We start from the raw sequence: 72,089 nt of genomic DNA, 5'->3' as shown, positions 1-72,089 counted from the left end.
AAATATTCAAACGACCCCGCCTGCTTTGAAAATTATAATTTTTTCAAACTAAACGCTTCTGGCCCCCAGGCCCATTTTGGGTGGGGAGGAGCCGAGAGACAGGGGCTTGGACAGGCGAAAGCTCGCCTGGCAGCGGACCGCCAGCTCCATCCCAAGATTAGGCAGCCTCAGAGGCATCCATGCATACTGCCCCTGCTGTTTCCTGTCCATTTTGCCTCCACGATCCTCCACAGTGTCCACCAATGTCTCCATGTGCAACTTTTAACTCTCTATACCCCAGACGCTGGAGCGCGAGAGGATATACAGCACATCATCCCCTTATCAAACGAGCTGTGTCAGGCTCATTTTTCGGGTGTTTCACCAGATACGTTATGGAACTTGGTCACTATGTCGCCACCATGCTGTGTTATCGACTAAATATACCGTCAACCTTTTGTTCACATAGGAAATCATTTCAGCGCTTCTTGCTCACCTCCTTTGGTTCCTCTCTGCCGCCCATTGCTTTGAAGCCTGAGTCCATTTAGGGTATGTCGCCATGCCACTCTCTAGCCTGCAGCTGCTGCCGCTGCCTCTGCATGCCGTCCCCTATAGTGTCAGGGTTAATTATTGGATGTTTTAGATGCTATCTAAACTCATTCGGTCACTCTGTCATGGCCATGCTTTTGCCCATAATTTTGGCATAATGGTGTGATTAAGCAGCCTCAGAGGCATCCATGCATGCTACCCCTGCTGTTTCCTGTCCATTTCCGTGGTGTTTCCATCATTTTCTGAGGTTTCCAGGTGTTTGACCAAGCTTCCCTGTGCCGACCCTTGGTCCCCATGAAAAATGCTCCAGTCTCCCATTGACTTCAATGGGGCTCGTTATTCGAGACGAGCACTCGAGCATCGGGAAAAGTTTGTCTCGAATAACGAGCACCCGAGCATTTTAGTGCTCGCTCATCTCTAGTAACAGTACATATAATTTACTCACCAAGCCTAAAGTGATACTTGACCAGTGTACAAGTAGTACAATTGTGCTGGGGTGCTGCCTTGGCTATTTGGGGGCAGAATCTTTTGTGCAACCCAGTGGTTGCAGACTTGGCTCTTGTGCAGCCCAGTGGTTGCTGACTTGACTCTTGTGCAGCCTAGTGGTTTCAGACTTGACTCTTATATAGCAAGATTTAAGGTAACAGTACATATAATTCACTTACCAAGCCTAAAGTGATACTTGACCAGTGTACAAGTAGTACAATTGTGCTGGGGTGCTGCCTTGGCTATTTAGGGGCAGAATCTTTTGTGCAGCCCAATGGTTGCTGACATGACTCTTGAAATCCAAAATCTCCGTTATTAAGCCTGAAGTAGCTTGATGGGATGTCTTCTACCTAGTCCTCTACCTTGGGTAATCAAAAGGCTGAGATTAGAGATGAGCGAACACACTCGTCCGAGCTTGATGCTCGTTCGAGCATTAGCTTACTCGTAACTGCTCGTTGCTCGGACGAATACTTCGCCAGCTCGAGAAAATGACATCTCCCGCCGTTTTGATTTTTGGCGGCCAGAAACAGAGCCAATCACAAGCAAGGAGACTCTGCACTCCACCCAGCATGACGTGGTACCCTTACACGTCGATAGCAGTGGTTGGCTGGCCTGATCAGGTGACCCTGGAATAGACTAGCCCCTGCCCGCGCTGCTCGCATCATTCTCTGTCTGGATGCCGTTAGGGAGAGAGTTGCTGCTGCTGCAGGGATAGCGTTAGGATGTTATATTAGCTTACCCAACAGCCCCTGTTAGGGCTACAATAGAGTTATATATATATATATATTTTTTTTTCCGTTTGCTTGTGGCTGGGCTTGCTGGCTCTAGTAGTGCAGCTAGTACTATATTGTGAGTTATTTGCAGGGAGACTTGGGAACCTTCTATTTCGCTCTTAGTGACACACATATCCATCGCAAACACCTAAGTGGGACAATTTATTAGGGGTTTGATTGAATTAGGCACAGTCTGCCTTTTTTTTTTTTTCAAAACTTAAAGTGACTTAAAATCCAGTTGTGTGCTGTCAGTGTAGGCTAGAAACTAGGCATACAAGAAGCCAAGAGGCGTTATACATATATTTTTGGTTGATTTGCTTGTGGCTGGGCTTGCTGGCACTAGTAGTGCAGCTAGTACCAAATTGTGAGGAATTTGCAGAGATACTTGGGAACATTCTATTTAGCTCTTAGAGACACACATATCCATCGCAAACACCTAAGTGGGACAATTTATTAGGGGTTTGATTGAATTAGGCACAGTCTGCTGATTTAGGGTTATTTACTTTTACTTTTATTTTTTTTTTATAACTCAAAGTCATCAGGCACAGCACAAAATTCAGTTGTGTGCTGTCAGTGTAGGTTAGAAACTAGCCATAGCAATAGGATAGCATCGTTTTGTAAAAAAAAAAAAAAAAAAAAAAATGAACACTTTAATTTTGAAAATGTTGAACCCGAGGGCTAGGGGTAGAGGACGAGGGCGTGGACGTCCAACTACTGCAGTGGTCAGAGGCAGTGGTCCTGGGCGGGGTGAGACACCACCTGCTGATGAGGGAGCAGGGTAACGCCGCAGAGCTACACTCCCTAGGTTCATGTCTCAAGTTACTGGGACTCGTGGTAGAGCACTGTTGAGGCCAGAACAGTGCAAACAGGTGATGTCGTGGATTGCGGACAATGCTTCTAGCCATTTGTCTACCAGTCAGTCTTCCACGCAGTCCACCCATGTCACCGAAATCAGCACTCCTCCAGCTCCCCACCTCAGCCTCCTTCCCCCCAGTCTGCCCCCTCCCAGGGCATTTGAACCGGCATACTCTGAGGAACTGTTTTCTGGACCCTTCCCAGAGTCACAAACCACTTGTCCGGTTGCTGCTGAGCTCTTTTCCGATGCCCAGGTTTTCCACCGGTCGCAGTCTGTGGGTGATGATGACATTTTCTGAGGTTTCCAGGTGTTTGACCAAGCTTCCCTGTGCAGACCCTTGGTCCCCTTGAAAAATGCTCGAGTCTCCCATTGACTTCAATGGGGCTCGTTATTCGAGACGAGCACTCGAGCATCTGGAAAAGTTTGTCTCGAATAACGAGCACCCGAGCATTTTAGTGCTCGCTCATCTCTAGCTGAGATCAAGCTTAGACACAATTTTGAGTCATCTACCTTGGGTACTCTACCAATGGAGAACATGTTAAAAACAACCTTACACTTTATTCAAAAAATTTTTTGAATAAAATCCAACAGCAAAAATACTATTATTAGATATTTAATTATTGTTTTATTAATTTTTAAGTTTATATAAACATACTGAACACAATTTAAATAAAAAAAATTTATATAATACACAGAATATTAAATCATCAAAATAACAAATAAATAATGGAAACATAGAATACAAAAAAAATTACCTCAGGTGTTTAGCCAACTTAGATCTGCTTCTTCTCCATAAGAATTTTTCCTGATGCCGTAGTCAAAAAAAAAGTTCAGTGCCAGGAGCAAGATCTTTCTTGGCCTCAAAAACAATTGTAGGTGGTCCATCTTTGTAGAAATGTTTTACCAGAGGCTTCAAATTTGTTTTTTTGGCTGAATGATTGATCAGCCTCCCAAATGTAGAGAATCTGTCCTTGTGGCATGGGCAAGGCACTTTGGTGGCATTAATGCATTTTTTCTTACCATTGTCCCGGAAAAAAAAACTAACATTTTTCATCTGTTAAGGTCTTTTGCAGTTCTTCTGCATACTTGCCATCCAAGAGCTCACCATGATAGTCACACACAATGTCCCCTTTCTGAAAGGTCTGTGTTTTAAGAGTGTGTCCACCTTTCTTTCTGTCCACCACAGCCTCCAGTCGTGGCCAGTCCTGAGATTGTATGAGATCCACAATGCGTTGATTATCTTCTGTTCTTCTTCTTTGCTCCTGCGGTCTCCAGGCCTGTAGAACTTCAGAGGGTCTAGGCAGGTTGCCAGTCCACGGCTGTTGCTCTACATAGCCTTTAATCTGCTCAGTGGACGGGAGAGTCCTGAAGTGCTCTGCAAAAAAAAAGAAAGAGAGAAATTAGTAAGTATATTAATGTGGCTGCATAACTAAATCACCAGCTATTATGTCCATGAAATAAAGTGGAAATAGATTGAATTAGACAGCAGGATATGAGAACAGAGGCTATTAGTGCAAAAATAACCTGGTACAGTGGGGTCAAGGTGATTGAAATTCAAATATACATAAAAACAGAGTGCATATTTAAGAGAAACTTACCAACAACATCCTTGATTCTTAGTTTATTCTGGTCCCGTCTCCACTTGTCCAGGCAGTACTGCGCATTTCGCTCGCTGGCCTGCTTGCACATGTTTAAAGATGGAAGTGGCCCGTTAAGGTCCAAAGGATGTAGTTGAAGCAACTTCTGGTAGCTCTCCTCCTTTAATTCCACAGGAACATCTCTTTCATCTTCTTCACTATCTTCTTCTGTTTCACCTTCTGCCTCTTGATGTTCTACTCTTCTCTTCTTGGTTGATGGTTCACTGATCTGCTCCAATTTGGTGATGACTAACATACCCTTTATGATGGTCATTTCATCAGATGGGCTACCTAGGTCCTGGTGGATATATCCATATGCCATTTCAATATCTTCAGTTCCTAGGTTCTCCTCTGCCCATCAGTTGAAGGCTTGCTTTGCATCCTTTCCAGTGACCGGTAGCAAGTTATACCTGAGGAAAATACATAATGACAATGTTAGAAGAACAATAATAATAATTATTAATAATAACAATAATGTTAAGCTTAGATTGTTAGACCAAATGATAACTTACTTCTTCTGAAGTCTATTTATGTCATTGGATGGATTTGCCACCGGGTTCCCTTTACAGGATAGAAAGAAAGCCTTCACCATCTTGCCATCTTTTTGTAGTTGAGTCGGCCTCACGTTTTTGAAGTAGTAGTTGAACATCTTTAAGAAGAAGACAATTGTTAGGGAATTGATTTGCCATACCCCAAACCATAAATAAAATATACATTCTTAGTACTCACCAGCTCCTCCTCCTCTGTTAGCACAATTCTGGTTCCTCCTGTCGTCATGATGTACACCTTGATTGAAGATCCTCCATCGCTGTACTTCACTGAGGTCTTTGCAAGCCAGTTCTTCACCTAAAAGTAAAAGATAAAAAATATCATTAGACAAGGTATAACATGATCTATGGAAACCATTGGGCCGCAGGTGAAAATAATTATATTAAAATAAGTTACCTGGAGGTTTTGAACCACAGTGGGTCCAAACAGGTGTTTCAGTATAAGGATAGCTTCCAGATAGTAACAAGTAATTGTTTTCTCACTGTCGCTCAAATCACCCTGATTAGAGTGAGACAACATGTTGACCACGTCCAGCTTTGCTGCCGATAGTACTTTCTGGCTCTCCATCACAGATAGCTTCCTGTTAGTAAAAGAAAGAAACAATGAAATGTTATAGAATGCATAAACAAGTCCATATAATATAATATCCTAAGGTTCTGATAGCTTCCTTACCTTTTAACTGGCTGTTTGGAGGAGGTTTTGTTCAGGCCTTCCTTTGTCTGCTTTACTGCATCCAGAAAAGAAAGTGCAGCGTTGCATCTCTCCTCCCCCAATGTGTCTTTGAAATATCTTGATGTCAAGAATTTTACAAATACTTGAATCTGTCCAAGGAAATTTTTGATTGTTGCATTTGCAAATTTCAAGTCAATCATGGTGCTGACGAATCTCTTCAGTGTGTGAGCATCATGGAGAAAGGTCAGCGAAATTTCGTTTGGGTCCACAAAATGGAGGAAGCGAGCAATGTTGTCCACCTAAAACAAAAAAGACATGGTTGTGAGTTTACATATCTATTTCATATCTAGCAAGGTTCATGTAATGAAGGCAAAGAGTTATTTGATAAAAAATCATACATACCGCTTTCCTTGTGCATGTGTCAGAGAAGTGCACTTTCAAATGCTCCTTGAATGCAATCAGGAGAATTTCCATCGTGCCTCATATGCAGACCAGCTTCAGAAACCTTTCTTCTGAGAGGCACGCTACACCCAGCTTCTTCAGCCTCTTGAGGTTCCTCATCATCAACGGAAGGTTGCCTAAGGATGTACATAAAACTGTATTAAAATCTGATAGACAGTCATATATTTTGGCATACAAATAGAAGCATAGATGACCAATTTATTTACCTTTCAGATGGTTTATTTCTAACACATCTGCGACGCTCCAAGAAATCAACAAAGAAGTCCTGTGGGTTAGAAAAAACACTGTGGGAGATTTGGCCCAGTAGAGACCGTGGTAGGGGGGTTTTATGATGCAGTTCAAGACAGTGACACCAAGGTACAGTCCAAAACAAGTCTCGCCTGCGTTTATTGCAGCAGGAACAAAATAAAACAGCCTTTACATTCAGGCATCAAAACATATAATATCCTACCCGTCTGGGTGCTAACTATACAGAGTTTCTCGAACTCACCACTAACACAAAAGACTTTGCTGCTCCGGGCACAGGGGTCAGGGGTCAGGGCTGTGCGCTCTCCAGCCTCCACTCAGACATCGATCTCAGCCCTGCTCAGCAGCTTTATGCAGGCCGATTAGGCTGCTCCCACCACCTGTGTCCAAGGTGCTGGACAACACAAACTCAGCACTCAGGCCTTGCATAGTATGAAAACCTAGGGGAAACATACCGCCCATCCACAGTTAACCCCTTCAGTGTCTCACAACTGTTATTGATAAGCAGATCATCATAATTAACAATACTCAAATTTTCAGAAACGTTTTTCATCCTCTTTTTGGCTTCATCAACCTCCTGGGTAATTTGGACTTCATCTGCAGTTGTGGACAGAGAGTCTGTCTTGCAGTTTCATGCAATGTTTGCACAACAAGTGGTTCCTGTTCTCTTTCAGGGATGAAGCCATCTTTTCTTCTCTGGAACTGTAAAACAAAGTAGATTTTTGAAATGTATCAATTATGATAAATATACCACAACCAAAGTAGCCAAATCAGTCTATTCAATTAGTTAAATATTCAAAGCAAATGAACCATGCAATAAGTAAAATAGGCAGCAAAACAGAGAACAAGATTGTCAAAGATCCAGGAGAGCAGTCTGGGTAAGCAGACAAGGGTGCAGATTTACTTACCCGGGCCATTCGCGATCCAGCGGCGCCTTCTCTGCACAGGATTCTGGTCCGGACGGGATTTATGAAGGTAGTTGCTCCGCCGTCCACCAGGTGGCGCTGCTGCACTGAAAATCATCTGAACGCGCCAGAATGCACCGAGCTGGACCAGGTGAAGGTAAGCGCTTCCCAAGCGACACTTTTTCAGTTTTTAAAATGCGGCGGTTTTTCCGAATACGTCGGGTTTTCGTTCGGCCACGCCCCCCGATTTCCGTCACGCGCATACCGGCGCCGATGCGCCACAATCCCGGGGCAATTCAGGTACAATCAGTGCAAATCGGAAATATTCGGGTAACACGTCGGGAAAACGCGAATCGGGCCCTTCGTAAATGACCCCCAAGGAGTCCAATGGCAGCAAACAAGGTGCTTCCAGTAGCTTGGCTCAAATTGAACTGATGGCCTTGTTGTATTTTGGACCTGTATTTATGCAACTCAGTGACCAATGAAATTGCAGTATAAATCAAAAGGAATATTTAGCACATTTGATCTATTGTTCTAGCATGGCACTAGCTAGAATAATAGATATTCAAGACAGACAAATTTCACACTTAGCCAGGTACTGGTTTGAGGGCCGGATTATAGGCGGGGCTCGCGGGGCTAGAGCCCCGGGGCCCCCACCATCTTGCCCCCCCTAGGGGCCCCCACCAGACTGCACCCCCGCTCCTCCCGCGCACACTCTCCTGAGCCGCCCGCCGCCCCTAGACATAGGTGACCGCCTCCCCGCCCATCTTTCTGCATAGGTGACCGCCTCCCAGCTCGCCCATCCCCCTGCATGGCCTCCACGCCCGTCCATAACGCTTCATGGCGGAGCCGCCCGCTGCCCGCCCATCGCCGCCCACCCCGCACGGCACAGGTGACTCCGCCTCCGCAAGCGCGCTCCCCCCGCCACAGGTAACTGTTTCCCAGCTCGCCCATCCCCCTGGCCTCCCCGGCATTACAAACCACAGCATGGCGGAGCCGCCCGCCCCGCACGGCACAGGTGACTCCGCCCCCCGACACAGGTAACCGGCTCCTGGCCCCCCATCCCCCGCTATAGTTGAGTCATCCAACAATGCCCCCCCCCCACCGGCTCACCCCGCGCAAGCAACTCCGCTCGAACCGCCCCGGCCCCGCCCCCCGCTCCCGCCCGGCCCCGCCCCCTGCTCCCGCGCGGCTCCGCTCGAACAAGCACCCGCCACCCCTCCTCCCCGGCCGAGCAAGCAACCCCCCCCCCCCCGACCGAACAGGCAACCGACCGACACCCCCGCCCGAAGAAGCACCCGCCCGAACGCCAGCCTGACGCCATGGCCGGTCACCGGGGGTAAGTATATACATGTATTTGTCTGTGTGTATATATGTGTATATATATATGTATATGAGTGTATATGTGTATATACAGTGTATATAGGCATCTACTGTGTATATGTGTATATATGTATATACTGTGTATATAGGCACCTACTGTGTATATATGTATATACTGTGTATATAGGCATCTACTGTGTATATATGTATATACTGTGTATATAGGCATCTACTGTGTATATATGTATATACTGTGTATATAGGCATCTACTGTGTATATATGTATATACTGTGTATATAGGCATCTACTGTGTATATATGTATATACTGTGTATATAGGCATCTACTGTGTATATATGTATATACTGTGTATATAGGCATCTACTGTGTATATATGTATATACTGTGTATATAGGCATCTACTGTGTATATATGTATATACTGTGTATATAGGCATCTACTGTGTATATATGTATATACTGTGTATATAGGCATCTACTGTGTATATATGTATATACTGTGTATATAGGCATCTACTGTGTATATAGGCATCTACTGTGTATATAGGCATCTACTGTGTATATGTGTATATACTGTGTATATAGGCATCTACTGTGTATATGTGTATATACTGTGTATATAGGCATCTACTGTGTATATGTGTATATACTGTGTATATAGGCATCTACTGTGTATATATGTATATACTGTGTATATAGGCATCCACTGTGTATATGTGTATGTACTGTGTATATAGGCATCCACTGTGTATTTGTGTATATATGTATATACTGTGTATATAGGCATCCACTGTGTATTTGTGTATATATGTATATACTGTGTATATAGGCATCTACTGTGTATATGTGTATATATGTATATACTGTGTATATAGGCATCTACTGTGTATATGTGTATATATGTATATACTGTGTATATAGGCATCTACTGTGTATATGTGTATATATGTATATGCTGTGTATATAGGCATCTACTGTGTATATGTGTATATATGTATATACTGTGTATATAGGCATCTACTGTGTATATGTGTATATATGTATATACTGTGTATATAGGCATCTACTGTGTATATGAGTATATATGCATCTACTGTGTATAGGTGTATATATTGTGTATAGGTGTAAATACTGTGTGTATATGCATCTACTGTATTTATACACGCATATATATGTGCACATTTATATATATGAATGATGTGGTTTTTGTATATACTGTGTATATGGTATGTATTTATAAGCTCTATATACTGAATGTGTGTAAGTGTATACTTGTGTGTATATATATGGGTGCAAGTATACGTGTGTAGAACTTTATTTGTGTGTATCTAAGTATATAATGGTTTGTATATATCAGTGTGTAATTGTATAAACATGTATGTATAAGGGTACATTCACAAGAACGTATGGGGGGCGTATATCTGGCTGCAAATTTGTTACCGGATATACTTCCCCCATAGACATCTATAGCGCATGGGCTCGGTACGGTGAGCACAACGAGTACTCACTGTTTCGTGCTCACCGTACCCTCTATGGAGAGGGGAGAGGTGAGCCGCCATCACCTCTCCTCCTCTCCACAACGCCCGACGTGTGCCTGCCAGGCGATAGTCTGGCCACCACATGTTTATGTGAATGCAGCCGACATATGTTTATATTTTTTTAAGGGGAAGGGGGACCCCATGCAGAAATCTGCTATGGGGCCCAATCTCTCCTATTTACACCACTGCTTGGGACTGCATGGCTGTGTGGGCTGAGGTGTATGTTATGTGGGACTGTATATCTGGTACGGGTGAAGGATGTAAAGATGTTTGACTGGGGGTGAGGCGGCTGTATGTAGCTGTGTTACTGGGGGCGAGGCGGCTGTATGTAGCTGTGTTACTGGGGGACGAGGCGGCTGTATGTAGCTGTGTTACTGGGGGCGAGGCGGCTGTATGTAGCTGTGTTACTGGGGGCGAGGCGGCTGTATGTAGCTGTGTTACTGGGGGCGAGGGGGCTGTATGTAGCTGTGTTACTGGGGGTGAGGCGGCTGTATGTAGCTGTGTTACTGGGGGCGAGGCGGCTGTATGTAGCTGTGTTACTGGGGGCGAGGGGGCTGTATGTAACTGTTACTGGGGGCGAGGTGGCTGTATGTAGCTGTGTTACTGGGGGTGAGGCGGCTGTATGTAGCTGTGTTACTGGGGATGAGGCGGCTGTATGTAGCTTTGTTACTGGGGGCGAGGCGGCTGTATGTAGCTGTGTTACTGGGGGCGAGGCGGCTGTATGTAGCTGTGTTACTGGGGGCGAGGCGGCTGTATGTAGCTTTGTTACTGGGGGCGAGGCGGCTGTATGTAGCTGTGTTACTGGGGGCGAGGCGGCTGTATGTAGCTGTGTTACTGGGGGCGAGGCGGCTGTATGTAGCTGTGTTACTGGGGGCGAGGGGGCTGTATGTAGCTGTGTTACTGGGGGTGAGGCGGCTGTATGTAGCTGTGTTACTGGGGATGAGGCGACTGTATGTAGCTGTGTTACTGAGGGCGAGGGGGCTGTATGTAGCTGTGTTACTGGGGGTGAGGCGGCTGTATGTAGCTGTGTTCCTGGGGGCGAGGGGGCTGTATGTAGCTGTGTTACTGGGGGTGAGGCGGCTGTATGTAGCTGTGTTACTGGGGGCGAGGTGGCTGTATGTAGCTGTGTTACTGGGGGTGAGGCGGCTGTATGTAGCTGTGTTACTGGGGGCGAGGGGGCTGTATGTAGCTGTGTTACTGGGGGTGAGGCGGCTGTATGTAGCTGTGTTACTGGGGGCGAGGTGGCTGTATGTAGCTTTGTTACTGGGGGCGAGGCGGCTGTATGTAGCTGTGTTACTGGGGGCGAGGCGGCTGTATGTAGCTGTGTTACTGGGGGTGAGGCGGCTGTATGTAGCTGTGTTACTGGGGGGAGGCGGCTGTATGTAGCTGTGTTACTGGGGGCGAGGCGGCTGTATGTAGCTGTGTTACTGGGGGCGAGGGGGCTGTATGTAGCTGTGTTACTGGGGGTGAGGCGGCTGTATGTAGCTGTGTTACTGGGGGCGAGGTGGCTGTATGTAGCTGTGTTACTGGGGGTGAGGCGGCTGTATGTAGCTGTGTTACTGGGGGCGAGGGGGCTGTATGTAGCTGTGTTACTGGGGGTGAGGCGGCTGTATGTAGCTGTGTTACTGGGGGCGAGGTGGCTGTATGTAGCTTTGTTACTGGGGGCGAGGCGGCTGTATGTAGCTGTGTTACTGGGGGCGAGGCGGCTGTATGTAGCTGTGTTACTGGGGGTGAGGCGGCTGTATGTAGCTGTGTTACTGGGGGCGAGGTGGCTGTATGTAGCTGTGTTACTGGGGATGAGGCGACTGTATGTAGCTGTGTTACTGAGGGCGAGGGGGCTGTATGTAGCTGTGTTACTGGGGGTGAGGCGGCTGTATGTAGCTGTGTTCCTGGGGGCGAGGGGGCTGTATGTAGCTGTGTTACTGGGGGCGAGGCGGCTGTATGTAGCTGTGTTACTGGGGGCGAGGGGGCTGTATGTAGCTGTGTTACTGGGGGTGAGGCGGCTGTATGTAGCTGTGTTACTGGGGGCGAGGCGGCTGTATGTAGCTGTGTTACTGGGGGCGAGGGGGCTGTATGTAGCTGTGTTACTGGGGGTGAGGCGGCTGTATGTAGCTGTGTTACTGGGGGCGAGGTGGCTGTATGTAGCTGTGTTACTGGGGGTGAGGCGGCTGTATGTAGCTGTGTTACTGGGGGCGAGGGGGCTGTATGTAGCTGTGTTACTGGGGGTGAGGCGGCTGTATGTAGCTGTGTTACTGGGGGCGAGGTGGCTGTATGTAGCTTTGTTACTGGGGGCGAGGCGGCTGTATGTAGCTGTGTTACTGGGGGCGAGGCGGCTGTATGTAGCTGTGTTACTGGGGGTGAGGCGGCTGTATGTAGCTGTGTTACTGGGGGCGAGGTGGCTGTATGTAGCTGTGTTACTGGGGATGAGGCGACTGTATGTAGCTGTGTTACTGAGGGCGAGGGGGCTGTATGTAGCTGTGTTACTGGGGGTGAGGCGGCTGTATGTAGCTGTGTTCCTGGGGGCGAGGGGGCTGTATGTAGCTGTGTTACTGGGGGCGAGGGGGCTGTATGTAGCTGTGTTCCTGGGGGCGAGGGGGCTGTATGTAGCTGTGTTCCTGGGGGCGAGGGGGCTGTATGTAGCTGTGTTCCTGGGGGCGAGGCGGCTGTATGTAGCTGTGTTACTGGGGGTGAGGCGGCTGTATGTAGCTGTGTTACTGGGGGTGAGGCGGCTGTATGTAGCTGTGTTACTGGGGGCGAGGTGGCTGTATGTAGCTTTGTTACTGGGGGCGAGGCGGCTTTATGTAGCTGTGTTACTGGGGATGAGGCGGCTGTATGTAGCTGTGTTACTGGGGGTGAGGCGGCTGTATGTAGCTGTGTTCCTGGGGGCGAGGGGGCTGTATGTAGCTGTGTTACTGGGGGCGAGGCGGCTGTATGTAGCTGTGTTACTGGGGGCGAGGTGGCTGTATGTAGCGGTGTTACTGGGGGCGAGGCGGCTGTATGTAGCTGTGTTACTGGGGGCGAGGGGGCTGTATGTAGCTGTGTTACTGGGGGCGAGGCGGCTGTATGTAGCTGTGTTACTGGGGGCGAGGCGGCTGTATGTAGCTGTGTTACTGGGGGCGAGGTGGCTGTATGTAGCTGTGTTACTGGGGTCGAGGCGGCTGTATGTAGCTGTGTTACTGGGGGCGAGGGGGCTGTATGTAACTGTTACTGGGGGCGAGGTGGCTGTATGTAGCTGTGTTACTGGGGGCGAGGTGGCTGTATGTAGCTGTGTTACTGGGGGCGAGGCGGCTGTATGTAGTGGTGTTACTCTTTGGATAGTGGAAAGGAAGCAGGAGGATGTATGTGTACGCTACACTCAGTGGGGGCCTTCACCAGATTTTGCGCCCAGGGGCCCCCACCAACCTTAATCCGGCCCTGCTGGTTTCTCTTCACACTTACCTCTGCCAAGTTACTTCACACCTACCTAAACAGAAAGTATAGTCTTCTTGGGTTACTGTAGACTAAAACTGATACATCAAATAAAAAATAGATAAATTATACAGAAATAAAGAAATTGAAATAAAATAGAAGGATATAAAAATCTCAAACTGTATATTCCTTGTACATTGCTATCTGCAAACCTAAATTTAAAACCACACCCCTGGGGCCACATGTATCACTCGTTTTTTCTGTTTTTTGCGCCTTTTCATTCAGGCGCACCGTTTTTGCGACTAAATGCCAAACTAGCTGCGCAGCAAAAATAACCAGTTTTCCCTCATCTATCTTACCAATCCAGATGTTTTGCTGTGCCTAATGATATTCATCACTTGCAACGTTTTCAATTAGGCGCAAAAACGGGCGCAAAAACACTCCAGCCTGAAGGTGGCGTTAACTGAGAAGAAAGCACTGAGCCCCTTTGCAGAACAGCTCATTTCTAGCAGCAAAGCTCAGCCAGACACTAGAACAGATAGTACATACATTACATACACTGCAGACACTAGTACAGATAATACAGACATTACATACTCTGCAGACACTAGTACAGATAATACAGACATTACATACACTGCAGACACTGGTACAGATAATACAGACATTACATACACTGCAGACACTAGTACAGATAATACAGACATTACATACACTGCAGACACTAGTACAGATAATACAGACATTACATACACTGCAGACACTAGTACAGATAATACAGACATTACATACACTGCAGACACTAGTACAGATAACACAGACATTACATACACTGCAGACACTAGTACATATAATACAGACATTACATACACTGCAGACACTAGTACATATAATACAGACATTACATACACTGCAGACACTAGTACAGATAATACAGACATTACACACAGCAGACACTAGTACAGATAATACAGACATTACATACACTACAGACACTAGTACAGATAATACAGACATTACATACACTGCAGACACTAGTACAGATAATACAGACGTTACATACACTGCAGACACTAGTACAGATAATACAGACATTACATACACTACAGACACTAGTACAGATAATACAGACATTACATACACTGCAGACACTAGTACAGATAATACAGACGTTACATACACTGCAGACACTAGTACAGATAATACAGACATTACATACACTGCAGACACTAGTACAGATAATACAGACATTACATACACTGCAGACACTAGTACAGATAATACAGACATTACATACACTGCAGACACTAGTACAGATAATACAGACATTACATACACTACAGACACTAGTACAGATAATACAGACATTACATACACTGCAGACACTAGTACAGATAATACAGACATTACATACACTGCAGACACTAGTACAGATAATACAGACATTACATACACTGCAGACACTAGTACAGATAATACAGACATTACACACACTGCAGACACTAGTACAGATAATACAGACATTACACACACTGCAGACACTAGTACAGATAATACAGACATTACACACACTGCAGACACTAGTACAGATAATACAGACATTACATACAATGCAGACACTAGTACAGATAATACAGACATTACATACACTGCAGACACTAGTACAGATAATACATACATTACATACACTGCAGACACTAGTACAGATAATACACACATTACATACACTGCAGACACTAGTACAGATAATACAGACATTACATACACTGCACACACTAGTACAGATAATACAGACATTACATACACTGCAGACACTAGTACAGATCATACAGACATTACATACACTACAGACACTAGTACAGATAATACAGACATTACATACACTGCAGACACTAGTACAGATAATACATACATTACATACACTACAGACACTAGTACAGATAATACAGACATTACATACACTGCAGACACTAGTACAGATAATACAGACATTACATACACTGCAGACACTAGTACAGATAATACAGACATTACACACACTGCAGACACTAGTACAGATAATACAGACATTACACACACTGCAGACACTAGTACAGATAATACAGACATTACATACACTGCAGACACTAGTACAGATAATAGACACATTACAGACACTGCAGACACTAGTACAGATAATACAGACATTACATACACTACAGACACTAGTACAGATAATACAGACATTACATACACTGCAGACACTAGTACAGATAATACAGACATTACATACACTGCACACACTAGTACAGATCATACAGACATTACATACACTACAGACACTAGTACAGATAATACAGACATTACATACACTGCAGACACTAGTACAGATAATACACACATTACATACACTGCAGACACTAGTACAGATAATACAGACATTACATACACTGCACACACTAGTACAGATAATACAGACACTACATACACTACAGACACTAGTACAGATTATACAGACATTACATACACTGCACACACTAGTACAGATAATACAGACACTACATACACTACAGACACTAGTACAGATAATACAGACACTACATACACTACAGACACTAGTACAGATAATACAGACATTACATACACTGCAGACACTAGTACAGATAATACATACATTACATACACTGCAGACACTAGTACAGATAATACATACATTACATACACTGCAGACACTAGTACAGATAATACAGACATTACATACACTACAGACACTAGTACAGATAATACAGACATTACATACACTACAGACACTAGTACAGATAATACAGACATTACATACACTACAGACACTAGTACAGATAATACAGACATTACAGACACTGCAGACACTAGTACAGATAATACAGACATTACATACACTGCAGACACTAGTACAGATAATACAGACATTACATACACTACAGACACTAGTACAGATAATACAGACATTACATACACTACAGACACTAGTACAGATAATACAGACATTACACACACTGCAGACACTAGTACAGATAATACAGACATTACATACACTACAGACACTAGTACAGATAATACAGACATTACAGACACTGCAGACACTAGTACAGATAATACAGACATTACACACACTGCAGACACTAGTACAGATAATACAGACATTACATACACTACAGACACTAGTACAGATAATACAGACATTACATACACTACAGCCACTAGTACAGATAATACAGACATTACAGACACTGCAGACACTAGTACAGATAATACAGACATTACATACACTGCAGACACTAGTACAGATAATACAGACATTAGATACATTACAGACAGGAGCTGCAGACTATTTACAGTTCATCACCTTCTATTTACAAAACATTCTGCAGATCCTGAGCTCAGAGCAAGACTGGAGAAGTTTGCAGAAGTATGCAAAATGTTGCAGATATGACATACAAGCATACCTCCCAACCGTCCCGGTTTCGACGTGACTTTCACGATTTTTTAGCTATGTCCCGCCGCCCCAGGAGGTTAAGAGGTTGTCACGGTTTTCTCTGCATTGTCCCGGTACAAGAGACTGTCCCGTCTCCTGGTCCCGGGACACACCGGCTGCAGAGACACAGGGGCAGCGCGGAGGCTGTGAAGTCGGAGCCTGAGCTCCCAGCACAGCAGAGCATGGCACAGCATGGCCCCTCCTCCTCCCCCCCTGTGTGAGCTCCCAGCACAGCAGAGCATGGCACAGCACAGCCCCTCCTCCTCCCCCCCTGTGTGAGCTCCCAGCATCGCAGAGTATGGCACAGCACAGCCCCTCCTCCTCCCCCCCTGTGTGAGCTCCCAGCACCGCAGAGCATGGCACAGCACAGCCCCTCCTCCTCCCCCCCTGTGTGAGCTGCCAGCACCGCAGAGCATGGCACAGCACAGCCCCTCCTCCTCCCCCCTGTGTGAGCTCCCAGCACCGCAGAGCATGGCACAACATGGCCCCTCCTCCTCCTCCCCTGTGTGAGCTCCCAGCACCGCAGAGCATGGCACAGCACAGCCCCTCCTCCTCCCCCCCTGTGTGAGCTCCCAGCACCGCAGAGCATGGCACAGCACAGCCCCTCCTCCTCCCCCCTGTGTGAGCTCCCAGCACCGCAGAGCATGGCACAGCATGGCCCCTCCTCCTCCCCCTGTGTGAGCTCCCAGCACCGCAGAGCATGGCACAGCACAGCCCCTCCTCCTCCCCCCCTGTGTGAGCTCCCAGCACCGCAGAGCATGGCACAGCACAGCCCCTCCTCCTCCCCCCTGTGTGAGCTCCCAGCATCGCAGAGCATGGCACAGCATGGCCCCTCCTTCTCCTCCTCCCCCTGTGTGAGCTCCCAGCACCGCAGAGCATGGCACAGCACAGCCCCTCCTCCTCCCCCCCTGTGTGAGCTCCCAGCACCGCAGAGCATGGCACAGCACAGCCCCTCCTCCTCCCCCCCTGTGTGAGCTCCCAGCACCGCAGAGCATGGCACAGCACAGCCCCTCCTCCTCCTCCCCTGTGTGAGCTCCCAGCACCGCAGAGCATGGCACAGCACAGCCCCTCCTCCTCCCCCCCTGTGTGAGCTCCCAGCACCGCAGAGCATGGCACAGCACAGCCCCTCCTCCTCCCCCCTGTGTGAGCTCCCAGCACCGCAGAGCATGGCACAGCATGGCCCCTCCTCCTCCTCCCCTGTGTGAGCTCCCAGCACCGCAGAGCATGGCACAGCACAGCCCCTCCTCCTCCCCCCCTGTGTGAGCTCCCAGCACCGCAGAGCATGGCACAGCATGGCCCCTCCTCCTCCCCCCCTGTGTGAGCTCCCAGCACAGCACAGCAGAGCATGGCACAGCACAGCCCCTCCTCCTCCCCCCCCTGTGTGAGCTCCCAGCACAGCAGAGCATGGCACAGCACAGCCCCTCCTCCTCCCCCCCTGTGTGAGCTCCCAGCACCGCAGAGCATGGCACAGCACAGCCCCTCCTCCTCCCCCCCTGTGTGAGCTCCCAGCACCGCAGAGCATGGCACAGCACAGCCCCTCCTCCTCCCCCCTGTGTGAGCTCCCAGCACCGCAGAGCATGGCACAGCACAGCCCCTCCTCCTCCCCCCCTGTGTGAGCTCCCAGCACCGCAGAGCATGGCACAGCACAGCCCCTCCTCCTCTCCCCCTGTGTGAGCTCCCAGCACCGCAGAGCATGGCACAGCACAGCCCCTCCTCCTCCCCCCCTGTGTGAGCTCCCAGCACCGCAGAGCATGGCACAGCACAGCCCCTCCTCCTCCCCCCCTGTGTGAGCTCCCAGCACCGCAGAGCATGGCACAGCACAGCCCCTCCTCCTCCCCCCTGTGTGAGCTCCCAGCACCGCAGAGCATGGCACAGCATGGCCCCTCCTCCTCCTCCCCTGTGTGAGATCCCAGCACCGCAGAGCATGGCACAGCACAGCCCCTCCTCCTCCCCCCCTGTGTGAGCTCCCAGCACCGTAGAGCATGGCACAGCACAGCCCCTCCTCCTCCCCCCCTGTGTGAGCTCCCAGCACCGCAGAGCATGGCACAGCACAGCCCCTCCTCCTCCCCCCCTGTGTGAGCTCCCAGCACCGCAGAGCATGGCACAGCATGGCCCCTCCTCCTCCTCCCCCTGTGTGAGCTCCCAGCACCGCAGAGCATGGCACAGCATGGCCCCTCCTCCTCCTCCCCCTGTGTGAGCTCCCAGCACCGCAGAGCATGGCACAGCACAGCCCCTCCTCCTCCTCCCCCTGTGTGAGCTCCCAGCACCGCAGAGCATGGCACAGCATGGCCCCTCCTCCTCCCCCCCTGTGTGAGCTCCCAGCACAGCAGAGCATGGCACAGCACAGCCCCTCCTCCTCCCCCCCTGTGTGAGCTCCCAGCACCGCAGAGCATGGCACAGCACAGCCCCTCCTCCTCCCCCCTGTGTGAGCTCCCAGCACCGCAGAGCATGGCACAGCACAGCCCCTCCTCCTCCCCCCCTGTGTGAGCTCCCAGCACCGTAGAGCATGGCACAGCACAGCCCCTCCTCCTCCCCCCCTGTGTGAGCTCCCAGCACCGCAGAGCATGGCACAGCACAGCCCCTCCTCCTCCCCCCCTGTGTGAGCTCCCAGCACCGCAGAGCATGGCACAGCACAGCCCCTCCTCCTCTCCCCCTGTGTGAGCTCCCAGCACCGCAGAGCATGGCACAGCACGGCCCCTCCTCCTCCCCCCCTGTGTGAGCTCCCAGCACCGCAGAGCATGGCACAGCATGGCCCCTCCTCCTCCTCCCCTGTGTGAGCTCCCAGCACAGCAGAGCATGGCACAGCACAGCCCCTCCTCCTCCCCCCTGTGTGAGCTCCCAGCACCGCAGAGCATGGCACAGCATGGCCCCTCCTCCTCCTCCCCTGTGTGAGCTCCCAGCACAGCAGAGCATGGCACAGCACAGCCCCTCCTCCTCCCCCCTGTGTGAGCTCCCAGCACCGCAGAGCATGGCACAGCACAGCCCCTCCTCCTCCTCCCCCTGTGTGAGCTCCCAGCACCGCAGAGCATGGCACAGCACAGCCCCTCCTCCTCCCCCCCTGTGTGAGCTCCCAGCACCGCAGAGCATGGCACAGCACAGCCCCTCCTCCTCCTCCCCCTGTGTGAGCTCCCAGCACCGCAGAGCATGGCACAGCACAGCCCCTCCTCCTCCCCCCCTGTGTGAGCTCCCAGCACCGCAGAGCATGGCACAGCACAGCCCCTCCTCCTCCCCCCCTGTGTGAGCTCCCAGCACCGCAGAGCATGGCACAGCACAGCCCCTCCTCCTCCCCCCCTGTGTGAGCTCCCAGCACCGCAGAGCATGGCACAGCACGGCCCCTCCTCCTCCTCCCCTGTGTGAGATCCCAGCACAGCAGAGCATGGCACAGCACAGCCCCTCCTCCTCCCCCCTGTGTGAGCTCCCAGCACCGCAGAGCATGGCACAGCATGGCCCCTCCTCCTCCTCCCTGTGTGAGCTCCCAGCACCGCAGAGCATGGCACAGCATGGCCCCTCCTCCTCCTCCCTGTGTGAGCTCCCAGCACCGCAGAGCATGGCACAGCACAGCCCCTCCTCCTCCCCCCCTGTGTGAGCTCCCAGCACAGCAGAGCATGGCACAGCACAGCCCCTCCTCCTCCCCCCCTGTGTGAGCTCCCAGCACCGCAGAGCATGGCACAGCATGGCCCCTCCTCCTCCTCCCCTGTGTGAGATCCCAGCACCGCAGAGCATGGCACAGCACAGCCCCTCCTCCTCCCCCCCTGTGTGAGCTCCCAGCACCGCAGAGCATGGCACAGCATGGCCCCTCCTCCTCCCCCCCTGTGTGAGCTCCCAGCACAGCAGAGCATGGCACAGCACAGCCCCTCCTCCTCCCCCCTGTGTGAGCTCCCAGCACCGCAGAGCATGGCACAGCATGGCCCCTCCTCCTCCCCCCCTGTGTGAGCTCCCAGCACCGCAGAGCATGGCACAGCATGGCCCCTCCTCCTCCCCCCCTGTGTGAGCTCCCAGCACAGCAGAGCATGGCACAGCACAGCCCCTCCTCCTCCCCCCTGTGTGAGCTCCCAGCACCGCAGAGCATGGCACAGCATGGCCCCTCCTCCTCCCCCCTGTGTGAGCTCCCAGCACCGTAGAGCATGGCACAGCACAGCCCCTCCTCCTCCCCCCTGTGTGAGATCCCAGCACCGCAGAGCATGGCACAACATGGCCCCTCCTCCTCCCCCCCTGTGTGAGCTCCCAGCACCGTAGAGCATGGCACAGCACAGCCCCTCCTCCTCCCCCCTGTGTGAGATCCCAGCACCGCAGAGCATGGCACAACATGGCCCCTCCTCCTCCCCCCCTGTGTGAGCTCCCAGCACCGCAGAGCATGGCACAGCATGGCCCCTCCTCCTCCCCCTGTGTGAGCTCCCAGCACCGCAGAGCATGGCACAGCACAGCCCCTCCTCCTCCCCCCTGTGTGAGCTCCCAGCACCGCAGAGCATGGCACAGCACAGCCCCTCCTCCTCCCCCCTGTGTGAGCTCCCAGCACCGCAGAGCATGGCACAGCACAGCCCCTCCTCCTCCCCCCCTGTGTGAGCTCCCAGCACCGCAGAGCATGGCACAGCATGGCCCCTCCTCCTCCTCCCCCTGTGTGAGCTCCCAGCACCGCAGAGCATGGCACAGCATGGCCCCTCCTCCTCCTCCCCCTGTGTGAGCTCCCAGCACCGCAGAGCATGGCACAGCACAGCCCCTCCTCCTCCCCCCTGTGTGAGCTCCCAGCACCGCAGAGCATGGCACAGCACAGCCCCTCCTCCTCCCCCCCTGTGTGAGCTCCCAGCACCGCAGAGCATGGCACAGCACAGCCCCTCCTCCTCCCCCCCTGTGTGAGCTCCCAGCACCGCAGAGCATGGCACAGCACAGCCCCTCCTCCTCCCCCCCTGTGTGAGCTCCCAGCACCGCAGAGCATGGCACAGCACAGCCCCTCCTCCTCCCCCCCTGTGTGAGCTCCCAGCACCGCAGAGCATGGCACAGCACAGCCCCTCCTCCTCCCCCCCTGTGTGAGCTCCCAGCACCGCAGAGCATGGCACAGCACAGCCCCTCCTCCTCCCCCCCTGTGTGAGCTCCCAGCACCGCAGAGCATGGCACAGCACAGCCCCTCCTCCTCCTCCCCTGTGTGAGCTCCCAGCACCGTAGAGCATGGCACAGCACAGCCCCTCCTCCTCCCCCCTGTGTGAGCTCCCAGCACCGCAGAGCATGGCACAGCACAGCCCCTCCTCCTCCCCCCCTGTGTGAGCTCCCAGCACCGCAGAGCATGGCACAGCATGGCCCCTCCTCCTCCCCCCCTGTGTGAGCTCCCAGCACCGCAGAGCATGGCACAGCACAGCCCCTCCTCCTCCCCCCCTGTGTGAGCTCCCAGCACCGCAGAGCATGGCACAGCATGGCCCCTCCTCCTCCCCCCCTGTGTGAGCTCCCAGCACCGCAGAGCATGGCACAGCACAGCCCCTCCTCCTCCCCCCTGTGTGAGCTCCCAGCACCGCAGAGCATGGCACAGCACAGCCCCTCCTCCTCCCCCCTGTGTGAGCTCCCAGCACAGCAGAGCATGGCACAGCACAGCCCCTCCTCCTCCCCCCCTGTGTGAGCTCCCAGCACAGCAGAGCATGGCACAGCACAGCCCCTCCTCCTCCCCCCCTGTGTGAGCTCCCAGCACCGCAGAGCATGGCACAGCACAGCCCCTCCTCCTCCTCCCCTGTGTGAGCTCCCAGCACCGTAGAGCATGGCACAGCACAGCCCCTCCTCCTCCCCCCTGTGTGAGCTCCCAGCACCGCAGAGCATGGCACAGCATGGCCCCTCCTCCTCCTCCCCCTGTGTGAGCTCCCAGCACCGCAGAGCATGGCACAGCACAGCCCCTCCTCCTCCCCCCTGTGTGAGCTCCCAGCACCGCAGAGCATGGCACAGCATGGCCCCTCCTCCTCCTCCCCCTGTGTGAGCTCCCAGCACCGCAGAGCATGGCACAGCACAGCCCCTCCTCCTCCCCCCCTGTGTGAGCTCCCAGCACCGCAGAGCATGGCACAGCACAGCCCCTCCTCCTCCCCCCCTGTGTGAGCTCCCAGCACCGTAGAGCATGGCACAGCACAGCCCCTCCTCCTCCCCCCTGTGTGAGCTCCCAGCACCGCAGAGCATGGCACAGCACAGCCCCTCCTCCTCCCCCCTGTGTGAGCTCCCAGCACAGCACCGCAGAGCATGGCACAGCTTGGCCCCTCCTCCTCCCCCCCTGTGTGAGCTCCCAGCACCGCAGAGCATGGCACAGCATGGCCCCTCCTCCTCCTCCCCCTGTGTGAGCTGCTGCAATGTCTGAGGAGGAATTATCAGGAGGGTCACCTGGAGAGCGGCTGCTGTGTGACCCGGAGACCCTCTGCTCCTTCTCCTGGAGCTACAGACCATTAGGAGAATCTGCACAGCAGGGATGAGGTAGGACACAGCCTGACCCTCACACTGAGCTGTAGCTGTTGTTAAAGATATTACACTGGACTCAGACGCCATCTTCTATATTGTCGGACATTTTAAAGACTCAGCATTCATTTCATATAACTTTGTGTAGTGATAACTAAAATTTAGGTGTGCCCGTCAGCACACAAAAGACTTAGTGCTCGCTAGCACCACCTAGTGGAAGGTATCCAGGTGAACACCTGGGAAGTTTCAGTATTTGCATGTAGCCAATAGTATTAGACTCCTTTGTGTGAAGTTACCAAATAGTATTACATTTCCTGGGTGAGAACACCCAATTATAGGTGCTGCTTTCCTAATTACACGCCTTATGTAAAGTGCCTTATGGTTTTCTATAAATGTTGGTCCCACAATAAACTCATCAGTCTTGTTGTATGCTAACTTCAGTTAAGGACAGGTATTGTCTTTTCTTTCAAGTTAGTCAAATTCCAGTGCTGGACACAGACTCATTTAATTCGGAACTCACTCTTGCAACGTGGACGAGGATGGTTAAAGCCTCGTGAATCAAAAGACCCTCATGGTCATTTCTCCATGAGACTGTGTATGCTGTGTGACAGGACACATCTATCAGGACTTGTATGGCAGCTTTGTGACATACCAGCCCTGAAATAATCGCAATGTCTGAGGAGGAATTATCAGGAGGGTTACCTGGAGAGCGGCTGCTGTGTGACCCGGAGACCCTCTGCTCCTTCTCCTGGAGCTACAGACCATTAGGAGAATCTGAACAGCAGGGATGAGGTAGGACACAGCCTGACCCTCACACTGAGCTGTAGCTGTGTATGCTGTGTGACAGGACACATCTATCAGGACTTGTATGGCAGCTTTGTGACATACCAGCCCTGAAATAATCGCAATGTCTGAGGAGGAATTATCAGGAGGGTTACCTGGAGAGCGGCTGCTGTGTGACCCGGAGACCCTCTGCTCCTTCTCCTGGAGCTACAGACCATTAGGAGAATCTGAACAGCAGGGATGAGGTAGGACACAGCCTGACCCTCACACTGAGCTGTAGCTGTGTATGCTGTGTGACAGGACACATCTATCAGGACTTGTATGGCAGCTTTGTGACATACCAGCCCTGAAATAATCGCAATGTCTGAGGAGGAATTATCAGGAGGGTTACCTGGAGAGCGGCTGCTGTGTGACCCGGAGACCCTCTGCTCCTTCTCCTGGAGCTACAGACCATTAGGAGAATCTGCACAGCAGGGATGAGGTAGGACACAGCCTGACCCTCACACTGAGCTGTAGCTGTGTATGCTGTGTGACAGGACACATCTATCAGGACTTGTATGGCAGCTTTGTGACATACCAGCCCTGAAATAATCGCAATGTCTGAGGAGGAATTATCAGGAGGGTCACCTGGAGAGCGGCTGCTGTGTGACCCGGAGACCCTCTGCTCCTTCTCCTGGAGCTACAGACCATTAGGAGAATCTGCACAGCAGGGATGAGGTAGGACACAGCCTGACCCTCACACTGAGCTGTAGCTGTGTATGCTGTGTGACAGGACACATCTATCAGGACTTGTATGGCAGCTTTGTGACATACCAGCCCTGAAATAATCGCAATGTCTGAGGAGGAATTATCAGGAGGGTTACCTGGAGAGCGGCTGCTGTGTGACCCGGAGACCCTCTGCTCCTTCTCCTGGAGCTACAGACCATTAGGAGAATCTGCACAGCAGGGATGAGGTAGGACACAGCCTGACCCTCACACTGAGCTGTAGCTGTGTATGCTGTGTGACAGGACACATCTATCAGGACTTGTATGGCAGCTTTGTGACATACCAGCCCTGAAATAATCGCAATGTCTGAGGAGGAATTATCAGGAGGGTTACCTGGAGAGCGGCTGCTGTGTGACCCGGAGACCCTCTGCTCCTTCTCCTGGAGCTACAGACCATTAGGAGAATCTGCACAGCAGGGATGAGGTAGGACACAGCCTGACCCTCACACTGAGCTGTAGCTGTGTATGCTGTGTGACAGGACACATCTATCAGGACTTGTATGGCAGCTTTGTGACATACCAGCCCTGAAATAATCGCAATGTCTGAGGAGGAATTATCAGGAGGGTTACCTGGAGAGCGGCTGCTGTGTGACCCGGAGACCCTCTGCTCCTTCTCCTGGAGCTACAGACCATTAGGAGAATCTGCACAGCAGGGATGAGGTAGGACACAGCCTGACCCTCACACTGAGCTGTAGCTGTGTATGCTGTGTGACAGGACACATCTATCAGGACTTGTATGGCAGCTTTGTGACATACCAGCCCTGAAATAATCGCAATGTCTGAGGAGGAATTATCAGGAGGGTTACCTGGAGAGCGGCTGCTGTGTGACCCGGAGACCCTCTGCTCCTTCTCCTGGAGCTACAGACCATTAGGAGAATCTGCACAGCAGGGATGAGGTAGGACACAGCCTGACCCTCACACTGAGCTGTAGCTGTGTATGCTGTGTGACAGGACACATCTATCAGGACTTGTATGGCAGCTTTGTGACATACCAGCCCTGAAATAATCGCAATGTCTGAGGAGGAATTATCAGGAGGGTTACCTGGAGAGCGGCTGCTGTGTGACCCGGAGACCCTCTGCTCCTTCTCCTGGAGCTACAGACCATTAGGAGAATCTGAACAGCAGGGATGAGGTAGGACACAGCCTGACCCTCACACTGAGCTGTAGCTGTGTATGCTGTGTGACAGGACACATCTATCAGGACTTGTATGGCAGCTTTGTGACATACCAGCCCTGAAATAATCGCAATGTCTGAGGAGGAATTATCAGGAGGGTTACCTGGAGAGCGGCTGCTGTGTGACCCGGAGACCCTCTGCTCCTTCTCCTGGAGCTACAGACCATTAGGAGAATCTGAACAGCAGGGATGAGGTAGGACACAGCCTGACCCTCACACTGAGCTGTAGCTGTGTATGCTGTGTGACAGGACACATCTATCAGGACTTGTATGGCAGCTTTGTGACATACCAGCCCTGAAATAATCGCAATGTCTGAGGAGGAATTATCAGGAGGGTTACCTGGAGAGCGGCTGCTGTGTGACCCGGAGACCCTCTGCTCCTTCTCCTGGAGCTACAGACCATTAGGAGAATCTGCACAGCAGGGATGAGGTAGGACACAGCCTGACCCTCACACTGAGCTGTAGCTGTGTATGCTGTGTGACAGGACACATCTATCAGGACTTGTATGGCAGCTTTGTGACATACCAGCCCTGAAATAATCGCAATGTCTGAGGAGGAATTATCAGGAGGGTTACCTGGAGAGCGGCTGCTGTGTGACCCGGAGACCCTCTGCTCCTTCTCCTGGAGCTACAGACCATTAGGAGAATCTGAACAGCAGGGATGAGGTAGGACACAGCCTGACCCTCACACTGAGCTGTAGCTGTGTATGCTGTGTGACAGGACACATCTATCAGGACTTGTATGGCAGCTTTGTGACATACCAGCCCTGAAATAATCGCAATGTCTGAGGAGGAATTATCAGGAGGGTTACCTGGAGAGCGGCTGCTGTGTGACCCGGAGACCCTCTGCTCCTTCTCCTGGAGCTACAGACCATTAGGAGAATCTGAACAGCAGGGATGAGGTAGGACACAGCCTGACCCTCACACTGAGCTGTAGCTGTGTATGCTGTGTGACAGGACACATCTATCAGGACTTGTATGGCAGCTTTGTGACATACCAGCCCTGAAATAATCGCAATGTCTGAGGAGGAATTATCAGGAGGGTTACCTGGAGAGCGGCTGCTGTGTGACCCGGAGACCCTCTGCTCCTTCTCCTGGAGCTACAGACCATTAGGAGAATCTGCACAGCAGGGATGAGGTAGGACACAGCCTGACCCTCACACTGAGCTGTAGCTGTGTATGCTGTGTGACAGGACACATCTATCAGGACTTGTATGGCAGCTTTGTGACATACCAGCCCTGAAATAATCGCAATGTCTGAGGAGGAATTATCAGGAGGGTTACCTGGAGAGCGGCTGCTGTGTGACCCGGAGACCCTCTGCTCCTTCTCCTGGAGCTACAGACCATTAGGAGAATCTGCACAGCAGGGATGAGGTAGGACACAGCCTGACCCTCACACTGAGCTGTAGCTGTGTATGCTGTGTGACAGGACACATCTATCAGGACTTGTATGGCAGCTTTGTGACATACCAGCCCTGAAATAATCGCAATGTCTGAGGAGGAATTATCAGGAGGGTTACCTGGAGAGCGGCTGCTGTGTGACCCGGAGACCCTCTGCTCCTTCTCCTGGAGCTACAGACCATTAGGAGAATCTGAACAGCAGGGATGAGGTAGGACACAGCCTGACCCTCACACTGAGCTGTAGCTGTGTATGCTGTGTGACAGGACACATCTATCAGGACTTGTATGGCAGCTTTGTGACATACCAGCCCTGAAATAATCGCAATGTCTGAGGAGGAATTATCAGGAGGGTTACCTGGAGAGCGGCTGCTGTGTGACCCGGAGACCCTCTGCTCCTTCTCCTGGAGCTACAGACCATTAGGAGAATCTGCACAGCAGGGATGAGGTAGGACACAGCCTGCCCCTCACACTGAGCTGTAGCTGTGTATGCTGTGTGACAGGACACATCTATCAGGACTTGTATGGCAGCTTTGTGACATACCAGCCCTGAAATAATCGCAATGTCTGAGGAGGAATTATCAGGAGGGTTACCTGGAGAGCGGCTGCTGTGTGACCCGGAGACCCTCTGCTCCTTCTCCTGGAGCTACAGACCATTAGGAGAATCTGCACAGCAGGGATGAGGTAGGACACAGCCTGACCCTCACACTGAGCTGTAGCTGTGTATGCTGTGTGACAGGACACATCTATCAGGACTTGTATGGCAGCTTTGTGACATACCAGCCCTGAAATAATCGCAATGTCTGAGGAGGAATTATCAGGAGGGTTACCTGGAGAGCGGCTGCTGTGTGACCCGGAGACCCTCTGCTCCTTCTCCTGGAGCTACAGACCATTAGGAGAATCTGAACAGCAGGGATGAGGTAGGACACAGCCTGACCCTCACACTGAGCTGTAGCTGTGTATGCTGTGTGACAGGACACATCTATCAGGACTTGTATGGCAGCTTTGTGACATACCAGCCCTGAAATAATCGCAATGTCTGAGGAGGAATTATCAGGAGGGTTACCTGGAGAGCGGCTGCTGTGTGACCCGGAGACCCTCTGCTCCTTCTCCTGGAGCTACAGACCATTAGGAGAATCTGCACAGCAGGGATGAGGTAGGACACAGCCTGCCCCTCACACTGAGCTGTAGCTGTGTATGCTGTGTGACAGGACACATCTATCAGGACTTGTATGGCAGCTTTGTGACATACCAGCCCTGAAATAATCGCAATGTCTGAGGAGGAATTATCAGGAGGGTTACCTGGAGAGCGGCTGCTGTGTGACCCGGAGACCCTCTGCTCCTTCTCCTGGAGCTACAGACCATTAGGAGAATCTGCACAGCAGGGATGAGGTAGGACACAGCCTGACCCTCACACTGAGCTGTAGCTGTGTATGCTGTGTGACAGGACACATCTATCAGGACTTGTATGGCAGCTTTGTGACATACCAGCCCTGAAATAATCGCAATGTCTGAGGAGGAATTATCAGGAGGGTTACCTGGAGAGCGGCTGCTGTGTGACCCGGAGACCCTCTGCTCCTTCTCCTGGAGCTACAGACCATTAGGAGAATCTGCACAGCAGGGATGAGGTAGGACACAGCCTGACCCTCACACTGAGCTGTAGCTGTGTATGCTGTGTGACAGGACACATCTATCAGGACTTGTATGGCAGCTTTGTGACATACCAGCCCTGAAATAATCGCGATGTCTTGCCAACCGCCAGTCTTTGCGATTATTTTGCCCTTCTCCACACCAAGAGGGATATATCCATCAGTGAGCCATTAACCCCTAGGCGCACCTGGACCTTATACTACGTCCCTGCGGCTAGATACCTGCGGCCGAACGGAGCCGGCACCAGAAGCTGCGGCTGTCAGCTGTCTATAACAGCTGACAACGCGCGCTAACACTCCGATCGCGGGTGTTAACCCCTTAAACGCCGCGGTCATGCATGATTGCGGTGTGTAAGGGTGTTCCTCTTCTGCGCAGCCCCGAGGAATGCCAAGTGCCCTGGGGCTGCACAATCTCCCTGAAGAAGCATTGTAGAGCCGTGTATTGGACTTGAACTAGCGATCAGAACAGCGCTGGTTCAAGTTCAAATATGGAAAATTAAAAACATGTAAAAACACTAAAGTTAACACATTAGAATAAATACATGAAAATATAAGCCCCTAAAATGTCACTTTCCCCCCCACACACACACACACACACACACACACATATTTGGTATGTAACAATCTGTAAAAAAGAATCGTTACTGGACCTGCACGGTAAACGCCGGAGAAAAAACGCAAAAAACTTTCCAAAATAAGATCATTTTTAATTAATACCTTTTTAAAAAATGCTCTAAAAAGCGATAAAAAAAATGTTACGCACTCTAAAACAAGACCACTAAGAAGAAGAAGCTCCTAACCAGATTTGTCAGCCGAAATATAAAAAAGTTCTGCATATGAAAAGATGGTGATGCTGAAATGTACAAGATTTTCTCCAAATTAGTTTTCAGTAAATTTGAATAAAATACACAAACCTTCCACATATTTGGTATCCCTGCGTCCCCCCCTATAGGTCCACAATAAAAAAACAAAAAAGAAATTAGAGCCTGTACAATGTGACATAGCAAATCTGCTCTGCATGGCCTCCTTCCCTTCTGTGCCCGGCCGTGCGCCCGTACAGCAGGTTACCACCACATATGGGGGATCCGTGTACTCGGGAGGAATTGGGGATCAAACTTTGTGGAGCCTTTTATCATTTCACCCAAAATGAGTGTATTGTGAAAAAATATTTCAATTAGTAGACTGCGCCTCCATTTAGTTTTAACTCCTATAAAACACCTAAAGGGTTTTCAAACATCTTAAAAGTGGGGCCGCGTCCTAGAGGCCAAAATAGGCCTGAAGGAGTAAACCCTTTCCAACATTGGATGTAGTACACGGGCAACAAGGACTTGCTGCAGCCTGCGTCCCCCTTTTGTCAGCGGCTGCTGAACGGAGCCGGTGCCAGATCACTAACACCAGGGGCGGACTGGCAATTTAAAATGGCCCTGGAAAAAACTGGAAAAGCGACCCCATTTTATGGGTGGAGTCAAGACATGTGGGTGGAGTTATAACCAACAAATTTTGGTACATATAGAATAACTCATTTAATTCCTACTTCTATATACAAAATAAAACTACTATAATACTGCCCCCTATGTACAGGAATATAACTACTATAATACTGCCCCCTATGTACAGGAATATAACTATTATAATACTGTCCCCTATGTACAAGAATATAACTACTATAATACTGCCCCCTATGTACAAGAATATAACTACTATAATACTGCCCCCTATGTACAGGAATATAACTACTATAATACTGCCCCTATGTACAGGAATATAACTACTATAATACTGCCCCCTATGTACAGGAATATAACTACTATAATACTGCCCCCTATGTACAGGAATATAACTACTATAATACTGCCCCCTATGTACAGGAATATAACTACTATAATACTGCCCCCTATGTACAGGAATATAACTACTATAATACTGCTCCCTATGTACTGGAATATAACTACTATAATACTGCCCCCTTTGTACAAGAATATAACTACTATAATACTGCCCCCTATGTACAGGAATATAACTACTATAATACTGCCCCCTATGTACAAGAATATAACTACTATAATACTGCCCCCTATGTACAAGAATATAACTACTATAATACTGTCCCCTATGTACAGGAATATAACTACTATAATACTGCCCCCTATGTACAGGAATATAACTACTATAATACTGCCCCCTATGTACAGGAATATAACTACTATAATACTGCCCCTATGTACAGGAATATAACTACTATAATACTGCCCCCTATGTACAGGAATATAACTACTATAATACTGCCCCCTATGTACAGGAATATAACTACTATAATACTGCCCCCTATGTACAGGAATATAACTACTATAATACTGCCCCCTATGTACAGGAATATAACTACTATAATACTGCTCCCTATGTACAGGAATATAACTACTATAATACTGCCCCCTATGTACAAGAATATAACTACTATAATACTGTCCCCTATGTACAGGAATATAACTACTATAATACTGCCCCCTATGTACAAGAATATAACTACTATAATACTGCCCCCTATGTACAGGAATATAACTACTATAATACTGCCCCCTATGTACAGGAATATAACTACTATAATACTGCCCCCTATGTACAGGTATATAACTACTATAATACTGCTCCCTATGTACAGGAATATAACTACTATAATACTGCCCCCTTTGTACAAGAATATAACTACTATAATACTGCCCCCTATGTACAGGAATATAACTACTATAATACTGCCCCCTATGTACAGGAATATAACTACTATAATACTGCCCCCTATGTACAAGAATATAACTACTATAATACTGCCCCCTATGTACAAGAATATAACTACTATAATACTGTCCCCTATGTACAGGAATATAACTACTATAATACTGCCCCCTATGTACAAGAATATAACTACTATAATACTGCCCCCTATGTACAGGGATATAACTACTATAATACTGCCCCCTATGTACAGGGATATAACTACTATAATACTGCCCCTATGTACAGGAATATAACTACTATAATACTGCCCCTATGTACAAGAATATAACTACTATAATACTGCCCCCTATGTACAGGAATATAACTACTATAATACTGCCCCCTATGTACAAGAATATAACTACTGTAATACTGCCCCCTATGTACAAGAATATAACTACTATAATACTGCCCCCTATGTACAGGGATATAACTGCTATAATACTGCCCCCTATGTACAGGGAAATAACTACTATAATACTGCCCCCTATGTACAGAAATATAACTACTATAATACTGCCCCCTATGTACAGGAATATAACTACTATAATACTGCCCCCTATGTACAAGAATATAACTACTATAATACTGTCCCCTATGTACAGGAATATAACTACTATAATACTGCCCCCTATGTACAAGAATATAACTACTATAATACTGCCCCCTATGTACAAGAATATAACTACTATAATACTGCCCCCTATGTACAGAAATATAACTACTATAATACTGCCCCCTATGTACAGGAATATAACTACTATAATACTGCCTCCTATGTACAGGAATATAACTACTATAATACTGCTCCCTATGTACAAGAATATAACTACTATAATACTGCCCCCTATGTACAAGAATATAACTACTATAATACTGCCCCCTATGTACAGGAATATAACTACTTTAATACTGCCCCCTATGTACAGGAATATAACTACTATAATACTGCTCCCTATGTACTGGAATATAACTACTATAATACTGCCCCCTATGTACAGGAATATAACTACTGTAATACTGCCCCCTATGTACAGGAATATAACTACTATAATACTGCCCCCTATGTACAGGAATATAACTACTATAATACTGCTCCCTATGTACAGGAATATAACTGCTATAATACTGCCCCCTATGTACAGGAATATAACTACTATAATACTGCCCCCTATGTACAGGAATATAACTACTATAATACTGCCCCCTATGTACAGGAATATAACTACTATAATATTGCCCCTATGTACAGGAATATAACTACTATAATACTGCCCCTATGTACAGGAATATAACTACTATAATACTGCCCCCTATGTACAGGAATATAACTGCTATAATACTGCCCCCTATGTACAGGAATATAACTACTATAATACTGCCCCCTATGTACAGGAATATAACTACTATAATACTGCCCCCTATGTACAGGAATATAACTACTATAATACTGCCCCCTATGTACAGGAATATAACTACTGTAATACTGCCCCCTATGTACAGGAATATAACTACTATAATACTGCCCCCTATGTACAGGAATATAACTACTATAATACTGCCCCCTATGTACAGGAATATAAGTACTATAATACTGCTCCCTATGTACTGGAATATAACTACTATAATACTGCCCCCTATGTACAGGAATATAACTACTATAATACTGCCCCCTATGTACAGGAATATAACTACTATAATACTGTCCCCTATGTACAGGAATATAACTACTATAATACTGCTCCCTGTGTACAAGAATATAACTACTATAATACTGTCCCCTATGTACAGGAATATAACTACTATAATACTGCCCACTATGTACAGGAATATAACTACTATAATACTGCCCACTATGTACAGGAATATAACTACTATAATACTGCCCCCTATGTACAGGAATATAACTACTATAATACTGCCCCCTATGTACAGGAATATAACTACTATAATACTGCCCCCTATGTACAGGAATATAACTACTATAATACTGCCCCCTATGTACAAGAATATAACTACTATAATACTGCCCCCTATGTACAGGAATATAACTACTATAATACTGCCCCCTATGTACAAGAATATAACTACTATAATACTGCCCCCTATGTACAGGAATATAACTACTATAATACTGGCCCCTATGTACAGGAATATAACTACTATAATACTGCCCCTATGTACAGGAATATAACTACTGTAATACTGCCCCCTATGTACAGGAATATAACTACTATAATACTGCCCCCTATGTACAGGAATATAACTACTATAATACTGCCCCCTATGTACAGGAATATAAGTACTATAATACTGCTCCCTATGTACTGGAATATAACTACTATAATACTGCCCCCTATGTACAGGAATATAACTACTATAATACTGCCCCCTATGTACAGGAATATAACTACTATAATACTGTCCCCTATGTACAGGAATATAACTACTATAATACTGCTCCCTGTGTACAAGAATATAACTACTATAATACTGTCCCCTATGTACAGGAATATAACTACTATAATACTGCCCACTATGTACAGGAATATAACTACTATAATACTGCCCACTAGGTACAGGAATATAACTACTATAATACTGCCCCCTATGTACAGGAATATAACTACTATAATACTGCCCCCTATGTACAGGAATATAACTACTATAATACTGCCCCCTATGTACAGGAATATAACTACTATAATACTGCCCCCTATGTACAAGAATATAACTACTATAATACTGCCCCCTATGTACAGGAATATAACTACTATAATACTGCCCCCTATGTACAAGAATATAACTACTATAATACTGCCCCCTATGTACAAGAATATAACTACTATAATACTGCCCACTATGTACAGGAATATAACTACTATAATACTGCCCACTAGGTACAGGAATATAACTACTATAATACTGCCCCCTATGTACAGGAATATAACTACTATAATACTGCCCCCTATGTACAGGAATATAACTACTATAATACTGCCCCCTATGTACAGGAATATAACTACTATAATACTGCCCCCTATGTACAGGAATATAACTACTATAATGCTGCTCCATATGTACAGGAATATAACTACTATAATACTGCCCCCTATGTACAGGAATATAACTACTATAATACTGCCCCCTATGTACAAGAATATAACTACTATAATACTGCCCCCTATGTACAGGTATATAACTACTATAATACTGCTCCCTATGTACAGGAATATAACTACTATAATACTGCCCCCTATGTACAAGAATATAACTACTATAATACTGCCCACTATGTACAGGAATATAACTACTATAATACTGCCCACTAGGTACAGGAATATAACTACTATAATACTGCCCCCTATGTACAGGAATATAACTACTATAATACTGCCCCTATGTACAAGAATATAACTACTATAATACTGCCCCCTATGTACAGGAATATAACTACTATAATACTGCCCCCTATGTACAGGAATATAACTACTATAATACTGCCCCCTATGTACAGGGATATAACTACTATAATACTGCCCCCTATGTACAGGAATATAACTACTATAATACTACATATATACACAGAAGGGAACATGAAATAAATCAGTATGTATCATATACAGCTACAGAAAACACATGAGATCCTCACCTTTTGCATCCAGTGACATCAGGTGACGTGTCCTCGGATTAGTTCCACCATCACCTTGTCTCTTCCTCCAGGTACACAGCTTTCCTGCACCACACAGACGTCTTATGTGCTGCACTTTCCCATTGTCCCTTCTTCTGCTACCACCAATACTGTGCCCCAAATACTGTAATAAATCTTTATATTAGTACTAGAGATGAGCGAACATGCTCGTCCGAGCTTGATGCTCGGTCGAGCATTAGGGTACTCGAAACTGCTCGTTGCTCGGACGAATACTTCGCCCGCTCGAGAAAATGGCATCTCCCGCCGTTTTGCTTTTTGGCGGCCAGAAACAGAGCCAATCACAAGCCAGGAGACTCTGCACTCCACCCAGCATGACGTGGTACCCTTACACGTCGATAGCAGTGGTTGGCTGGCCAGATCAGGTGACCCTGGGATAGACTAGCCCCTGCCCGCGCTGCTCGGATCATTCTGTGTCTGGATGCCGCTAGGGAGAGAGCTGCTGCTGGTCAGGGAAAGCGTTAGGGTGTTCTATTAGCTTACTGTTAGGCAGGAGTGATTCTCAAAGAACCCAACAGCCCTTCTTAGGGCTACAATAACGTTCTACTTTTTTTATTTTAATTTGCATCTTTTACCATTTTGTGAGGAATTAGCAGGGGGACTTGCTACCGTTGTGTTTAGCTCTTAGTGGCACACATATCCATAGCAAAGACCGAAGTGGGAAAATTCAGTAGGGGTTGGATTTCTATTAGGCAATAACTCAGTGTCATCTCATCTGGCATAGTAGTGTGCTTTGATACTTGGCTAGAAAATAGCCATAGGAGAATACAAACAGCTTACTTACGCCTACAGTAGCGTTCTATATATTTGATTTCTGGTTGATCTGCTGGTGGCTGTAGTTTCTGCAGTGCATGTACTTGCCAATTCTGAGCAATTTGTAGTGAGACTTGCGACCGCTGTGTTCTGCGCTTAGTGGCGCACATATCCATAGCAAAGACCGAAGTGGGAAAATTCAGTAGGGGTTGGATTTCTATTAGGCAATAACTCAGTGTCATCTCATCTGGCATAGTAGTGTGCTTCCTTTGATACTTGGCTAGAAAATAGCCATAGGAGAATACAAACAGCTTCTTGAAGCCTACAGTAGCGTTCTATATATTTGATTTCTGGTTGATCTGCTGGTGGCTGTAGTTTCTGCAGTGCATGTACTTGCCAATTCTGAGCAATTTGTAGTGAGACTTGCGACCGCTGTGTTCTGCGCTTAGTGGCGCACATATCCATAGCAAAGGCTGAAGTGGGAAAATTCAGTAGGGGTTGGATTTCTATTAGGCACTAACTCAGTGTCATCTCATCTGGCATAGTAGTGTGCTTCCTTTGATACTTGGCTAGAAAATAGCCATAGGAGAATACAAATAGCTTCTTGAAGCCTACAGTAGCGTTCTATATATTTGATTTCTGGTTGATCTGCTGGTGGCTGTAGTTTCTGCAGTGCATGTACTTGCCAATTCTGAGCAATTTGTAGTGAGACTTGCGACCGCTGTGTTCTGCGCTTAGTGGCGCACATATCCATAGCAAAGGCTGAAGTGGGAAAATTCAGTAGGGGTTGGATTTCTATTAGGCACTAACTCAGTGTCATCTCATCTGGCATAGTAGTGTGCTTCCTTTGATACTTGGCTAGAAAATAGCCATAGCAATAGGATAGGATTGTTTGGTTCTAAAAACTCAAAAAAAAACAAAAAACACAAAAAAAAACAAAAAACACAAAAAAACACAAAAAAAAACAAAAAAAAGTAAAAAAAAAAAAAAAGTTATAACTCTCATTTTAAAAATGTTTAACCCCAGGGCTAGGGGTAGAGGACGAGGGCGGGGACGTGGGCGTCCAACTACTGCAGGGGTCAGAGGCCGTGGTCCTGGGCGGGGTGAGACACCACCTGCTGATGAGGGAGCAGGGGAACGCCGCAGAGCTACACTCCCTAGGTTCATGTCTGAAGTTACTGGGACTCGTGGTAGAGCACTGTTGAGGCCAGAACAGTGCGAACAGGTGATGTCGTGGATTGCTGACAATGCTTCGAGCAATTTGTCCACCACCAGTCAGTCTTCCACGCAGTCCACCCATGTCACCGAAATCCCCACTCCTCCAGCTCCTGCACCTCAGCCTCCTCCCCCCCAGTCTGCCCCCTCCCAGGAAAATTTGCCATTTGAACCGGCATACTCTGAGGAACTGTTTTCTGGACCCTTCCCACAGTCACAAACCACTTGTCCGGTTGCTGCTGAGCAATTTTCCGATGCCCAGGTTTTCCACCAGTCACAGTCTGTGGGTGATGATGACCTTCTTGACGTAGTGGAAGTGTGTAAAGAGGTGTCCGACGATGAGGAGACACGGTTGTCAGACAGTGGGGAAGTTGTTGTCAGGGCAGGAAGTCCGAGGGGGGAGCAGACTGAGGGATCGGAGGATGATGAGGTGACAGACCCAAGCTGGGTTGAGAGGCCGGGTGAACACAGTGCTTCTGAGACGGAGGAGAGTCCTCGACCTGAACAGGTTGGAAGAGGCAGTGGTGGGGCCAGACGGAGAGGCAGGGCCAGAGCTGGTGCATCAGCGCCACTGTCAACTAGTGAAGCTCCCGTGGTGAGGGCTCTTGCGGCGAGGGCTAGATCTTCAGAAGTGTGGAGGTTATTTAAGGAAACACCGGATGACCGACGGACTGTGGTGTGCAACATTTGCCAAACCAGGCTCAGCAGGGGTTCCACCACTACTAGCTTAACTACCACCAGTATGCGCAGGCATATGAATGCTAAGCACCCCACTCAGTGGCAACAAGCCCGTTCACCTCCGGCCGTGCACACCACTGCTCCTTCCCCTGTGTCAGCTGCTAGTCAGCCCCCTGCCCAGGACCCTGCCACAAAAACCCCATCGTCGCCTCCACGATCCTCCACAGCATCCACCAGCGTTCAGCTCTCCATACCCCAGACGCTGGAGCGGAAACGCAAATATAGTGCAACCCACCCGCACGCCCAAGCCCTTAATGTGCACATCTCCAGATTGCTTAGCCTGGAGATGCTGCCCTATAGGCTAGTAGAGACCGAGGCCTTTCGCAACCTCATGGCGGCGGCCGCCCCTCGGTATTCGGTCCCCAGCCGCCACTACTTTTCCCGATGTGCCGTCCCAGCCCTGCACCAGCACGTGTCAGACAACATCATCCGTGCCCTGACCAACGCCGTTTCTGACAAGGTCCACCTGACCACGGACACGTGGACGAGTGCTGCCGGGCAGGGCCACTATATATCGCTGACGGCACATTGGGTTAACTTGGTGGAGGCTGGGACCGAGTCTGACCCTGGGGCTGCTCATATACTGCCGACGCCGAGGATTGCGGGGCCTACCTCGGTCCAGGTGTTTCAGGCCTACTATGCCTCCTCCTCCTCCCACCCCTCCTCCACCTCCTCCTCCGAACTACCATCCGTGGGCACGGCGCCATCAGTCGGTAGCTCTAGGCACAGCAGCAGTGCCGTCGCTAAGCGACAGCAGGCGGTGCTCAAACTGCTGAGCCTAGGCGACAAAAGGCACACCGCCCAAGAGCTATTACAGGGCATCACGGCGCAGACTGATCTGTGGCTGGCACCGCTGAACCTCAAGCCGGGAATGGTTGTGTGTGACAACGGCCGTAACCTGGTGGCGGCTCTGCAACTCGGCAGACTGACACATGTGCCATGCCTGGCCCATGTGTTAAATCTGATAGTGCAGCGTTTCCTCAAGACATACCCCAATCTGTCTGATTTGCTCACGAAGGTGCGCCGCATCTGTGCGCATTTCAGGAAGTCCAGCCCAGATGCTGCCACTCTCAGGGCAGCGCAGCGCCGCCTCCAACTGCCCGCTCACCGACTGTTGTGCGACGTGCCCACGAGGTGGAATTCAACACTGACCATGTTATCCAGAGTTTACCAGCAGCGCAGAGCGATTGTAGACTGCCAGATGTCAACTTCCACCAGAACTGGTAGTCAGGTCAGTCAGCTTCCTCAAGTCTACAATGAGGAGTGGACGTGGATGTCTGATATCTGTCAGGTGCTGAGTAACTTTGAGGAGTCAACACAGATGGTCAGTGGCGATGCCGCCATCATCAGCCTCACCATCCCGCTGCTTGGCCTGTTGAAAAACTCTCTGGTCAGCATGAAGTCGGAAGCTTTGCGCTCGTCACAAGAGACGGGGGAAGAATATTCCCTTGTTGATAGCCAAAGCACCCTGAGGTCTGTTTCTCAGCGCATATCGGAGGAGGTGGAGGTGGAGGAGGATGAGGAGGAAGAGGAGGAGAATGTTGGCGAGACACAAGAGGGGACCATTGTTGAGTCCTTCACTGTTCAGCGTGTATGGGCAGAAGAAGAGGAGTTGGAGGAGGAGGAAATGGACAGTCAGGCCAGTGAGGGGAGTGAATTCTTACGCGTTGGTACTCTGGCGCATATGGCAGATTTCATGCTAGGCTGCCTATCCCGTGACCCTCGCGTTCAAAGAATTTATTCCAGCACCGATTACTGGGTGTTCACTCTCCTGGACCCACGGTACAAGCAAAATCTTGCCACTCTCATCCCTGCAGAGGAAAGGAGTGTGAGAATGCATGAATACCAGCAGGCCCTGGTGCACAAGCTGAAACAGTATTTCCCTTCTGACAGCGCTAGCGGCAGAGTGCGTAGTTCTGCGGGACAAGTAGCGAGGGAGAGTAGGCGAGCAGGCAGCTTGTCCAGCACTGGCAAGGGTACGCTTTACAAGGCTTTTGCCAGCTTTATGTCACCCCAGCAAGACACTGTCACCTGTCCCCAGTCTCGGCAGAGTAGGGCTGATCTTTACAGAAAGATGGTGAGGGAGTACGTAGCTGACCATACCATCGTCCTAAATGATCACACAGCTCCCTACAACTACTGGGTTTCAAAGCTGGACATGTGGCACGAACTGGCGCTGTACGCCTTGGAGGTTCTTGCCTGCCCTGCCGCTAGCGTCTTGTCCGAGCGGGTTTTCAGTGCAGCTGGTGGCATCATCACCGATAAGCGTACACGCCTGTCGACTGACAGCGCTGACAGGCTGACGCTTATTAAAATGAATAAAGGCTGGATTTCTCAGAATTTCCAATCTCCACCAGGTGAAGGAAGCTCAACCTGAATAATTGATCCACTCCTCCTCCTCCTCCTCATTTTCCTCCTTCTCCTCCTCTTTGTACAGTAAAGCAGAGGAAAATGGCTATTTTTTGACAGGGCCCACTGGCTCTTGCTATACTTCATGCATTTAATTTTTCTGGAGGGCCACCTACCCGGTCCTCTGTTTGAAACAATTTTTGTGAGTGCCACATACAGGCACTCAATCTATTCCATTTTTCTGGAGGGCCACCTACCCGGTCCTCTGGTTTGAACAATTTTTGGGACTGCCACATACAGGCACTCAATCTATTCCATTTTTCTGGAGGGCCACCTACCCGGTCCTCTGGTTTGAACAATTTTTGGGACTGCCACATACAGGCACTCAATCTATTCCATTTTACTGGAGGGCCACCTACCTGCTCCTCTGGTTTGAAGAATTTTTGGGACTGCCACATACAGGCACTCAATCTATTCCATTTTACTGGAGGGCCACCTACCTGCTCCTCTGGTTTGAAGAATTTTTGGGACTGCCACATACAGGCACTCAATCTATTCCATTTTACTGGAGGGCCACCTACCTGCTCCTCTGGTTTGAAAAATGTTTGGGACTGCCACATACAGGCACTATCCAAATTAAATTGTCTCCATAGCAGCCTCCACACGTTGTCTCCATTGCTACCTCCAAAAGTCGTCCATATAGCTGCCTCCATACATCGTCCCTTTATCAAACGAGGTGTGTCAGGCAGAAATTTGGGTTGTTTTCATGGATTCCACATCAAAGTTGTTAACTTTGTCGCCACCCTGCTGTGTTATCCACAAAATATACTGGCAAACTTTTACCATTTAGGGATATTATTTCAGCGCTTCTTGCGCATCTGTTTACATTCCCCTCACCCGGCATATCCTAAACTTATAAGAACGCTACTACACTTGATCTTATACAAAAGGTTCTTAGAAGTGCTGTTTGGGGAGTAGCCTAGAGACAGGGGCTTGGATTGGCGAAAGCTCGCCTGGCAGCGGAACGCCAGCTCCATGCGCATCATGCGCTTCTTGCGCATCTGTTTACATTCCCCTAACCCGCCATATCCCAAACTTATAAGAACGCTACTACACTTAACTTGGTGCAGGCTGGGACCGAGTCTGACCCTGGGGCTGCTCATATACTGCCGACGCAGAGAATTGCGGGGCCTACCTCGGTCCAGGTCTCAAAGGCCTACTATACCTCCTCCCACCCCTCCTCCACCTCCTCCTCCTCCGAATTACCATCCGTGGGCATGGCGCCATCAGTCGGTAGCTCTAGGCACAGCAGCAGTGCCGTCGCTAAGCGACAGCAGGCGGTGCTGAAACTGCTGAGCCTAGGCGATAAAAGGCACACCGCCCAAGAGCTATTACAGGGCATTCCACATCAAAGTTGTTAACTTTGTCGCCACCCTGCTGTGTAATCCACAAAATATACTTGCAAACTTTTACCATTTAGGGATATTATTTCAGCGCTTCTTGCGCATCTGTTTACATTCCCCTCACCCGCCATATCCTAAACTTATAAGAACGCTACTACACTTGATCTTATACAAAAGTGCTGTTTGGGGAGTAGCCTAGAGACAGGGGCTTGGATTGGCGAAAGCTCGCCTGGCAGCGGAGCGCCAGCTCCATGCGCATCATGCGCTTCTTGCGTATCTGTTTACATTCCCCTCACCCGGCATATCCTAAACTTATAAGAACGCTACTACACTTGATCTTATACAAAAGTGCTGTTTGGGGAGTAGCCTAGAGACAGGGGCTTGGATTGGCGAAAGCTCGTCTGGCAGCGGAGCGCCAGCTCCATGCCAAGATCCAACTAACATAGTTTTAACTGCAGCACCTTTAATCTACTACTAGTTCACTGCCTCCATACATGGTCCCCTTATCAAACGAGCTGTGTCAGGCAGAATTTTGGGTTGTTTTCATGGCTTCCATGTTAACTTTGTCGCCACCCTGCTGTGTAATCCACAAAATATACTGGCAAACTCTTATCATGTACCGATATTATTTGAGCACTTCTTGCTCACCTCCTTTGGTTCCTCTCTGCCACCCATTGGTTTGAAGCCTGAGTCCATTTAGGGTATGTCGCCATGACACTCTCTAGCCTGCCGCTGCTGCCGCTGCCTCTGCATGCCGTCCCCTATAGTGTCAGGGTCAATTATTGCATGTTTTAGATGCTATCTAGCTTCATTCTGTCACTCTGTCATGGCCATGCTGTTGCCCATAATTTTGGCATAATGGTGCGTTTAAGCAGCCTCAGAGGCATCCATGCATGCTACCCCTGCTGTTTCCTGTCCATTTCCGTGGTGTTTCCATCCTTTTCTGAGGTTCCCAGGTGTTTGGCCAAGCTTCCCTGTGCAGAGCCTTGGTCCCCATGAAAAATGCTCCAGTCTCCCATTGACTTCAATGGGGTTCGTTATTCGAGACGAGCACTCGAGCATCGGGAAAAGTTCGTCTCGAATAACGAGTACCCGAGCATTTTAGTGTTCGCTCATCTCTAATTAGTACCACACAAATAGTGCCCTATAATGTAACATACTGTAATGGTGACCCCAGCCCGCCCCCGGACATGCAATTATTAGCCCCAGCCCTCCCCGGACATGCAATTATTAGCCCCAGCCCTCCCCAGACATGCAGTTAATAGCCCCAGCCCGCCCCGGACATGCAGTTAATAGCCCCTTCCCGCCCCGGACATGCAATTAGTAGCCCCTTCCCGCCCCGGACATGCAATTATTAGCCCCAGCCCGCCCCGGACATGCAATTATTAGCCCCAGCCCGCCCCGGACATGCAATTATTAGCCCCAGCCCGCCCCGGACATGCAATTATTAGCCCCAGCCCGCCCCAGACATGCAGTTAATAGCCCCAGCCCGCCCCGGACATGCAGTTAATAGCCTCTTCCCGCCCCGGACATGCAGTTAATAGCCCCTTCCCGCCCCAAACATGCAATGAATAGCCCAGCCCGCCCCAAACATGCATTTAATAGCCCCAGCCCACCCCAGACATACAATTAATAGCCCCAGCCCGCCCTGGACATACAATTAATAGCCCCAGCCCGCCCTGGACATGCAATTAATAGCCCGCCCCGAACATGCAATTAATAGCCCGCCCCGGACATGCAATTAATAGCCCGCCCCGGACATGCAATTAATACCCCCAACCCACCCCGGACAAGCAATTAATAGCCCCAGCCCTCCCCGGACATGCAATTAATAGCCCACCCCGGACATTCAATTAATAGCCCCAGCCCACAACGAACATGCAATTAATAGCCCCAGCCCGCCCCGGACATGCAGTTAATAGCCCCTTCCCGCCCCGGACATGCAGTTAATAGCCCTAGCCCGCCCCGGACATGCAATGAATAGCCCAGCCCGCCCCAAACATACATTTAATAGCCACAGCCCGCCCTGGACATGCAATTTATAGCCCCAGCCCACCCCAGACATACAATTAATAGCCCCAGCCCGCCCTGGACATGCAATTAATAGCCCGCCCCGGACATGCAATTAATAGCCCGCCCCGGACATGCAATTAATAGCCCCAGCCCACCCCGGACATGCAATTAATAGCCCCAGCCCGCCCCGGACATGCAATTAATAGCCCCAGCCCACCCCGAACATGCAATTAATAGCCCGCCCCGGACATGCAATTAATAGCCCCAGCCCACCCCGGACATGCAATTAATACCCCCAACCCACCCCGCACAAGCAATTAATAGCCCCAGCCCTCCCCGGACATGCAATTAATAGCCCACCCCGGACATGCAATTAATAGCCCGCCCCGAACATGCAATTAATACCCCCAACCCACCCCGCACAAGCAATTAATAGCCCCAGCCCGCCCCGAACATGCAATTAATACCCCCAGCCCACCCCGGACATGCAATTAATACCCCCAGCCCACCCCGGACAAGCAATTAATAGCCCACCCCGGACATGCAATTAATAGCCCACCCCGGACATGCAATTAATAGCCCGCCCCGGACATGCAATTAATAGCCCACCCCGGACATGCAATTAATAGCCCCAGCCCACCCCGAACATGCAATTAATAGCCCCAGCCCTCCCCGGACATGCAATTAATAGCCCACCCCGGACATGCAATTAATAGCCCGCCCCGAACATGCAATTAATACCCCCAGCCCACCCCGGACATGCAATTAATACCCCCAGCCCACCCCGGACATGCAATTAATAGCCCCAGCCCTCCCCGGACATGCAATTAATAGCCCACCCCGGACATGCAATTAATAGCCCACCCCGGACATGCAATTAATAGCCCCAGCCCACCCCGAACATGCAATTAATAGCCCCAGCCCTCCCCGGACATGCAATTAATAGCCCGCCCCGAACATGCAATTAATACCCCCAGCCCACCCCGGACATGCAATTAATACCCCCAGCCCACCCCGGACATGCAATTAATAGCCCACCCCGGACATGCAATTAATAGCCCCAGCCCTCCCCGGACATGCAATTAATAGCCCCAGCTCGCCCCAGACATGCAATTAATAGCCCACCCCGGACATGCAATTAATAGCCCACCCCGGACATGCAATTAATAGCCCACCCCGGACATGCAATTAATAGCCCACCCCGGACATGCAATTAATAGCCCGCCCCGGACATGCAATTAATACCCCCAGCCTGCCCCGGACATGCAATTAATACCCCCAGCCCGCCCCAGACAAGCAATTAATAGCCCCAGCCCTCCCCGGACATGCAATTAATAGCCCCAGCTCGCCCCAGACATGCAATTAATAGCCCGCCCCGGACATGCAATTAATAGCCCGCCCCGGACATGCAATTAATAGCCCGCCCCGGACATGCAATTAATACCCCCAGCCCGCCCCGGACATGCAATTAATAGCCCCAGCTCGCCCCAGACATGCAATTAATAGCCCCTGCCTGCTCTAGCAATAAAATGAATGCCCACAGCCATGAAGTGAATGCCCCTAGCCTGCCCCAGAAATAGAATTCATGTCCCCAGCCTGTCTTGTTTATATAATCACTGCGCCATTTACACAATGAATGCCTCCAGTCTAGAATAAATAAAAATAAATCATAATACTCCCCTCTTGTTCTTCGGAGGAGGTTTCTTCCTGTCCTCGGTCTTCGGTAGCTTGGTGTAGAGGCGCAGGATAGTGACATCACTACCCCGCGCCTCTTATACCCAGCAAGCAGCGGAGCAGCAGGTGGCCAGGAGAGCTGACGGCTGACACGGTATGCGTCTGCGCTCCTCCGCGCTACACAGGTCGCGCAATGACGTCAGTTACGTGACCTGTGTAGCTGCATACAGTAACACACAGACGCAGAAGCAGCGGAGCAGCAGGTGGCCGGGAGAGCTGACGGCTGACACGGTATGCGTCTGCGCTCCTCCGCGCTACACAGGTCGCACAATGACGTCAGTGTCGTGACCTGTGTAGCTGCATACAGTAACACACAGACGCAGAAGCAGCGGTGCAGCAGGTGGCCGGGAGAGCTGACGGCTGACACGGTATGCGTCTGCGCTCCTCCGCGCTACACAGGTCGCGCAATGACGTCAGTGTCGTGACCTGTGTAGCTGCATACAGTAACACACAGACGCAGAAGCAGCGGAGCAGCAGGTGGCCGGGAGAGCTGACGGCTGACACGGTATGCGTCTGCGCTCCTCCGCGCTACACAGGTCGCGCAATGACGTCAGTGTCGTGACCTGTGTAGCTGCATACAGTAACACACAGACGCAGAAGCAGCGGAGCAGCAGGTGGCCGGGAGAGCTGACGGCTGACACGGTATGCGTCTGCGCTCCTCCGCGCTACACAGGTCGCGCAATGACGTCAGTGTCGTGACCTGTGTAGCTGCATACAGTAACACACAGACGCAGAAGCAGCGGAGCAGCAGGTGGCCGGGAGAGCTGACGGCTGACACGGTATGCGTCTGCGCTCCTCCGCGCTACACAGGTCGCGCAATGACGTCAGTGTCGTGACCTGTGTAGCTGCATACAGTAACACACAGACGCAGAAGCAGCGGAGCAGCAGGTGGCCGGGAGAGCTGACGGCTGACACGGTATGCGTCCGCGCTCCTCCGCGCTACACAGGTCGCGCAATGACGTCAGTGTCGTGACCTGTGTAGCTGCATACAGTAACACACAGACGCAGAAGCAGCGGAGCAGCAGGTGGCCGGGAGAGCTGACGGCTGACACGGTATGCGTCTGCGCTCCTCCGCGCTACACAGGTCGCGCAATGACGTCAGTTACGTGACCTGTGTAGCTGCATACAGTAACACACAGACGCAGAAGCAGCGGAGCAGCAGGTGGCCGGGAGAGCTGACGGCTGACACGGTATGCGTCCGCGCTCCTCCGCGCTACACAGGTCGCGCAATGACGTCAGTGTCGTGACCTGTGTAGCTGCATACAGTAACACACAGACGCAGAAGCAGCGGTGCAGCAGGTGGCCGGGAGAGCTGACGGCTGACACGGTATGCGTCTGCGCTCCTCCGCGCTACACAGGTCGCGCAATGACGTCAGTGTCGTGACCTGTGTAGCTGCATACAGTAACACACAGACGCAGAAGCAGCGGAGCAGCAGGTGGCCGGGAGAGCTGACGGCTGACACGGTATGCGTCTGCGCTCCTCCGCGCTACACAGGTCGCGCAATGACGTCAGTGTCGTGACCTGTGTAGCTGCATACAGTAACACACAGACGCAGAAGCAGCGGAGCAGCAGGTGGCCGGGAGAGCTGACGGCTGACACGGTATGCGTCTGCGCTCCTCCGCGCTACACAGGTCGCGCAATGACGTCAGTGTCGTGACCTGTGTAGCTGCATACAGTAACACACAGACGCAGAAGCAGCGGTGCAGCAGGTGGCCGGGAGAGCTGACGGCTGACACGGTATGCGTCTGCGCTCCTCCGCGCTACACAGGTCGCGCAATGACGTCAGTGTCGTGACCTGTGTAGCTGCATACAGTAACACACAGACGCAGAAGCAGCGGTGCAGCAGGTGGCCGGGAGAGCTGACGGCTGACACGGTATGCGTCCGCGCTCCTCCGCGCTACACAGGTCGCGCAATGACGTCAGTGTCGTGACCTGTGTAGCTGCATACAGTAACACACAGACGCAGAAGCAGCGGAGCAGCAGGTGGCCGGGAGAGCTGACGGCTGACACGGTATGCGTCCGCGCTCCTCCGCGCTACACAGGTCGCGCAATGACGTCAGTGTCGTGACCTGTGTAGCTGCATACAGCAACACACAGACGCAGAAGCAGCGGAGCAGCAGGTGGCCGGGAGAGCTGACGGCTGACACGGTATGCGTCCGCGCTCCTCCGCGCTACACAGGTCGCGCAATGACGTCAGTGTCGTGACCTGTGTAGCTGCATACAGTAACACACAGACGCAGAAGCAGCGGAGCAGCAGGTGGCCGGGAGAGCTGACGGCTGACACGGTATGCGTCTGCGCTCCTCCGCGCTACACAGGTCGCGCAATGACGTCAGTGTCGTGACCTGTGTAGCTGCATACAGTAACACACAGACGCAGAGGCAGCGGAGCAGCAGGTGGCCGGGAGAGCTGAAGGCTGACACGGTATGCGTCCGCGCTCCTCCGCGCTACACAGGTCGCGCAATGACGTCAGTGTCGTGACCTGTGTAGCTGCATACAGTAACACACAGACGCAGAAGCAGCGGAGCAGCAGGTGGCCGGGAGAGCTGACGGCTGACACGGTATGCGTCTGCGCTCCTCCGCGCTACACAGGTCGCGCAATGACGTCAGTGTCGTGACCTGTGTAGCTGCATACAGTAACACACAGACGCAGAAGCAGCGGAGCAGCAGGTGGCCGGGAGAGCTGACGGCTGACACGGTATGCGTCCGCGCTCCTCCGCGCTACACAGGTCGCGCAATGACGTCAGTGTCGTGACCTGTGTAGCTGCATACAGTAACACGCAGAAGCAGCGGAGCAGCAGGTGGCCGGGAGAGCTGACGGCTGACACGGTATGCGTCTGCGCTCCTCCGCGCTACACAGGTCGCGCAATGACGTCAGTGTCGTGACCTGTGTAGCTGCATACAGTAACACACAGACGCAGAAGCAGCGGAGCAGCAGGTGGCCGGGAGAGCTGACGGCTGACACGGTATGCGTCCGCGCTCCTCCGCGCTACACAGGTCGCGCAATGACGTCAGTGTCGTGACCTGTGTAGCTGCATACAGTAACACACAGATGCAGAGGCAGCGGAGCAGCAGGTGGCCGGGAGAGCTGACGGCTGACACGGTATGCGTCCGCGCTCCTCTGCGCTACACAGGTCGCGCAATGACGTCAGTGTCGTGACCTGTGTAGCTGCATACAGTAACACACAGACGCAGAAGCAGCGGAGCAGCAGGTGGCCGGGAGAGCTGACGGCTGACACGGTATGCGTCTGCGCTCCTCCGCGCTACACAGGTCGCGCAATGACGTCAGTGTCGTGACCTGTGTAGCTGCATACAGTAACACACAGACGCAGAAGCAGCGGAGCAGCAGGTGGCCGGGAGAGCTGACGGCTGACACGGTATGCGTCCGCGCTCCTCCGCGCTACACAGGTCGCGCAATGACGTCAGTGTCGTGACCTGTGTAGCTGCATACAGTAACACACAGACGCAGAAGCAGCGGAGCAGCAGGTGGCCGGGAGAGCTGACGGCTGACACGGTATGCGTCCGCGCTCCTCCGCGCTACACAGGTCGCGCAATGACGTCAGTGTCGTGACCTGTGTAGCTGCATACAGTAACACACAGACGCAGAAGCAGCGGAGCAGCAGGTGGCCGGGAGAGCTGACGGCTGACACGGTATGCGTCCGCGCTCCTCCGCGCTACACAGGTCGCGCAATGACGTCAGTGTCGTGACCTGTGTAGCTGCATACAGTAACACACAGACGCAGAAGCAGCGGAGCAGCAGGTGGCCGGGAGAGCTGACGGCTGACACGGTATGCGTCTGCGCTCCTCCGCGCTACACAGGTCGCGCAATGACGTCAGTGTCGTGACCTGTGTAGCTGCATACAGTAACACGCAGAAGCAGCGGTGCAGCAGGTGGCCGGGAGAGCTGACGGCTGACACGGTATGCGTCTGCGCTCCTCCGCGCTACACAGGTCGCGCAATGACGTCAGTGTCGTGACCTGTGTAGCTGCATACAGTAACACACAGACGCAGAAGCAGCGGAGCAGCAGGTGGCCGGGAGAGCTGACGGCTGACACGGTATGCGTCTGCGCTCCTCCGCGCTACACAGGTCGCGCAATGACGTCAGTGTCGTGACCTGTGTAGCTGCATACAGTAACACACAGACGCAGAAGCAGCGGAGCAGCAGGTGGCCGGGAGAGCTGACGGCTGACACGGTATGCGTCTGCGCTCCTCCGCGCTACACAGGTCGCGCAATGACGTCAGTTACGTGACCTGTGTAGCTGCATACAGTAACACACAGTCGCAGAAGCAGCGGAGCAGCAGGTGGCCGGCAGAGCTGACGGCTGACACGGTATGCGTCCGCGCTCCTCCGCGCTACACAGGTCGCGCAATGACGTCAGTTACGTGACCTGTGTAGCTGCATACAGTAACACACAGACGCAGAAGCAGCGGAGCAGCAGGTGGCCGGGAGAGCTGACGGCTGACACGGTATGCGTCTGCGCTCCTCCGCGCTACACAGGTCGCGCAATGACGTCAGTGTCGTGACCTGTGTAGCTGCATACAGTAACACACAGACGCAGAAGCAGCGGTGCAGCAGGTGGCCGGGAGAGCTGACGGCTGACATGGTATGCGTCCACGCTCCTCCGCGCTACACAGGTCGCGCAGTGACGTCAGTGTCGTGACCTGTGTAGCTGCATACAGTAACACACAGACGCAGAAGCAGCGGAGCAGCAGGTGGCCGGGAGAGCTGACGGCTGACACGGTATGCGTCTGCGCTCCTCCGCGCTACACAGGTCGCGCAATGACGTCAGTGTCGTGACCTGTGTAGCTGCATACAGTAACACACAGACGCAGAAGCAGCGGTGCAGCAGGTGGCCGGGAGAGCTTACGGCTGACACGGTATGCGTCTGCGCTCCTCCGCGCTACACAGGTCGCGCAATGACGTCAGTGTCGTGACCTGTGTAGCTGCATACAGTAACACACAGACGCAGAAGCAGCGGTGCAGCAGGTGGCCGGGAGAGCTGACGGCTGACATGGTATGCGTCCACGCTCCTCCGCGCTACACAGGTCGCGCAGTGACGTCAGTGTCGTGACCTGTGTAGCTGCATACAGTAACACACAGACGCAGAAGCAGCGGAGCAGCAGGTGGCCGGGAGAGCTGACGGCTGACACGGTATGCGTCTGCGCTCCTCCGCGCTACACAGGTCGCGCAATGACGTCAGTGTCGTGACCTGTGTAGCTGCATACAGTAACACGCAGAAGCAGCGGAGCAGCAGGTGGCCGGGAGAGCTGACGGCTGACACGGTATGCGTCTGCGCTCCTCCGCGCTACACAGGTCGCGCAATGACGTCAGTGTCGTGACCTGTGTAGCTGCATACAGTAACACACAGACGCAGAAGCAGCGGAGCAGCAGGTGGCCGGGAGAGCTGACGGCTGACACGGTATGCGTCCGCGCTCCTCCGCGCTACACAGGTCGCGCAATGACGTCAGTGTCGTGACCTGTGTAGCTGCATACAGTAACACACAGACGCAGAGGCAGCGGAGCAGCAGGTGGCCGGGAGAGCTGACGGCTGACACGGTATGCGTCCGCGCTCCTCTGCGCTACACAGGTCGCGCAATGACGTCAGTGTCGTGACCTGTGTAGCTGCATACAGTAACACACAGACGCAGAAGCAGCGGAGCAGCAGGTGGCCGGGAGAGCTGACGGCTGACACGGTATGCGTCTGCGCTCCTCCGCGCTACACAGGTCGCGCAATGACGTCAGTGTCGTGACCTGTGTAGCTGCATACAGTAACACACAGACGCAGAAGCAGCGGAGCAGCAGGTGGCCGGGAGAGCTGACGGCTGACACGGTATGCGTCCGCGCTCCTCCGCGCTACACAGGTCGCGCAATGACGTCAGTGTCGTGACCTGTGTAGCTGCATACAGTAACACACAGACGCAGAAGCAGCGGAGCAGCAGGTGGCCGGGAGAGCTGACGGCTGACACGGTATGCGTCCGCGCTCCTCCGCGCTACACAGGTCGCGCAATGACGTCAGTGTCGTGACCTGTGTAGCTGCATACAGTAACACACAGACGCAGAAGCAGCGGAGCAGCAGGTGGCCGGGAGAGCTGACGGCTGACACGGTATGCGTCCGCGCTCCTCCGCGCTACACAGGTCGCGCAATGACGTCAGTGTCGTGACCTGTGTAGCTGCATACAGTAACACACAGACGCAGAAGCAGCGGAGCAGCAGGTGGCCGGGAGAGCTGACGGCTGACACGGTATGCGTCTGCGCTCCTCCGCGCTACACAGGTCGCGCAATGACGTCAGTGTCGTGACCTGTGTAGCTGCATACAGTAACACGCAGAAGCAGCGGTGCAGCAGGTGGCCGGGAGAGCTGACGGCTGACACGGTATGCGTCTGCGCTCCTCCGCGCTACACAGGTCGCGCAATGACGTCAGTGTCGTGACCTGTGTAGCTGCATACAGTAACACACAGACGCAGAAGCAGCGGAGCAGCAGGTGGCCGGGAGAGCTGACGGCTGACACGGTATGCGTCTGCGCTCCTCCGCGCTACACAGGTCGCGCAATGACGTCAGTGTCGTGACCTGTGTAGCTGCATACAGTAACACACAGACGCAGAAGCAGCGGAGCAGCAGGTGGCCGGGAGAGCTGACGGCTGACACGGTATGCGTCTGCGCTCCTCCGCGCTACACAGGTCGCGCAATGACGTCAGTTACGTGACCTGTGTAGCTGCATACAGTAACACACAGTCGCAGAAGCAGCGGAGCAGCAGGTGGCCGGCAGAGCTGACGGCTGACACGGTATGCGTCCGCGCTCCTCCGCGCTACACAGGTCGCGCAATGACGTCAGTTACGTGACCTGTGTAGCTGCATACAGTAACACACAGACGCAGAAGCAGCGGAGCAGCAGGTGGCCGGGAGAGCTGACGGCTGACACGGTATGCGTCTGCGCTCCTCCGCGCTACACAGGTCGCGCAATGACGTCAGTGTCGTGACCTGTGTAGCTGCATACAGTAACACACAGACGCAGAAGCAGCGGTGCAGCAGGTGGCCGGGAGAGCTTACGGCTGACACGGTATGCGTCTGCGCTCCTCCGCGCTACACAGGTCGCGCAATGACGTCAGTGTCGTGACCTGTGTAGCTGCATACAGTAACACACAGACGCAGAAGCAGCGGTGCAGCAGGTGGCCGGGAGAGCTGACGGCTGACATGGTATGCGTCCACGCTCCTCCGCGCTACACAGGTCGCGCAGTGACGTCAGTGTCGTGACCTGTGTAGCTGCATACAGTAACACACAGACGCAGAAGCAGCGGAGCAGCAGGTGGCCGGGAGAGCTGACGGCTGACACGGTATGCGTCTGCGCTCCTCCGCGCTACACAGGTCGCGCAATGACGTCAGTGTCGTGACCTGTGTAGCTGCATACAGTAACACACAGACGCAGAAGCAGCGGTGCAGCAGGTGGCCGGGAGAGCTGACGGCTGACATGGTATGCGTCCGCGCTCCTCCGCGCTACACAGGTCGCGCAATGACGTCAGTGTCGTGACCTGTGTAGCTGCATACAGTAACACACAGACGCAGAAGCAGCGGAGCAGCAGGTGTCCGGGAGAGCTGACGGCTGACACGGTATGCGTCCGCGCTCCTCCGCGCTACACAGGTCGCACAGTGATGTCAGTGTCGTGACCTGTGTAGCTGCATACAGTAACACACAGACGCAGAAGCAGCGGAGCAGCAGGTGGCCGGGAGAGCTGACGGCTGACACGGTATGCGTCCGCGCTCCTCCGCGCTACACAGGTCGCGCAATGACGTCAGTGTCGTGACCTGTGTAGCTGCATACAGTAACACACAGACGCAGAAGCAGCGGAGCAGCAGGTGGCCGGGAGAGCTGACGGCTGACACGGTATGCGTCCGCGCTCCTCCGCGCTACACAGGTTGCACAATGACGTCAGTTACGTGACCTGTGTAGCTGCATACAGTAACACACAGACGCAGAAGCAGCGGAGCAGCAGGTGGCCGGGAGAGCTGACGGCTGACACGGTATGCGTCTGCGCTCCTCCGCGCTACACAGGTCGCACAATGACGTCAGTTACGTGACCTGTGTAGCTGCATACAGTAACACACAGACGCAGAAGCAGCGGAGCAGCAGGTGGCCGGGAGAGCTGACGGCTGACACGGTATGCGTCCGCGCTCCTCCGCGCTACACAGGTCGCGCAATGACGTCAGTGTCGTGACCTGTGTAGCTGCATACAGTAACACACAGACGCAGAAGCAGCGGAGCAGCAGGTGGCCGGGAGAGCTGACGGCTGACACGGTATGCGTCCGCGCTCCTCCGCGCTACACAGGTCGCGCAGTGACGTCAGTGTCGTGACCTGTGTAGCTGCATACAGTAACACACAGACGCAGAAGCAGCGGAGCAGCAGGTGGCCGGGAGAGCTGACGGCTGACACGGTATGCGTCTGCGCTCCTCCGCGCTACACAGGTCGCGCAATGACGTCAGTGTCATGACCTGTGTAGCTGCATACAGTAACACACAGACGCAGAAGCAGCGGAGCAGCAGGTGGCCGGGAGAGCTGACGGCTGACACGGTATGCGTCTGCGCTCCTCCGCGCTACACAGGTCGCACAATGACGTCATTTACGTGACCTGTGTAGCTGCATACAGTAACACACAGACGCAGAAGCAGCGGAGCAGCAGGTGGCCGGGAGAGCTGACGGCTGACACGGTATGCGTCCGCGCTCCTCCGCGCTACACAGGTCGCGCAATGACGTCAGTGTCGTGACCTGTGTAGCTGCATACAGTAACACGCAGAAGCAGCGGTGCAGCAGGTGGCCGGGAGAGCTGACGGCTGACACGGTATGCGTCCGCGCTCCTCCGCGCTACACAGGTCGCGCAATGACGTCAGTTACGTGACCTGTGTAGCTGCATACAGTAACACACAGACGCAGAAGCAGCGGTGCTGATTAATAGTACCTGCATCGTACGATCGTACCCTACTAGATTAAATCAAAGGTTATACATAGGCAGTGCGGACCGGCCCGGACCAGCTCCGGACCTGCCCCAGACCAGCCCAGGACCAACCGGCCCACCGGGAAAATTCCCAGTGGGTACAATGGCCAGTCCGCCCCTGACTAACATCCGCGATCGGAGATTCCTACCATGTGTTGGGGTAACCTCTGAGACCGTGGTCACACGTTCTGCTAGCATCGCGTTCATAACGCACCGCTAACGCACAGGGGGACCTCCGCCCGATCACATATGCTTTTCCCGGGAAACTGATGCAATCGATAACCCGATCCCATGCGTGTCTCTGGAAATGCATATGCGATCCGGCCGAGGCAAAACACAGTGACTGCAGCCTTACACGCCACGGTGCAGGGGGAAGGGGGTGTCGCTCCGATGGTTGCATGCTCCTCTCCACCGTGTCTGAAATTTATCAAAATATAATAACCGTTATTCCCAGAGTTTAAACCCAAAAAATAGCGGAAAATAGCGCCCAGAGTGAAAAATGACACTTTTTTGCCATTTTGCTAAATATAAAAGATGTAATAAAAGGCGTTCAAAAGGCCGTACTGTCCTAAAAGGGTTAACATTGAAAATGTCGTCTGATCTCGCAAGAAATGACACCAAACACAGCTCCGCACACTGAAGTATGAAAAAGTTATTAGCATCAGAAGATGGCAAAATGAAGAGGAGGTTTTCATTTTTGTAAAAGTATAAAATCATTATAAAACCTAAAATTTTGGTATCCTTGGGGACAGGAGGAGGCTGGGGAATAGGATGATGCTGGGGGAGGCTGGGGTACAGGAGGAGGAGGCTGGGGGAAAGGCTGGAGGACAGGATGATGCTGGAGGAGGCTGGGGTACAGGAGGAGGAGGCTGGGGGACAGGAGGCTGGAGGACAGGATGACGCTGGAGGAGGCTGGGGGACAGGAGGCTGGAGAAGTATAGAGGACAGGATGACGCTGGAGGAGGCTGGGGGACAGGAGGCTGGAGGACAGGATGATGCTGGAGGAGGCTGGGGTACAGGATGATGCTGGAGGAGGCTGGGGGACAGGAGGCTGGAGAAGTATAGAGGACAGGATGACGCTGGAGGAGGCTGGGGGACAGGAGACTGGAGGAGGCTGGAGGACAGGATGATGCTGGAGGAGGCTGGGGTACAGGATGATGCTGGAGGAGGCTGGGGGACAGGAGGCTGGAGGAGACTGGAGGACAGGATGATGCTGGAGGAGGATGGGGTACAGGGGGAGGAGGCTGGGGGACAGGAGGCTGGAGGACAGGATGACGCTGGAGGAGGCTGGGGGACAGGAGGAGGCTGGAGGAGGCTGAGATACAGGATGATGCTGGAGGAGGCTGGAGGACAGGATGATGCTGGAGGAGGATGGGGTACAGGAGGAGGAGGCTGGGGGACAGGAGGCTGGAGGAAAGGATGACGCTGGAGGAGGCTGGGGGACAGGAGGAGGCTGGAGGAGGCTGAGATACAGGATGATGCTGGAGGAGGCTGGAGGACAGGATGATGCTGGAGGAGGCTGGAGGACAAGATGATGCTGGAGGAGGATGGGGTACAGGAGGAGGAGGCTGGAGGACAGGATGATGCTGGAGGAGGCTGGGGTACAGGATGATGCTGGAGGAGGCTGGAGGACAGGATGATGCTGGAGGAGGCTGGGGTACAGGATGATGCTGGAGGAGGCTGGGGTACAGGATGATGCTGGAGGAGGCTGGAGGGCAGGATGATGCTGGAGGAGGATGGGGTACAGGAGGAGGAGGCTTGGGTACAGGAGGCTGGAGGACAGGATGACGCTGGAGGAGGCTGGGGGACAGGAGGAGGCTGGAGGAGGCTGAGATACAGGATGATGCTGGAGGAGGCTGGAGGACAGGATGATGCTGGAGGAGGATGGGGTACAGGAGGAGGAGGCTGGAGGACAGGATGATGCTGGAGGAGGCTGGGGTACAGGATGATGCTGGAGGAGGCTGGAGGACAGGATGATGCTGGAGGAGGCTGGGGTACAGGATGATGCTGGAGGAGGCTGGGGTACAGGATGATGCTGGAGGAGGCTGGAGGACAGGATGACGCTGGAGGAGGATGGGGTACAGGAGGAGGAGGCTGGGGGACAGGAGGCTGGAGGACAGGATGACGCTGGAGGAGGCTGGGGGACAGGAGGAGGCTGGAGGAGGCTGAGATACAGGATGATGCTGGAGGAGGCTGGAGGACAGAATGATGCTGGAGGAGGATGGGGTACAGGAGGAGGAGGCTGGGGGACAGGAGTCTGGAGGACAGGATGATGCTGGAGGAGGCTGGGGGACAGGATGACACTGGAGGAGGCTGGGGGACAGGAGGCTGGAGGATGGGGATCAGGATGATGCTGGGGGAAGCTGGAGGAGGACTGGATGGTGATAGAGGAGGCTGGAGGAGGCTGAAGGACAGGATGATGCTGGGGGAGGCTGGGGGACAGGATGATGCTGGGGGAGGCTGGGGGACAGGAGGAGGAAACTGGAGGAGGCTGGAGGACAGGATGACACTGGCGGAGGCTGGGGGACAGGAGGCTGGAGGAGGATGGGGATCAGGATGATGCTGGGGGAGGCTGGAGGAGGACTGGATGGTGCTAGAGGAGGCTGGAGGAGGCTGAAGGACAGGATGATGCTGGGGGACAGGATGATGCTGGGGGAGGCTGGGGGACAGGAGGAGGAAACTGGAGGAGGCTGGAGGACAGGATGACACTGGAGGAGGCTGGGGGACAGGAGGCTGGAGGAGGATGAGGATCAGGATGATGGTGGGGGAGGCTGAAGGAGGACTGGATGGTGCTAGAGGAGGCTGGAGGAGGCTGAAGGACAGGATTATGCTGGGGGAGGCTGGGGGACAGGATGATGCTGGGGGAGGCTGGAGGACAGGAGGAGGAAACTGGAGGAGGCTGGAGGACAGGATGATGCTAGAGGAGGCTGGAGGACAGGATGATGGTAGAGGAGGCTGGGGTACAGGAGGAGGAGGCTGGGGGACAGGAGGCTGGAGAAGTATAGAGGACAGGATGATGGTGGAGGAGGCTGGGGTACAGAATGATGCTGGAGGAGGCTGGAGGACAGGATGATGCTGGAGGAGGCTGGGGTACAGGATGATTCTGGAGGAGGCTGGGGTACAGGATGATGCTGGAGGAGACTGGAGGACAGGATGATGCTGGAGGAGGCTGAGATTCAGGATGATGCTGGAGGAGGATGGGGTACAGGAGGAGGAGGCTGGGGGACAGGAGGCTGGAGGACAGGATGACGCTGGAGAAGGCTGGGGGACAGGAGGCTGGAGGAGTATGGAGGACAGGATGATGCTGGAGGAGGCTGGGGTACAGGAGGAGGAGGCTGGGGGACAGGAGGCTGGAGGACAGGATGATGCTGGAGGAGGCTGGGGGACAGGAGGCTGGAGGAGGATGGGGTACAGGATGATGCTGGAGGAGGCTGGGGTACAGGATGATGCTGGAGGAGGCTGGGGGACAGGATGATGCTGGAGGATGATGGGGTACAGGATGATGCTGGAGGAGGCTGGGGGACAGGATGATGCTGGAGGAGGATGGGGTACAGGAGGAGGAGGCTGGGGGACCCGAGGCTGGAGGACAGGATGACGCTGGAGGAGGCTGGGGGACAGGAGGCTGGGGTACAGGAGGAGGAGGCTGGGGGACAGGAGGCTTGAGGACAGGATGACGCTGGAGGAGGCTGAGGGACAGGAGGAGGCTGGAGGAGGCTGAGATACAGGATGATGCTGGAGGAGGCTGGAGGACAGGATGACGCTGGAGGAGGATGGGGTACAGGAGGAGGAGGCTGGGGGACAGGAGTCTGGAGGACAGGATGACGCTGGAGGAGGCTGGGGGACAGGAGGAGGCTGAGATACAGGATGATGCTGGAGGAGGCTGGAGGACAGGAGGGTGGAGGAGTATGGAGGACAGGATGACGCTGGAGGAGGCTGGGGGACAGGATGACACTGGAGGAGGCTGGGGAACAGGAGGCTGGAGGAGGATGGGGTACAGGAGGAGGAGGCTGGGGGACAGGATGAAGCTGGAGGAGGCTGGGGGACAGGAGGCTGGAGGAGGATGGGGTACAGGAGGAGGAGGCTGGGGGACAAGATGACGCTGGAGGAGGCTGGAGGACAGGAGGAGGCTGAGATACAGGAGGCTGGAGGAGGATGGGGTACAGGAGGAGGAGGCTGGAGGAGGACTGGATGGTGCTAGAGGAGGCTGGGGGACAGGAGGCTGGAGGACAGGATGACACTGGAGGAGGCTGGGGAATAGGATGATGCTGGTGGAGGCTGGGGTACAGGAGGAGGAGGCTGGGGGACAGGAGACTGGAGGACAGGATGATGCTGGAGGAGGCTGGGGGACAGGAGGAGGCTGGAGGAGGCTGAGATACAGGATGATGCTGGAGGAGGCTGGAGGGCAGGATGATGCTGGAGGAGGATGGGGTACAGGAGGAGGAGGCTGGGGGACAGGAGTCTGGAGGACAGGATGACGCTGGAGGAGGCTGGGGGACAGGATGACACTGGAGGAGGCTGGGGGACAGGAGGCTGGAGGAGGATGGGGTACAGGAGGAGGAGGCTGGAGGACAGGATGATGCTGGAGGAGGCTGGGGGACAGGAGGCTGGAGGAGGATGGGGTACAGGAGGAGGAGGCTGGAGGACAGGATGATGCTGGAGGAGGCTGGGGAATAGGATGATGCTGGAGGAGGATGGGGTACAGGAGGCTGGAGGACAGGATGACGCTGGAGGAGGCTGGGGGACAGGAGGCTGGAGGACAGGATGACGCTGGAGGAGGCTGGGGGACAGGAGGAGGCTGGAGGAGGCTGAGATACAGGATGATGCTGGAGGAGGCTAGAGGGCAGGATGATGCTGGAGGAGGATGGGGTACAGGAGGAGGAGGCTGGGGGACAGGAGTCTGGAGGACAGGATGACGCTGGAGGAGGCTGGGGGACAGGATGACACTGGAGGAGGCTGGGGGACAGGAGGCTGGAGGAGTATGGAGGACAGGATGATGCTGGAGGAGGCTGGGGGACAGGAGGCTGGGGTACAGGATGATGCTGGAGGAGGCTGGGGGACAGGAGGAGGCTGGAGGAGGCTGAGATACAGGATGATGCTGGAGGAGGCTGGGGGACAGGATGATGCTGGGGGAGGCTGGGGTACAGGAGGAGGAGGCTGGGGGACAGGAGGCTGGAGGACAGGATGACGCTGGAGGAGGCTGGGGGAAAGGAGGAGGCTGGAGGAGGCTGGGGGACAGGAGGAGGCTGGAGGAGGCTGAGATACAGGAGGCTGGAGGAGGATGGGGTACAGGAGGAGGAGGCTGGAGGAGGACTGGATGGTGCTAGAGGAGGCTGGGGGACAGGAGGCTGGAGGACAGGATGACACTGGAGGAGGATGGGGTACAGGAGGAGGAGGCTGGGGGACAGGAGGCTGGAGGACAGGATGACGCTGGAGGAGGCTGGAGGACAGGAGGAGGCTGAGATACAGGATGACGCTGGAGGAGGCTGGGGGACAGGAGGCTGGAGGACAGAATGACGCTGGAGGAGGCTGGGGGACAGGAGGAGGCTGGAGGACAGGATGACGCTGGAGGAGGCTGGGGGAGGCTGGAGGACAGGATGATGCTGGAGGAGGCTGGGGGACAGGAGGCTGGAGGAGGATGGGGTACAGGAGGAGGAGGCTGGGGTACAGGATGATGCTGGAGGAGGCTGAGATACAGGATGATGCTGAAGGAGGCTGGAGGACAGGATGATGCTGGAGGAGGATGGAGTACAGGAGGAGGAGGCTGGGGGACAGGAGGAGGCTGGAGGAGGCTGGAGGACAGGATGACGCTGGAGGAGGCTGGGGGACAGGAGGCTGGAGGACAGGATGACACTGGAGGAGGCTGGAGGACAGGATGATGCTGGAGGAGGCTGGGGTACAGGATGATGCTGGAGGAGGCTGAGATACAGGATGATGCTGGAGGAGGCTGGGGAATAGGATGATGCTGGGGAGGCTGGGGTACAGGAGGAGGAGGCTGGGGGACAGGAGGCTGGAGGACAGGATGACGCTGGAGGAGGCTGGGGGACAGGAGGCTGGAGGAGGATGGGGTACAGGAGGAGGAGGCTGGGGGACAGGATGATGCTGGAGGAGGCTGGAGGACAGGATGATGCTGGAGGAGGCTGGAGGACAGGATGTTGCTGGAGGAGGATGGGGTACAGGAGGAGGAGGCTGGGGGACAGGATGATGCTGGAGGAGGCTGGAGGACAGGATGATGCTGGAGGAGGCTGAGATACAGGATGATGCTGGAGGAGGATGGGGTACAGGAGGAGGAGGCTGGGGGACAGGAGGTTGGAGGACAGGATGACGCTGGAGGAGGCTGGGGGACTGGAGGAGGCTGAGATACAGGATGATGCTGGAGGAGGCTGGAGGACAGGATGATGCTGGAGGAGGATGGGGTACAGGAGGAGGAGGCTGGGGGACAGGAGGCTGGAGGACAGGATGACACTGGAGGAGGCTGGGGGACAGGATGACACTGGAGGAGGCTGGGGGACAGGAGGCTGGAGGAGGATGGGGTACAGGAGGAGGAGGCTGGGGGACAGGATGATGCTGGAGGAGGCTGGGGTACAGGATGATGCTGGAGGAGGCTGGGGTACAGGATGATGCTGGAGGAGGCTGGGGGACAGGATGATGCTGGAGGAGGCTGGAGGACAGGATGACGCTGGAGGAGGCTGGGGTACAGGATGAGGAGGCTGGGGGACAGGAGGCTGGAGGACAGGATGACGCTTGACGAGCCTGGAGGACAGGATGATGCTAGAGGAGGCTGGAGGACAGGAGGAGGAGGCTGGGGTACAGAATGATGCTGGAGGAGGCTGGGGTACAGGAGGAGGAGGCTGGAGGACAGGATAATGCTGGAGGATGCTGGAGGACAGGATGGAGCTAGAGGAGGCTGAGGTACAGGAGGAGGAGGCTGGAGGACAGGAGGCTGGAGGAGTATGAAGGACAGGATGATGCTGGAGGAGGCTGGGGTACAGGATGACGCTGGAGGAGGCTGGAGGACAGGATGATGCTGGAGGACAGGATGATGCTACAGGAGGCTGGAGGACAGGATGATGCTGGAGGAGGCTGGAGGACAGGATGATGCTAGAGGAGGCTGGGGTACAGGAGGAGGAGGCTGGGGGACAGGAGGGTGGAGGAGTATGGAGGACAGGATGATGCTGGAGGAGGCTGGGGTACAGGATGATGCTGGAGGAGGCTGGAGGACAGGATGATGCTGGAGGACAGGATGATGCTGGAGGAGGCTGGGGTACAGGAGGAGGAGGCTGGGGGACAGGAGGCTGGAGGACAGGATGACGCTGGAGGAGGCTGGAGGACAGGATGATGCTGGAGGAGGCTGGGGTACAGGAGGTGGAGGCTGGAGGACTGGATGGTGCTAGAGGAGGCTGGAGGAGGCTGAAGGACAGGATGATGCTGGGGGAGGCTGGGGGACAGGAAGAGGAAACTGGAGGAGGCTGGAGGACAGGATGATGCTAGAGGAGGCTGGAGGACAGGATGATGCTAGAGGAGGCTGGAGGACAGGATGATGGTAGAGGAGGCTGGGGTACAGGAGGAGGAGGCTGGGGTACAGGAGGCTGGAGAAGTATGGAGGACAGGATGATGCTGGAGGAGGCTGGGGTACAGGATGATGCTGGAGGAGGCTGGAGGACAGGATGATGCTGGAGGACAGGATGATGCTGGAGGAGGCTGGGGTACAGGAGGAGGAGGCTGGGGGACAGGAGGCTGGAGGAAAGGATGATGTTGAAGGAGGCTGGAGGACAGGATGATGCTGGAGGAGGCTGGGGTACAGGATGATTCTGGAGGAGGCTGGGGTACAGGATGATGCTGGAGGAGACTGGAGGACAGGATGATGCTGGAGGAGGCTGAGATTCAGGATGATGCTGGAGGAGGATGGGGTACAGGAGGAGGAGGCTGGGGGACAGGAGGCTGGAGGACAGGATGACGCTGGAGGAGGCTGGTGGACAGGAGGCTGGAGGAGTATGGAGGACAGGATGATGCTGGAGGAGGCTGGGGTACAGGAGGAGGAGGCTGGGGGACAGAAGGCTGGAAGAGTATGAAGGACAGGATGATGCTGGAGGAGGCTTGGGTACAGGATGATTCTGGAGGAGGCTGGAGGACAGGAGGAGGCTGGAGGACAGGATGATGCTGGAGGAGGCTGGAGGAGGAGCCTGGGGGACAGGAGGCCACAGGAGGAGGCTGGAGGACAGGAGGCCACAGGAGGAGGCTGGAGGACAGGAGGCTACAGGGGGAGGCTGGGGGACTGGAGGCCACAGGAGGAGGCTAGAGGACAGGAGATACAGGAGGAGGATGGAGGACAGGAGGCCACAGGAGGAGGATGGAGGACAGGAGGCCACAGGAGTAGGCTGTGGGACAGGAGGCAACAGGAGGAGGCTGGAGGACAGGAGGCTACAGGAGGAGGATGGAGGACAGGAGGCCACAGGAGGAGGCTGGAGGACAGGAGGCTACAGGAGGAGGCTGGATGACAGGAGGCTACAGGAGGAGGCTGGGGGACAGGAGGCCACAGGAGGAGGCTGGAGGACAGGAGATACAGGAGGAGGATGGAGGACAGGAGGCTACAGGAGGAGGATGGAGGACAGGGGGCTACAGGAGGAGGATGGAGGACAGGAGATACAGGAGGAGGCTGGAGGACAGGAGATACAGGAGGAGGCTGGAGGACAGGAGGATGGAGGACAGGAGATACAGGAGGAGGATGGAGGACAGGAGATACAGGAGGAGGCTGGAGGACAGGAGGATACAGGAGGAGGATGGAGGACAGGAGGATACAGTAGGAGGATGGAGGACAGGGGGCTACAGGAGGAGGCTGGAGGACAGGGGGTACAGGAGGAGGATGGAGGACAGGAGATACAGGAGGAGGATAGAGGACAGGATGCTACAGGAGGAGGATAGAGGACAAGAGGCTACAGGAGGAGGATGGAGGACAAGAGGCTACAGGAGGAGGATGGAGGACAGGAGGCCACAGGAGGAGGCTGGAGGACAGGAGGCTACAGGAGGAGGCTGGAGGACAAGAGGCTACAGGAGGAGGCTGGAGGACAGGAGGTCACAGAATGAGGAGGATAGAGGACAGGAGGCTACAGGAGGAGGCTGGAGGACAGGAGGTACAGGAGGAGGATAGAGGACAAGAGGCCACAGGAGGAGGATGGAGGACAGGAGGCCACAGGAGGAGGCTGGAGGACAGGAGGCTACAGGAGGAGGCTGGAGGACAAGAGGCTACAGGAGGAGGCTGGAGGACAGGAGGTCACAGAATGAGGAGGATAGAGGACAGGGGGCTACAGGAAGAGGATGGAGGACAGGAGGCTACAGGAAGAGGATGGAGGACAGGAGGTACAGGAGGAGGATAGAGGACAGGAGGTACAGGAGGAGGATGGAGGACAGGAGGTCACAGAATGAGGAGGATAGAGGACAGGGGGCTACAGGAGGAGGCTGGGGGACAGGAGGTACAGGAGGCGGATAGAGGACAGGAGGCTACAGGAAAAGGATGGAGGACAGGAGGTACAGGAGGAGGATAGAGGACAGGAGGTACAGGAGGAGGATGGAGGACAGGAGGTCACAGAATGAGGAGGATAGAGGACAGGGGGCTACAGGAGGAGGCTGGGGGACAGGAGGTACAGGAGGAGGATAGAGGACAGGAGGCTACAGGAAGAGGATGGAGGACAGGAGGTACAGGAGGAGGATAGAGGACAGGAGGTACAGGAGGAGGATGGAGGACAGGAGGTCACAGAATGAGGAGGATGGAGGACAGGGACCACACCATGTGAGAAGGGGTAGGTGTAGGAGTACAGATAGGATTATGTGTAAGTTTGGGGAGATAAATAAAAGTGCAAAACCAAATGTAAATGCAGGATAAAATTAAAGAGAGGTCTTATATGTTTTACATGTCGCAGAGTTGCATTATGGGATATTATATTGGTCCACGGGATGGGGGGGGGGGCAAATTAAGGGGTGTTGTTCCATGGGGGCACCATCAAGGTAGATATTGTACTATGCCTGTGGGTGGGACAATGGGCGTGGTTTAGAAAAGGGGGAGGGGCTTTGTGTCCCTCTTTCTCATGCCCAAAAGTTGGGAGGTATGTACAAGTGTCCCCCATGTAATTCTGCACAGTATCACCAGTGTGTCTGAGGGGGATACTGTGCAGAATTACAGGGGTGCAGCAGGAGACCAGCACTGGGAGAAGCCCCTGCTGTGGGGGTCACTGGGTGCAGGGTGTCACACACTTGGGTGCTGCTGAGGAGGTCACTGGGTGCAGGGTGTCACACACTTGGGTGCTGCTGAGGAGGTCACAGGGTGCAGGGGGTCACACACCTGGGTGCTGCTGTGGGGGTCACTGGGTGCAGGGGGTCGCACACCTGGGTGCTGCTGTGGGGGTCACTGGGTGCAGGGGGTGGCACACCTGGGTGCTGCTGAGGAGGTCACAGGGTGCAGGGGGTCACACACCTGGGTGCTGCTGTGGGGGTCACTGGGTGCAGGGGGTCACACACCTGGGTGCTGCTGTGGGGGTCACTGGGTGCAGGGGGTCGCACACCTGGGTGCTGCTGTGGGGGTCAATGGGTGCAGGGGGTCACACACCTGGGTGCTGCTGTGGGGGTCACTGGGTGCAGGGTGTCACACACCTGGGTGCTGCTGTGGGGGTCACTGGGTGCAGGGGGTCACACACCTGGGTGCTGCTGTGGGGGTCACTGGGTGCAGGGTGTCACACACCTGGGTGCTGCTGTGGGGGTCACTGGGTGCAGGGTGTCGCACACCTGGGTGCTGCTGTGGGGGTCACTGGGTGCAGGGGGTGGCACACCTGGGTGCTGCTGTGGGGGTCACTGGGTGCAGGGTGTCACACACCTGGGTGCTGCTGTGGGGGTCACTGGGTGCAGGGGGTCACACACCTGGGTGCTGCTGTGGGGGTCACTGGGTGCAGGGTGTCACACACCTGGGTGCTGCTGTGGGGGTCACTGGGTGCTGGGTGTCACACACCTGGGTGCTGCTGTGGGGGTCACTGGGTGCAGGGGGTCACACACCTGGGTGCTGCTGTGGGGGTCACTGGGTGCAGGGTGTCACACACCTGGGTGCTGCTGTGGGGGTCACTGGGTGCAGGGTGTCACACACCTGGGTGCTGCTGTGGGGGTCACTGGGTGCAGGGTGTCACACACCTGGGTGCTGCTGTGGGGGTCACTGGGTGCAGGGTGTCACACACCTGGGTGCTGCTGTGGGGGTCACTGGGTGCAGGGTGTCACACACCTGGGTGCTGCTGAGGAGGTCACTGGGTGCAGGGTGTCACACACTTGGGTGCTGCTGAGGAGGTCACTGGGTGCAGGGTGTCACACACCTGGGTGCTGCTGTGGGGGTCACTGGGTGCAGGGTGTCACACACCTGGGTGCTGCTGTGGGGGTCACTGGGTGCAGGGGGTGGCACACCTGGGTGCTGCTGTGAGTGTTATCTTCATTCTGGGATGTGGGAGAAGCAAATTATCTTTATGTAAGAGACCCCCCCCCCCCCTACATTGTTATAGTGAGTGCATTGGCAGATGGTTTCAGTTTATTTTCCCTGTTTATTTTTTCTACTACTGCAGTGCAGTTAGTAGTTTTTTTTGGTGAAATTGTCACTTGAAAGCAGTCACCAAGCTTTATTGCTAGTTTTATACAGTAATATCACATGTAACCTACATAAAAAGCATATTTTAATGATTGTATAGTACAGTGATGGCGAACCTTTTAGAGAACGAGTGTCCAGACTACAACCAAAACCCACTCATTTATCACAAGCATTTATCATAAGCAGTTATTTATTGAATTGTTAAGCTGTTCTCCCACAACTTTCAATCATAACTGCCTCCTGAGGACACCAATACAATTGAAAGCAGGAGGACAAATCCGGGCTATCACTGTAGCTGCTCTTCAGGGTCCCACTGTACAGGAAGAGTCGTGTGGAAAGCAGGAGGACCTTCAAAGATAATCCGGTCCTCTTCACACTTTTATTTCCCCTTTTCCTCCAGTTTTCCAAGCTGCCAAGACTGAGGTGCCACACTAGTAGGATATATGAGCTACTCCCTTGGCGATTAAAGGGTTAAAATAGCACTGAGATTAGTAAATCTTTACTTGTGTGGAACTGCAGTTAGATTCTTTGAGTCCTGTGTGGTGAATTCTGTGCTGAGCTTGAGTGCCCACAGAGAGCACTCTGAGTGCCACCTTTGGCACCCGTGCCATAGGTTCGCCACCACTGGTATAGGACATATTTCAGATGATTCTAGTTGTGCTCTTCCATACAACCCCCAACAAAAGAAGGTCACATGGATCCTCACTGATTGGATTACGATTGTATGTAAATGAAGTGACACTGGAACATAGTGTTGCTTGTAAAAGTCTAAAATCTTATTTTATACAGTAATATCATATGTAACCTACATAAAAAGCATATTTGAATGATTGTATAGGATATATTGCAGTTGATTCTAGTTGTGCTCTTCCATACAACCCCCAACAAAAGAAGGTCACATGGAGCCTCACTGATTGGATCACGATTGTATGTAAATGAAGTGTTGCTTGTCAAAGTCTAAAATCTAATTTTATAAAGTAATATCAGAGAACCCCCCCCCCCCCCTCATACATTGTTATAGTGAGTGCATTGGCAGATGGTTTTCAGTTTAGAGATTTTTCTCATAGAGAGCAGTCACTAAACTTCCTTTGTGCTTTACAAGCATTTGCTATTTTATTTTCATTTTTCTTACAGCATTTTTTGCTTCTTTTGAGGAATTTGTTTCCCTTATTTTTTCTACTACTGCAGTGAAGTTTGTAGTTTTTTTGGTGAATTTGCCACTTGAAAGCAGTCACCAAGCTTTATTGCCAGTTTATTTTTACTTTTCTTATTGTATTTTTTTTTATTTGCTTCTTTTGAGGAATTCATTTTCCTTTTTTGTATCTACATTGGACAAGCATGGAGTCTGCATCCAGAATGTAAGTACAGACGCTGTGTTTTATCATGAGCTGTATTTATAGATAGACTAAGGTTATTTTATTACTACATACTGTATAATGTTATATACTATTTATATTATATAGTGTATTATATAGTATGTATAATATTATATCATATATGTATAGGACATATTCCAGTTGATTCTAGTTGTGCTCTTCCATACAACCCCCAACAAAGGATGGTCACATGGAGCCTCACTGATTGGATCACGATTGTATGTAAATGAAGTGTTGCTTGTAAAAGTCTAAAATCTAGTTTTATACAGTAATATCAGAGAACCCCCCCCCCCCTACATTGTTATAGTGAGTGCATTGGCAGATGGTTTTCAGTTTATTTTCCCTGTTTATTTTTTCTACTACTGCAGTGCAGTTAGTAGTTTTTTTTGGTGAAATTGTCACTTGAAAGCAGTCACCAAGCTTTATTGCTAGTTTTATACAGTAATATCACATGTAACCTACATAAAAAGCATATTTTAATGATTGTATAGTACAGTGATGGCGAACCTTTTAGAGAACGAGTGTCCAGACTACAACCAAAACCCACTCATTTATCACAAGCATTTATCATAAGCAGTTATTTATTGAATTGTAAAAGTCTAAAATCTTATAATCATATTAGTAATATCATATGTAACCTACATAAAAAGCATATTTTAATGATTGTATCTGTTTTTAAACAGTCTTAACAGAACTCCCTTGACCTGCCCCGTCTGCTGCAGACCTGATAAGATACTTTCTACCCATCTTAAAAGAAAGTGCATGCGGCTCAACACAGAACAGGAGAGGAAAGCTGCATTAGAATTGGCCAGGAAACAACTCATGTCTATAGCAGCCAAGGGCACAGCCATTTATTATCCGGACATAATGTCTCTGGGATCTCTAGAGAATGTAGTCCCCTTTCTGGAGGACAGAGGATTTGTAATAATCAGTAAGCCAACTCCAAGCAGGTATGTGCTATCTCTGTCTGCTAATTGTCTCTTTCAATATGGTATCCCTATTCATATTTTATATTTTATCATAAATTTTAGGCAAGGGACATCGTCTACCTCAGTGCCTGCTGCCACCTCCACAGTGCCCCAACCTGAACCGGAACAGCCATCTGAACCGGAACATGCCACACAGGGCCATGTGGAGCCTGAACCAGACATGGAGGATGTCCCAGCTCTAGTGGAGATGGATGACCAAGAGGACGACCATGAGGAAGAAGAAGAAGGACCAGGAGATGACCATGACCAGAGGGAAGAAGACCAAGAAGGACCAGGAGATGACCATGACCAGAGGGAAGAAGACCAAGAACCATCTAGAAGAGAAGAGGAAGAAAGCGAAGAAGACCTACCTGTGGATATCCACACACAGAGGTCAGTGACTTGAGGTTATATCTTCCTTTTTATATGTGTGTATGTGATAGATTGTGTTAAATTTAACCTTATGTTCTGAATTTTAGACACCTACAGACAAAATGGACTTCGGATGTAAGACTGAGGATGAAGGCTGCAGGCTTATACCGCCGCCACTCTTTGGATCATCCCATTCTCAAGGGCTTTGCTTCTTACTTGGCTGACACATTAAATGTGACCAACTATAGCCAAGAGGTGGAAGATGTCTCCAGATTTCTATTTTTTATGAATCCAAAGGCTGTCAGTCTGGAGTTCGTCAAAGATGTGGAGAAGGCCAACGCATTTTTCACCAAGCTGAGGGAATTGAACTTGGCCAACCAGACTATCTTCAACTACTTGAAGCATGTCAGGAGGTTCATGACCTATCAGCTTAGGTCCACCAACCTTTTTTCAAAAAATCCCAGACTTTATAAGTACTGCGAATTTTTTAAGAATATGACCGAAGACATTCAAAAGCGGCTGTCAAAGGGCATATCTAAAGAAGTCGTCAGAAAACGGTGAGTCTAATATATGATGCATTTTATTTTATATAGTGATATCTTATGTATTTTATATATAAAAATCATATGCATTTCATTTGTAGGTACCAAGCATTGATCACTGCCACAAAGAGCCCAGACGATTGCCGCAGGCTCCTATCAGTAGCAAAGCCCTCTTTCCTCAAGTCCATAAGAGCCATCCGGACTGGTAGCTGTGATATGAGTTCACAGCTCGACATTATTTATTATTTGGAGGCCCTCCTTGTTCTGAAACATCTTCAGCGTCCTGGGGTTGTGGCCAATATGACAGTGAGTGCCATTCTCATCCTCACTCTGCAATGTTGTTTTAGCTTTGATTTTCTATGAAATTTTCCAAACACTTTTAATCTTAGGTCTCAGAATGGAGAGATCGCATCTCTCACACATATAGAGGGGAGGAGCTTGTCATAATTGGCGTGAAGACGCACAAGACAGCGACACAACAAGTGGCTACGTTTGTGCTAAACAAGGAGGAAGAAAAGGTAACTTTTTAACGGCTACAGGTTATTGGAATTGTGGAAATAAGATGTTTCATTGTTTTTCTTCTTTTTTACTGTCCGCTTCTTTTCCCCAGTGGTTTGAGTGCTACTTTCAAAAAGTGAGGCCTAAGTTGATACCCCGTAAATCAACCAACGACTCATTTTTTGTCTCAACTAGTGGAAGGGCCATCTACAATGTCTCCAATGATATCAGGCGGTACCACCAAAAGTAAGATTCACAAAATGCAATTTGCATAGACTCATTGTAAGTTTAGTGCCATATACTATGTATTTACCATCTGTTTTTGTACTTCTAGATTCGAACTCCCCAACATCAGCAGCCAACTAGTCCGGAGGGTGTGTGAGACTTGGACAATGCCAAATTATTCGGACTCAGAGAAGTGTCTTTTTGCAAAATATTTGGCACATACAAATCTAACAGCCGAAAGAAATTATAGGGAGAAGACTTTGGAGGACATCTGCCATGCCTATAATCTGGTAGTGCAGGCAGGGCAAGGCGCCAGCGATCAACCCCGACCCAGCACCTCAAGGTACTGTGAGCAAACATAATATATGTTCTACAGAATGGCTTGCTGAGTCATTAATGTTTTATATGGTTGATAACCAGAATCACAGATGAAGAAGAGCAAGAAGATCACAATGAAGACGACCAGACCATGCAGCTTGATGATGACAGTCCGATCGGCGTGACTACCAGATCCCAGAAAAGGAGACAGCCTGAAACAAGAGGAAGCAGCTCTAGCAGGTAACTATACCATGCATTGATTGTCATGAGACCCAATACACCGTGTCTGGGCACCTGTTTGCCAGTATGATTTTACTCATTTGTTTGTGTTTTTATGCTTGTTAAGAAGATACATGGATGTAGAAGACCAGGACAGCGAAGATGAAGATGGCCCATTTCCACAAGAGGAAGATGTCAGAGAAGAGAGGATGGACTTGTCAACCAGGAAGAGTGAGCTTGAAGCAGGAGGAAGCAGCTCTAGCAGGTCACTATATTACTCATTTATTGGCATGCGGAAGGACACTGGGTACTGCTGGTATCTGTGTGTGCGTACGTTTTATTAATTAATTTGTCCTTTGTATGATTCTTAAAAAGCAACTTGGAAGTAGTAGACCTGTGTTCACCGGATGAAGAAGGCGGCGAGGATATGATCGGCGTGGCGACCAGGAACCAGAAGAGGAGGCAGCCTGAAGAAGAAGGAGGCAGCTCTATCAGGTAAGTATACTGGGCATTTATTGTCAAGCTAAATTATAGCCAATGCATTACGTTATGTTACTCTATGTACCTGATAGCAAGAGTGTATTGCTAATTTATTGGTATTTTATATGTTTCCTACAAAGGGATTTCAATGCCGAGGAAAATCTGGCTAGCCAGCAGGAAGATGATTGGATTCTACAGTTAATAGGCAGCACCACAGAGGAGAGCCTAAGTGATTCGGATGATGCTGAATTTACTTCAAGGTTGGATACATTGTCAAAAAGTAGAAGTGTACTTCGCTAATGAATCACTTCTGGTATGATAGCATTCTTCTCTTTCATTGCAGAGCACAGACATCCTCCTTGCCCACAGTGTCCACACGGTCCCAAAGGAAGACTGAGCCCGCAGCAGACAGGTCTACTAGGTAACTAGAGGCAGACTCTGAGAAACATTATTTCATCCAATTAAAATAACAAATCTTTCTAATATCTGGTTATAACATTGTACCTTCTTTTTTTCTAAAAAGGACCGAAGAACCAAGAAGAAGTTCTAGACTTCGAAGATAAACAGGCCCAATTTTATTTGTATTTATGTTATTTACTCTGAATTATATAACTTTTCTAATAAAATCTTTTATTCATTCTGAACAGGATTCATCCCTTATCATTGGCTCAGCGGAAGAGAAGGTCTGAAGAAATACTGTACTTCAGAACAGGACAAGAGGTGCACTATT

At 52.0% G+C, this 72,089-nt stretch overlaps 2 protein-coding genes across 8 annotated transcripts; one reads left to right on the top strand and one right to left on the bottom strand.

Moving 5' to 3' along the window:
• Window positions 1–3,301: 3,301 nt before the first annotated feature.
• LOC140108826 (uncharacterized) lies at window positions 3,302–17,066 on the bottom strand. 2 transcript variants are annotated; one of them, XM_072131973.1, is made up of 10 exons: window positions 16,865–17,066; window positions 6,451–6,908; window positions 6,167–6,225; window positions 5,901–6,076; window positions 5,499–5,797; window positions 5,223–5,406; window positions 5,007–5,123; window positions 4,790–4,926; window positions 4,239–4,687; window positions 3,302–4,015 (listed from the first exon to the last, which is right to left on the bottom strand). In XM_072131973.1, exons 4-9 carry the CDS (start codon window positions 5,970–5,972, stop codon window positions 4,636–4,638), a joined length of 861 nt encoding a protein of 286 aa, XP_071988074.1. In that variant the 5' UTR covers window positions 5,973–6,076; window positions 6,167–6,225; window positions 6,451–6,908; window positions 16,865–17,066; the 3' UTR covers window positions 3,302–4,015; window positions 4,239–4,635. The 2 variants fall into 2 exon arrangements, with proteins under 2 accessions (XP_071988074.1, XP_071988075.1); XM_072131974.1 differs by having other exon boundaries at window positions 3,302–4,005.
• An 11,204-nt stretch (window positions 17,067–28,270) lies between these two features.
• LOC140108827 (uncharacterized) lies at window positions 28,271–72,083 on the top strand. 6 transcript variants are annotated; one of them, XM_072131976.1, is made up of 15 exons: window positions 28,271–28,350; window positions 67,699–67,719; window positions 68,421–68,687; window positions 68,769–69,098; window positions 69,185–69,634; window positions 69,721–69,925; window positions 70,009–70,137; window positions 70,230–70,363; window positions 70,452–70,685; window positions 70,763–70,900; window positions 71,007–71,144; window positions 71,255–71,374; window positions 71,500–71,619; window positions 71,703–71,780; window positions 71,883–72,083. In XM_072131976.1, the coding sequence occupies exons 1-15, from the start codon at window positions 28,346–28,348 to the stop codon at window positions 71,920–71,922; spliced, it is 2,409 nt and encodes an 802-aa protein (XP_071988077.1). In that variant the 5' UTR covers window positions 28,271–28,345; the 3' UTR covers window positions 71,923–72,083. The 6 variants fall into 6 exon arrangements, with proteins under 6 accessions (XP_071988077.1, XP_071988080.1, XP_071988081.1 ...); XM_072131979.1 differs by having other exon boundaries at window positions 67,662–67,719; XM_072131975.1 differs by lacking the exon at window positions 28,271–28,350 and adding an exon at window positions 28,924–29,058.
• The last annotated feature ends 6 nt before the right edge of the window (window positions 72,084–72,089 follow it).

The sequence above is a fragment of the Engystomops pustulosus genome, unplaced genomic scaffold (assembly GCF_040894005.1).
Source record: "Engystomops pustulosus unplaced genomic scaffold, aEngPut4.maternal MAT_SCAFFOLD_187, whole genome shotgun sequence".
NCBI classification, from domain to species: Eukaryota; Metazoa; Chordata; class Amphibia; order Anura; family Leptodactylidae; genus Engystomops; species Engystomops pustulosus.
Note: the sequence above shows the minus strand (reverse complement) of the source record. Positions and strands in the feature narration are given on the sequence as shown.

Excerpts from the sequence above, each read along its gene's own strand:
- LOC140108827 (XM_072131976.1), top strand. Across the intron at positions 71,145-71,254 it reads GGAGGAAGCAGCTCTAGCAG|CAACTTGGAAGTAGTAGACC; the intron begins GTCACTATATTA and ends ATTCTTAAAAAG. Across the intron at positions 71,620-71,702 it reads GATGCTGAATTTACTTCAAG|AGCACAGACATCCTCCTTGC; the intron begins GTTGGATACATT and ends CTTTCATTGCAG.
- LOC140108826 (XM_072131973.1), bottom strand. The coding sequence starts at position 5,972 with ATGGAAATTCTCCTGATTGCATTCAAGGAGCATTTGAAAGTGCACTTC. Across the intron at positions 5,798-5,900 it reads ACACATGCACAAGGAAAGCG|GTGGACAACATTGCTCGCTT; the intron begins GTATGTATGATT and ends TTTTTGTTTTAG. Across the intron at positions 5,124-5,222 it reads CTGTGGTTCAAAACCTCCAG|GTGAAGAACTGGCTTGCAAA; the intron begins GTAACTTATTTT and ends TTTTACTTTTAG.